Source organism: Zingiber officinale, chromosome 8B (genome assembly GCF_018446385.1).
Source record: "Zingiber officinale cultivar Zhangliang chromosome 8B, Zo_v1.1, whole genome shotgun sequence".
Taxonomy (NCBI): Eukaryota; Viridiplantae; Streptophyta; class Magnoliopsida; order Zingiberales; family Zingiberaceae; genus Zingiber; species Zingiber officinale.
The window spans coordinates 28,067,872-28,139,960 of NC_056001.1; the positions used below are offsets into that span (position 1 = coordinate 28,067,872).

The 72,089-nt window shown below is 39.4% G+C and overlaps 2 protein-coding genes across 2 annotated transcripts; both read right to left on the bottom strand.

The window, feature by feature from the left end:
* Window positions 1-30,789: 30,789 nt before the first annotated feature.
* On the bottom strand, window positions 30,790-35,783 carry LOC122015645 (oxysterol-binding protein-related protein 3A-like). The gene is made up of 10 exons (XM_042572643.1): window positions 35,489-35,783; window positions 34,591-34,684; window positions 33,886-34,002; window positions 33,012-33,084; window positions 32,814-32,932; window positions 32,561-32,682; window positions 32,248-32,424; window positions 31,791-31,935; window positions 31,312-31,490; window positions 30,790-31,221 (listed from the first exon to the last, which is right to left on the bottom strand). Exons 1-10 carry the CDS (start codon window positions 35,590-35,592, stop codon window positions 30,975-30,977), a joined length of 1,377 nt encoding a protein of 458 aa, XP_042428577.1. The 5' UTR covers window positions 35,593-35,783; the 3' UTR covers window positions 30,790-30,974.
* Window positions 35,784-67,044: 31,261 nt separating this feature from the next.
* On the bottom strand, window positions 67,045-68,911 carry LOC122015416 (uncharacterized protein C24B11.05-like). The gene is made up of 9 exons (XM_042572288.1): window positions 68,739-68,911; window positions 68,515-68,591; window positions 68,347-68,412; window positions 68,161-68,258; window positions 68,034-68,071; window positions 67,871-67,958; window positions 67,485-67,757; window positions 67,319-67,384; window positions 67,045-67,249 (listed from the first exon to the last, which is right to left on the bottom strand). Exons 2-9 carry the CDS (start codon window positions 68,573-68,575, stop codon window positions 67,079-67,081), a joined length of 861 nt encoding a protein of 286 aa, XP_042428222.1. The 5' UTR covers window positions 68,576-68,591; window positions 68,739-68,911; the 3' UTR covers window positions 67,045-67,078.
* Window positions 68,912-72,089: the final 3,178 nt, after the last annotated feature.

Sequence of the window (72,089 nt, forward strand, 5' to 3'; positions counted from 1 at the left end):
GGGCTCGGTGGCTCGTTCTCCGGACTAGGTAGGGTTTAGGGTGGGAGCTCTAAGCACGGATCGTCGCAGACCGATCCGGTGATCTATGGGTTTTCGATCGGTGCGGTGACCGATCGGTAACAACGATGGCTCACGTAAGCAATCGATCGGTCACCGGACCGATCGAGGGTCGAAGCGAAGAAGATCGAGAGAAGAAAGAGGAGGATGGACCGATCAGATGAAGTCTGATCGGTCCAGGCCGATCAGAGGCAGCCAACTCTGTGAGAGTTGGCTGATCGATCTGAGGACCGATCAGCCTAAGGCTGATCGGTCCCAAGACCGATCAGAACACTCTGGACCGATCAGGTTGGAGCTGATCGGTCGAGCCTGTGAGTGACAAGCGGCTAGATCTCGATCTTCATGTCTTCTTACGCCTTCAGGGTTTGCAGGTTCAGCTATATAAAGAGTCGAGCGACTCTACAGGACCTTCTTCTTGCTTCTGCAAGTTCTTCCTGGTTCCTTCTGCGAGCTTTGCTGAGCTCTTACTTCTTGAAGCTTCGCGTGAGCTTCGTGCTGGTTTCCCTGCTGCTGGCATCCGTGAAGCTGCTGCTTCATCAACGGACTCCAGACGAGAAGGCAAGCTTGTTTGTTTTACATTCATATTGTCTTGTGTTTCTTTGTATTTTGTGTACTTCTATCTTGCTATTGCAAGAGTTATTGTGGCGAGGTTTCTCCACCCATAAGGAGTTCATATTAGCCGGTTTTCCGGGGTCTCATCCACCGACAGATTGATAGGTTTCGTCCACCTTACGGACACGCTGAGGAGTAGGAGTATCATCTCCGAACCTCGTTACATCGCTGCGTCTAAGGTTTGATCTTCTCGTTCTCGTTTCTGTTGTTATTTTTCCGCTGCGCTAACTTGATTTGTAGAAAGAAACGCGAATTTGGGGTCGGCTATTCACACCCCCCTCTCTAGCCGCATCCGAAGGTCCTAACATATATAACTGCGTGGTTGTGTATGTTCTAGTCATGTGGGCTATTGATAGCCTGTGAGTAGCCTTGTAGCATTCGTCACTATGACAAGGGAGATATTGTTCATCTGTCGGGCAGGGACTCCTCTAGAGCATGACAAGCGTCTAAGTTGATTGAATGACAAACACACAACAACTACGAGAAACAATCGAAGCTATTCACTCCCCCTCCCCTCCCTCCGACTCGCATGGATCCTATTAATAATATCTAATGAATGTCAAAATAATATTGTTTGACAATAGATCCATCTTATGTTTTAAAGATAATTATTGATAATATCATCTTAAAAAGAGATCTATGTTGGATCGAGACGCGCTAGAGGGGGGGGGGGGTGAATAGCGCTCGTGGCTATTTGTTCGATTATCGGAATCGTAAAATGTTCGTAGAGTAATTAAAGCAGCGGAATAAAGGAAACAAACACAAGAACACAGTGGTTTACTTCGTTCGGAGCCTAGGTCGACTCCTACTCGAAGGCTCGCGATCCTTGATCGCTTTCCGTGGGCAACAACTATAATTTCGTATGAATATTACAGATTAATTACAAAATGCAACTGCAATTAAAATTATACCGACAACAGTAGTAGAAAAGAGATCTGAGCTTCGGGTCGTCGGAATGTTGCAACAGCACTTCGGAAGCAGCACTTGAGCAGAACACAGCAGAATGGAAGCTTGGAAGTTGTTGTTTTGAAGCTGCTGGTCGAGACCCCTTATAAAGGGGGTTCAAGGCGCCTTATACTATTCACCAAGGCGCCTTGAACGAGCCGAGTCACCCGCGTGGATCAGCACGGACCTGGTCGAACTCTATCTGGTTCAAGGCGCCTTCAGCCTTCCAGGCGCCTTCAACCTCCGTCAAGGCGCCTTGAACTCCATTCAAGGCGCCTCCATTCTTTGCCTTGCACCCGAGGCGCCTCAAGCTCCATGAGGCGCCTCGGACTGTTCATCCGAGTTGTAACTTGCTCCTTTGTTCTGCAAAATGTGTTAGTCCCAAACACATACCTGCAAAACAGCACAGAAACATAATGAATGAAGTATAGAAATATTTGACAGACTGTCCGAGTCTGACTTTAGGTTTCCTGAAACCCTAGGTCGACCAGACGCCTATTGTTCCCTCTACGGCGCGTCCTCACCTACTCCACTCGGGAAATTTACATTGCGATGCGATCCTCCGGATCGGTGGACTTTGCTCAACACTCGATGCTTCGGACTTTCTGCTGAACATCCGCTTCACCGGCCAGTTCAGACTTTCCCGGTTCGCGACACCAGGACTTTCCACCTAGGGTTACCACCCCTAGGACTTTTGCTGAAGCCATCGACCGCCAAGACTTTCCGCATAGGGTTACCACCCCTATGACCTAGGGTTACCACCCCTAGGGTTTTACCTTGCCTAACCGCAGTTAGGACTTTCCTGAAACACTCAGCAAAAGCTGTCAGATAACAAAGCACCTTAACTTTGAATCCTTTGCCATTATCAAAACTTAGGTTCGATCGTCGGATGCTTCCCGCACCAACAATCTCCCCCTTTTTGATTATGGCAACACGTAATTCAAAGTTAAGAAAAACAACATATGTAATAATTGCATAAGGTTAACCAAGCTTAAGTAAATAAACTTTAAATGCAATAACAGTTAAGCTGGAAACTTTGTACTTTGTAATATTAGACTCCCCCTTAATAAAAGCCCTCCTTTTATTAAATACTTGAATTTAACTTTAGTTTACCTACTTTCTGCTTTGAATTTTCCTTTAACTTTAATTTACCTACTCTCCCCCTTTGCCATATATCAAAAATAAACCAGTTTGAAAGTAGATTTTTATTTTTCTGAAGGAAAATTTTCAAAGAAAAAGATAAATTTTCTTCTTAGCAAAAACGACTTAGCTTTTTGAATTTTGGAATTTGCCAAATTTGAAAATACTTAGCTATTTATTCAGCTTCGAAATGATTTGTATTGAGAAAATATTTTGCCAAATAGCTAAGTTTAGAGTATAATCTAACTAAGTCTAGTTAAAATAGTCTTAAAATTAACTAAGTTTGAAAATATGAGTATTTGAATTTTCAATAAAAGGATTTGCTTTAGAAGTTATAAAATATGAGGTCACTTAAAAAATAACTTTAAAACGTTATAAAAAGATGACTAGATTTGAATACTCAATTACATGGACAAGTTTTTTTTGAAAAACTGTAATTAAGTTTTGAATACTCATTTTGAAGAAACTTTGATATTAAAGAAAAATATTTAGTTTTAGGACAGAGGGAGTAGCAGTAGTTTGTTTTCTAGTCCAAGCATGAGTCAAATTAAATTATTGAGTTTAATTTGATTAAGTATCAGAGCCTTAAAATAATCAGGTAAGGTAATTTGATTAGAACCTTAAAGTACAATTATGCTTAAAAAAAATTGAAACACACTTTTCCCAATTGTCTAACCTTTAGCTACTTGCTGATTGCCTAGAGGGCAGTAGCTTTCACATGGTTAGTCAAATTAAGTCTATTTGGTCCAGTTAGAGTTGGCTAGAGCTGGAAGACTTGACTTGATTATTATTTATGATGTGTTTAACGCCCAGACTCATATCGATGCACAAATATAAGTATTCCTGAGTCCAGGCTGTACCCTATGCATCTCACGCCATTTTAAGTTTGTCAAACACAAGCAAGGTATACCTAGGTGATTGTGAGATGCTCTGGCTTTAATCTAGGGGTACATGATATCTAGGAGAAAACCTAAGCTAAATCCAAATTAAAAAAATCTAACAAAATTGGAGTTTTGAAAACTGTTTTTCCTAGAATTTGAATGAGTGATAAGTAAACTTAGATTTTGTGAAACTGAATAAGCATGCAAATAAGTATATATTACTTTAAGGAAGTCTAAACAAGGGAGACAACAATCCACAGAAAAATGCATAACAGAGTCATATCAAATAGCAGGGTCATCTGCTCGAGGAGAAATAGCTGGAGGATCATGGGGCTGCTCCGGTGCTGGCTGACCTAGCCGTCGTATCTCGTCACGAAGGGACGTAAATCCGGCAGCCATCTCGGATCGAATAGATAGAACTATCCGTCGTGTCTGGATGGACTCGACCTCGAGTCGAGCAAGTCTGTCCTCGACGGAGAGTGAGGAAGAGGTCGAAGGTCCAGCTGAGGTGGATGGTCTGGCAGACGGGGAGGGATCTGCGAAAAGATCCTCAGCTAAGAAATCAGCCCACTCCTCTCCCTCGCCTGGTAAATCCTCGGCTGCTGGAGCGATAGGGGCAGCTGCCTGCCGTGGTCGGCCTATCCACGCTAGAACTCCATCAGCTGTGATATCGGCATTGGCTAGTCTACAACTACGGGATCCTAGCTCATCATATATAGTAAGAGGAATGACTGTTCCTCTGGTCACATCTATACCCTCTATGGTCGAAAAGAAGCGTGTCAGAATATGACAATAGGGCATGTGGACTATCTTGGAGGTGACTGTCCCAGATGCACAGATAATGTTCTGGAACATATGCAGGGCAATATCGATATCAAATCGATGACACAGGGCGTACAAGAAGAATGAGTGTGAAGGTCTCATCTTCGGGACATCCCGAGATGAGATCGGCAGAATGCATGCTGTCAGGACCCTATACATCACGTAGTCCTGAACCCGAAGAGTAACTGACCTGACCTCAGACAAGTCAGCAGGTCTCGCTTCCCCGAGGAAATACGTATAGATAGTATCTAACGTAATGTGGGAGTAAGGATCGCCAAATGGCAGATCCCTTTTTTTTTTTTTTTTTTTTTAATAAATTTTGAAGAGGTTTTAAAAATAATTTTAAAATTGAAAAAATTTTAAGGAATTTTGAAATTTAGTTTTAAAAATAATTTTGAAATTGAGTTGTAAAAATAATTTTGAAATTGAGTTTTAAAATAATTTTGAGTTTTAAAAATAATTTTGAAATTGAGTTTTAAAAATAATTTTGAAATAGAGTTTTAAAAATAATTTTGAAATAGAGTTTTAAAGATAATTTTGAAATTGAGTTTTAAAATAATTTTGAAATTGAGTTTTAAAATAATTTTGAAATTGAGTTTTAAAGATAATTTTGAAATTGAGTTTTAAAATAATTTTGAAATTGAGTTTTAAAATAATTTTGAAATTGAGTTTTAAAATAATTTTGAAATAGAGTTTTAAAAATAATTTTGAAATAGAGTTTTAAAGATAATTTAGTTTTAAAATAATTTTGAAATTGAGTTTTAAAATAATTTTGAAATAGAGTTTTAAAACAATTTTGAAATAGAGTTTTAAAAATAATTTTGAAATAGAGTTTTAAAAATAATTTTGAAATAGAGTTTTAAAGATAATTTTGAAATTGAGTTTTAAAAATAATTTTGAAATTGAGTTTTAAAAATAGTTTTGAAATTGAGTTTTAAAAATAATTTTAAAATTGAGTTTTAAAAATAATTTTGAAATTGAGTTTTATTACTTAGTTATCTCACCCGATCTAAATTTTCAATCAGGGAATCCTATGATTGATGTGAGATGATTTATTGTTGAATTCAGGAGTTTTGGTTTAACTTTGTGTTAGATTCAGATTTGGCTTTGGGTTCAACAAGTAAGCATTCTTTGGATAAACTTCTGGGCTATGGTGAGTCACAAGGAGCTCATTAAAGTAACCATGCCTTCGAGGTTTTCCAAATAGTCCTACCCATTGAACTTAATACCAATCCTTGGTCTAACTAGTCAGGATCCATTTAAGGGTAGCTTCGGTCAGTTCCACTTGGCCAAATGCACCAGGTCGAAGCCATATCTTCCTAGACATGCGATGCCCAAGCTTCCCTAACGTACTATCATCCAAAAACTTCACCAGTACTGTGGTTCAAGTTAACCTTAGTCCGTTTTAATCTAACCTTAATTACCCTGCCGGGTAATCTACTCTTGTTTTACCCATTTCGGGTAGATTAGGTTCAGTTACCCTGCCGGGTAGTTTAGTTGGGGGTGCCAGCGAGTCTGGATCCTCCATCTTTATTTTAATTTAATTTCGAATCTTGAATTTATAACTTAATTTTGAAGTTGATTTTAATTTTGAGTTTTGAATTTATAATTTAATTTTGAATTTTAATTTCGAATTTTGAATTTAACTTTAATTTCAATTTCGAATTTTGAATTTAACTTTAATTTTTAATTTCAATTTCGAATTTTGAATTTATAACTTAATTTTAAATTTTAAAGTTGATTTTAATTTTGAGTTTTGAATTTATAATTTAATTTTGAATTTCAATTTCGAATTTTGAATTTTAACTTTTTAGGATTGTTTTTCTTTTTGCTCCCCCTGGATCATGGCCTCGATATGGTCTATCGAGGTAGTATATTTGATCCTTCGGAACCCAGTATTGGCCAAGTCCAACTTGATTGACCAAGTTAGACTTGGAGACCCATGCTTGGACTGATTTAATACTTTGTTTGTTTATTAGTGATAAATAAGATCTATATTTACTTTTGTATCCCAACCCAGTTCTATTGTAGACGGCTCTTTGTGTCCCAAGAATCAAGTCCAAATTCTTGGAGCCCAAAGTAAACTGTTCTAAGGTATTTTCTAAATCTTTAACCTGATTTGTTAGACTTGAATTTTCTTCCTCAAGTTTTTGAACTTGAGTTGGAAATTCAGTCTGACTCTGGTCAGGTAAGGGTTTGGTGTTAGCCACTTCTTTAAGGACACTTACTTCCTTTAGAAGTGACTTAACTTTCAGGTTAGACTTAGCTAATTTGCGCAATAAATAGCTAACTAAAATGTTCAACCGGGAGATACTTACAGCGGGGTCTGGTCCTTCGGAAACGGATACGGATCCGTGGCTTTGCTCGGACTCTGCCTCAGACTCGCTCTCGCATCCGTATTCGACGACTTGGTCCCGGGCCATTAATGCGAGTAGACTCGTTTGTTCGAGCTCGTCGTCGTCCTCCGATGAAGATTCGTCCCATGTTGCCTTAAGGACCTTTTTCCTTCTTTGCTTTTTGACCTCCTTCAGGTTAGGGCAGTTGGATTTGATGTGCCCTCTTTGGTTACACCCGTAGCATGTAACTTCAAACTTCATCTTTGTATTTTGTGGGCCTTCCTTTGATTTTACTGCCTTCTTTAGATCCCTTTTGTCGAATCCTTTCGTCTTGTAGAGCTTCTTCACGAGGTTTACCAGCTCGGTTGTAATGTCACCTTCTTCATCGTCAGAGTCTGGTTCAGCTTCCGATGCTGGTTCGGTTCTCCGTCGTGGTCTCGGTTCCCGGGTTCGGCTTGTACCTGCAACCAACGCAATACCTTTCTCGGTTGGCTGTGCATTAGTCTGCTCATGAAGTTCAAATTCACTAAAAAGTTCATCTAGTTTTAAAGAAGATAAATCCTTGGAAACTTTGTAGGCATCTACCATTGATGCCCACAATGTATTCTTGGAAACGAGTTTAGCGCATACCTTATTACGTCCTTTTCTATCTTACGCCAATTCCATGAAGAGAGTTAAGGATGTCTTGTATTCTCGCGTGAAGAGAACTCGCCGTTTCGCCTTCCTGCATTTTAGATTATATAATTTATTAAGTAAAGATCTCTTTTACTTACCTTGGTGTCGTCGGTGCCTTCGTGGAGTTCGATTAGCTTTTCCCGAGCTCCTTTGCGGAGGAGAACAGGCCAACTCTGTTGAGTTCTTCCTTGGTAAGACCACCTTTGGAGGGTGCGGGTAGCTTTGGCGTCGGCTTCCACCTTTTTATTAGAGAAGCGTCCTTCCTCATGTGTAGTTTTCGTCTTCATCTGTGGCAATTTCAGTCCGTCTTTATGATCATCCACGTTTGATTGTATCTTTAGATACGTTTCCATTCTTCCTTCCAGTAGCCAAAATCCTCTCAGGAGAATAGCGGGGGGCGATCTTGAAACCCTCTTGTTGGGCCATTTATAATATGTAACAAAAGAAAACAAGAATATGTTCCAAGACTAAGTCTTGGATTAGTAATCTGGAATAAAGAATAATAAAAGCGAACTCGGTGGTGTTGCACCTACTTTGAGCACGATTCGAGAGAAACAAAAATTAGAATATAGCTATAAGGCTAAATTCTAATTCGACTCAGAAAAAAACTGCGAAAAATTTGTTTTGAAAGGTGGTTGCACCAATTCAAAACGACCCCGCTCTGATACCAATTGTTGGATCGAGACGTGCTAGAGGGGGGGTGAATAGCGCTCGTGGCTATTTGTTCGATTATCGGAATCGTAAAATGTTCGTAGAGTAATTAAAGCAGCGGAATAAAGGAAACAAACACAAGAACACAGTGGTTTACTTCGTTCGGAGCCTAGGTCGACTCCTACTCGAAGGCCCGCGATCCTTGATCGCTTTCCGTGGGCAACAACTATAATTTCGTATGAATATTATAGATTAATTACAAAATGCAACTGCAATTAAAATTATACCGACAACAGTAGTAGAAAAGAGATCTGAGCTTCGGGTCGTCGGAATGTTGCAACAGCACTTCGGAAGAAGCACTTGAGCAGAACACAGCAGAATGGAAGCTTGGAAGTTGTTTTTTGAAGCTGCTGGTCGAGACCCCTTATAAAGGGGGGTCCAAGGCGCCTTAACTGTTCACCAAGGCGCCTTAACTGTTCACCAAGGCGCCTTGAACGAGCCGAGTCACCCGCGTGGATCAGCACGGACCTGGTCGAACTCTATCTGGTTCAAGGCGCCTTCAACCTCCGGTCCAAGGCGCCTCCAGTCTGCTGCTCTAGCTCAGTCAACTGAACCCATAGGGCAGCTGACTTTCTTTCTGCAAAACTTGGTTGCACAAAATGTATACAAATATACCTGCAAAACAAAGTTAGCATAGAAACATAATGAATAAGATATTAGAAATATTTGATCTTGACTTAGAAATCTTTGTAGTTTCTCCAGTCAGATCATCGCCTATTTCTCTCTACTGGGACATTCCCTCACCTACTCCACTCAGGAGATTTACCTGTTGCCAGTACGATCCTCCAGATCGACTGGACTTTTGCTCAGCACTCGATGCTTCCAGACTTTCTGCTGAACATCCGTTTCACCGGCCAGTTCAGACTTTCACCTGGTTCGCGACACCAGGACTTTCCACCTAGGGTTACCACCCCCTATGACTTTTGTCTGAAGCCATCGACCTGCCAAGACTTTCCGCATAGGGTTACCACCCCCTATGACCTAGGGTTACCACCCCCTAGGGTTTTACCTTGCCTAACCGCAGTTAGGACTTTCCTGAAACACTCAGCAAAAGCTGTCAGATAACAAAGCACCTTAACTTTGAATCCTTTGCCATTATCAAAACTTAGGTTCGATCGTCGGATGCTTCCCGCACCAACAATCTAATCCTAAACTCGACCTAACTTACCTAAATGCAATGGTGGAGAAAATCTACCTGTTTAGGGCTAATTGTTCGATGATAATAATAGAACCCCTAAATTACATGTGTAATTTAATTTAGCAATATAGAACTGATCGGGTGAAAGCCACATATGTATATATATATATGTGGATCGAAGAGCTTATATATACGATTATGGTATACTGCGCGACGCTACAGTGTGCAACTGTGCACGTTGTTGGTGCAATATTCCCTAGGTCAAGGTTGACCTGGTTGACTAAGTTTGAGTCTTGATGTTTCGGTTTCGATGTTTAACAATACATGGAGATTGCAGGTGCAATTGTTCATTTGGGGAGATTGTTGGTACAATTCTCCTCTGGTCAAGGTTGACCAGTTAGATGTGAAGAAGAGTCAAGTAGATCAAGACTGACTAGATACTTGACTAGGAAGTTCTGGTGAGTGAAGCTAGACAGTTGAAAAAATTCTGGTGAGTGAAGCCAGGTGAAAGCCCTAGTGAGTGAAGCTAGGTGAAAGTCCTAGTGAGTGAAACCAGGTAGATAGGAAGTCCTAGTGTGTGAAGTTAGGCAGAGTGAAAGTCTTGATGAGTGAAGCCAGGCAGAGGAAAGTCCTGGTGAGTGAAGCTGGGCAGTGGAAAGATTTGGTGAGTAAAGCCAGGCACGAGGAAATCCAGATGTGTCAAGGGTGACCGGACATCTGGTGGAAAGAAGTCCAAGTGGATCATGGAGGACCGGACACTTGGTACGAGATGGTAAGTCCAAGTGGGTCAAGGTTGATCGGACACTTGGCACGAGGAGAAAAAGTCCAGATGGGTCAAAAGTTGATCGAACACTTAGCGGTCGTAAGTCTAATAGGGAGTTGGTATAAAACTAGGAAGTTCGGACGTAGTGAACTTCTGAAGGTCATAACTTTTGACTCGGATATCGGAATGAGGTGATCTTGAATGCGAAAAGAAGCTCATTTCAATCTCTACACAGTTTTTGGCTTTCCAATTGATTGCCCAATCGATTGGGGGGCGGTTCAATCGATTGGTTGACGTGATTTTGTGCAGAAAAGGTTTGGATCGATTGGGTAATCGATCAAAACTTCCTCAATCGATTGGTCAATCGATTGGGAGAGTTTCTGAGTGAATAGTGATCTTCTGAATCGATCAGTTGATCGATTGAAACCTCCAATCGATCGACTAATCGATTGGGAGGCTGGAAAATCACACGATAGCCCTGGAAATCACGCGAGACATGTTGAATCGATTCAAGCAAATTCCAAGAGCACAGAGGTACTCTGAATCGATCGATCGATCGATCCAAAGCCTCACCAATCGATTGAGAGCAATTCAATCGATTGGGATTCGACCGTTGGTGCAGGTTATAGCCGTTGGCGAGCGATTTTCTGCACACGACTTCCATTCTCTTCTACGCACGATCACAGCGAAGACCACAGTGATTTCTCCACTCTCACAGCTAGATCTTGAAGGCTCTTGGAGACAAGTGTAGGTACACTTCCAAGGTTCAAGAGGCAACAACAAGCAGCAAGTAAGCAAGAAGAAGAAGCTCTTTACTTGTATCTTTTGTATTTTCTTCTTGCGTGAGTTGTATTTATTGTGTGGGTTTGTACAAGGTTTCTCCGTCTTCGGTAGTTACCGTAAAGAAATGTTTTCATAGTGGAGAGTGCGCGTGTATGTGGATCCTTGGATTAATCACCTCTTCTTGAGGTGGATACCAAGTAAATCCTTGTGTTAGCGTTGTATTTTTGTTTCTTGTACATTCCGTTGCATATCATCATCAAGAAACAAGCTATGATGAGCACGACGAGCTATTCACCCCCCTCTAGTTACATTTCGAACCCAACAAGTAGTATCAGAGTGAGGTCGCTCTTCACCAGAATCATCGCCGGAAGGGGCAACAAGGCTAGAGGGTGAACAAGTTGGAGCAAAATTCATCAAGTCAAAGAATTCATCAAGAGCTCAACTTCAAGATGGACTCGGATTCGATACAAGAGTGCCTCCACCATTTACAATGACGAGCTTTGATTCTTGGAAATCAAGGATTGGAAATTTTCTTATGATGGAGATAGAGCAATGGTTTGCTCTAATGGAAGGTTTTAAAGCTCCAAAGAATTCAAAAGGCAAGATCCTCAAGAAGAGCAAATGGAGTCAAGAGCAAATCCAAAGGTGCGAGGCAAATGACAAGGTAACCAAATTATTGGTTAGTTTATTGCCTAGCACGATTCTATGCAAAATTGGAGAATTTGAAGATGCAAAAAAATTATGGAGCAAATTGGCAAAGATTCATGAAGTTTCCTCTACTGTACCAGATCAAGAAGAATCTAAAGAGGGTGATTCAGTGGATCAAGACCAAGAGGAAGAGGACTTGGAAGTTGAGAGATGCTCAATTTCCGAAGAAAAGGTTCAAGAAGCTTCGTCTTTAATAGAATGCAATGAAAAGGGCAAAGAGGGAGCATACTCTTTGTTCCATGTACAAGATAAAGATGAAGAAGTCTCCACCTCTAGGATTGAGGGGGAGCAACCCTTGTTGACATCGGATCAAGAAGAAGGAAAAACTTCTACATCCGAGTCAAGTGGAGAAGAAGATGATGCATCCTCTAAAAATCAAGAGATATTAAATGGAGGATCAAATGTCATCCCTACATGCGAAGGTAAAAATATTTTAATTAAAAATAAAAATCATATTATATGTTTTGAGTGTAGGGAACATGGGCATTACAAGAGTAAGTGCCCTAAGTTGGCCAAGAAGAAGGGTCAAGTGACACCCAAGGGTAAGGAGAAGCCTAAAGAGACCGCCCCCACAACAAAGAAGAGCAAGGAGCACATTGTGTGCTTCTCGTGTCATCAAAAGAGACATTATCGGAGTCAATATCCGAAGGGGAAGAAAGCGGTCAAAGCTAAAGGAGGAAGCACAAGTCAAGGGGGAGCTTCCAAGGTAAAACCGAATGTATCATTTATTGAGTCTACCCCTTTAAATAATAGTAAAAAGTATGCTAACTCTAATTTATTTCATTTTAATGCTATTTATCATAAAAATAGAAAACATGATAGCATTAAGGAAAAACATGTAGCTCTTCATGCTAAAACTACCACACCTAAGGTTAGGAAGGTAGATAAAAATTTAGGCAAGAACTCTAAGGATTTTAGTTATAAGCCTAAAAATAAAAATGCTCAAGGACACAATGAAAAACCAAAATCTAGGGATTTATGGAAAGAAAATCAAGTCTTGAGGTCAAGACTTGATAAAATGGAAAAGACCCTAAAAAGGATGGAAAATATCCTAAAAGGGTAAAATGAGCATAAACTAGGTCTAGGAAAACAACAAGGGTCATCCAATGGTCATAGGGGTTTGGGATACAAACCTAAAACCAAGAAGGATGTGTCTTCTTATCATAGGGTTCCATATAGCTATGGAATCAACCCTAGGTCTAGCGGTCAAGTCAAGGATACAAGGGAAGTTATTCCTAGGAGTATCTTTGCAACGAAAAAAGTGACTAAGACTTTTAAGAAGTCCAACAAAGTCACTAAGAAAGTCACAAGGGAAGCTATTGTTGGTGCAAGATGCACCAGAATCAAACATGAGTTTTGATGTTGTCAAAGGTTCAAGTTAAGTCTTGTTATGATCTAACAAGTTTACTGAGTGTGCAGGATGTTTACTCAACCGGGAAAGACCTAGTTGGAGGCTAGGCAGGAGAAATCTTAGCAGATTGTGGAACCCAGGTGAAAGTCCAAGTAGGTCGAGGGGAGACGAAGCTTGGCAGTGTGATCGAGAGGTCTGAAGGACCAAAGATCAAAAGAAAAGTCCTGGGGAGCCGATCAAGGCTGAGTGAGAAGTCCAAACTAGATCTGGAGGATCAAAGTTTGGCAGGTAGGTTGAGGTAAGAAAACTGGAGGAGCGACAGTGAGGTCGGGTTCCCGAAGGGAACAACCTTAGGTCGCTGATCCAACTGAAGAAACCGGGAAGGTTTCCAAGTTGAGATCAAGACAGTTCTATTGCTGTCTTTTATATTACTCATTATGCTGTCTTTTATTCATTATTATGTTGTGTGCTAACATCTGTGTTGCAGGAAGTTTTTGTTCTAACACTGTGTTGCAGGTCAGACTAGATCGGTCGACCAAACCAGCGGTTCAGTCGACCGAACATGAGCATAACAGAAAGCAAACAGTTCAGAACATATCAAAGTCAAAGTTCGATCAAAGCTTGATCGGTCGACCGAATAGTAAGATCGGTCGACCGAACTTGATGACTCAGCAAAGCCAGCTCGTCAGCACCGATCAGCAAGCAAAGGAAATAAGCTGATCGGTCGACCGATCCAATCAACATTAATCGCGCATTAATTTAAGATTCTGGCAGACTTCGACGAACAAGGTAAAAGCTTGTTCAGTCGACCGATAAAACGGTTCGGTCGACCGAACCATTGAAGGCCAGTTAATGCAGAATTTACGAGCCAGCGTCAGATTCCAGCTGTGGGTGATCGGAGCTGGTTCGGTCAACCGAACAGAGGGATCGGTCGACCGAACCTCAGTCCACCTATAAATTCAGACTCGAAGACAGAGACTTGTATATAACTTTCTGATCACAAGTTACTACTCTGCAAGCGACTCATCTTCAGTGCAAAGCTACGTCATTTGGAAGAACCGACCTACGCTACATCTTCGATTCATTTGTCGGTATACTTGTTTTTTGTTTTATACTTAATTGCTAATAAGATAGTAGGTTTGTTACTATCTTATTCTATTGTACTTGTACGATCTGCTTCTCTCCGAGGAGTTCAGAGAGAAGGATTTTAGTGCTTTGCCCATCGGTGCGGTCAAGGACCGCGGGCCTTCGAGTAGGAGTCGAGCTAGGCTCCGAACGAAGTAAAACATTTGTGTCTCTATTTACTTTCCGCTGTGCACGACTTTGATTTAAATACGAAAAGAATAGTTTTTAAAAAGAAGCGATATTCACCCCCCCCCCTCTATCACGCTACTCGATCCTATCAATTGGTATCAGAACCAGGTTAGCTCTGAAATTTCTTAACCGATTTTCTAAGCATCTTTAAAATCTTTTCTTTTCTTCAAATTTCTTTAATATTTTTCATTATCTCTATTTTTTCAAGCACTACTAATCCTAAGACAAAAGTCTTGGAAATATTTTTTTTAATCTGTGCTTTGCAAGGATGTTGAATTCATATCAAGAAGGCTATAGCACAGTCCGACCTCCACTATTCAAAGGAGAAAACTTTAGCTACTGGAAGAATAGGATGGAGTGTTTCCTGAAGTCTGACATCGAGCTCTGATTCACAATCTTGAAAGGTTACACTCTTCCAATGAAAGACGGAACAACTCTAGAACTGGAAGAATGGACTCCACAAATGGTGAAAAAAGCACAACTAAATTACAAGGCGATCAACACCATTCAGTGTGGACTCACAATGGAGGAATTGAACCGAGTTGGTCCCTACGACAACGCCAAAGACTTGTGGGACTCACTAATCAAATTACACGAAGGAACCGACGACTCAAAGGTAAACAAACGAGATCTTCTTTTAAATAATTTACTTAATATAAAAATGTTTCCTAGAGAGACGGCCTCGCAACTACACGCTCGACTGAAAGACATCCTCAACGGTCTTCACTTGATCGGACACGAACTTGAAAATCGCGACACGATAAGGTACGCTCTGAACGCCTTTCTGAGGAATGCTTTGTGGGCATCAATTGTAGATGCATACAAAGTTTCCAAAGATCTTTCAATTCTTAAGTTAGATGAATTGTTTTGCGAGTTGGAATTACACGAGCAATCTAACATGAGCCATGTCGAGAAAAGAGTTGCTTTGTATGCAGGTTCAAACAAAGAGACAAAATTAAAAACGAAGATCGAGTCTGAAAGCGAGTCAGACTCAGATTCAACAAACGAAGAAGAACTAGTCAACATGGTCCGAAGATTGTTGACTAAGAAAAAGTTCAGAAGAAATACCAAAAAGATCCCACCGAACCAGATCCAAAACAAATCAGAAATGATTTGTTATGGATGCAACAAAAAAGGGCATTTCAAAAACGAATGCCCAAATCGGAAAGAAGAACGACCCAAATTGACAAGGCGGAAGAAGGCACTTCAAGCGACTTGGGACGAAACCTCTTCCGATGAATCTGACACGGAACAAACGAAGCACTCGAGTCACCTTGCATTTATGGCAAGGAACGAAGATTCCAAGTCCGAGTCCGACGAAGAATACGAGTCCGGATCGACCTCGATTCTGAAAGAAGCCTCGGATCGAAAGATCCGAATATGGTAACAATTTATTCAAAGTCAAATTTACTTAAAGTAGTTAAATGTTTGTTTAAAAAATTAGCAAATTTGGAAAAACAAAATAACTTGTTACTTAAGGAAATAGACCACCTTAAGCAACAAGTTAGCTTGAGTGACTCGACTAACCAAGTTCAAGTCGGAACTTCGACTCAAGTTGAAAAACTTGAGGAAGAAAATTCTGATTTGAAAGGTCAAGTCGAGCGACTCAAGAAAACTTTTGAAAGGTTCGAAATGGGATCCAAGTGTCTAAATATGGTACTTGGATCGCAACGAGCCGTGTACAACAAATCGGGGCTTGGCTATAAACCGAACAAAACAAACAAATCATACATGTCTCTAATCAGTCAAAATGTTAGAAGTCAAGTCCAAGCATGAGTTCAAACAAAACACTTAATCAAATCAATCAAACCAAACCACTACTTGATCACTAAGAGTCAAATCAATTACTTAGATAGACTTATCTAAGCTATGACTCAGGGGGAGCAACTAGAAAAACAATCCAACCAACTTAATTAAACCAAACTCGTTACTTAGGATTAGGATTATTAGAACGATTAGATGAAAAAGGTTTACCAAACCCTATAACATAGCACCGGAATGGATTGGGATGATAGTACGTCAAGGAAACTCTGTCGAAGGCATGTCTAGGTTGAATATGGAATTCTACCTGGTGCACTAGACTTAGTGGATCTGACCGAAGCTACCCCAGTCAAACATGGGCTAGTTAGACCAAAATTTAGTATTAAGTTTTTTGGGCAGGAACAGTTTGGAAAGTCTTTAGCAAGTGGTTTAATGATATTCAAGTAGGCCATATGTCTCGCCACTGAACTGAAACTTATCCTTAGGACGCCTGCTTGGTTAACCCAAAGCTAACTTTGAATCTAACATGGGTTAAATAACCTCTTTCAATAAAATTAATTCTAATTTGAACTAAATTAATCTAATTCAAATCTAATTCAAACTAATTCAATTTAAAAATTAATTAAAATTATTTTAATTATTTTAAACTTAATTAAAATTATTTTAAATTATTTTACACTTAATTTAATTATTTTAAAACTTAATTAAAATTATTTTTTAATTAAATTATTTTAAACTTAATTAAAATTATTTTAAAAATTAATTAAAATTATTTTAAACTTAATTAAAATTATTTTAAACTTAATTAAAATTATTTTAAACTTAATTAAAATTATTTTAAAACTTAATTAAAATTATTTTAAAACTTAATTAAATTATTTTAAATTTAATTAAAATTATTTTAAAACTTAATTAAATTATTTTAAAACTTAATTAAAATTATTATTTTAAAACTTAATTAAAATTATTTTAAAACTTAATTAAGTTATTTTAAAATTTAATTAAAATTATTTTAAAACTTAATTAAATTATTTTAAAACTTAATTAAAATTATTATTTTAAAACTTAATTAAAATTATTTTAAAACTTAATTAAGTTATTTTAAAATTTAATTAAAATTATTTTAAAACTTAATTAAAATTATTTTAAACTTAATTATAATTATTTTAAAACTTAATTAAATTATTTTAAACTTAATTAAAATTATTTTAAAACTTAATTAAATTATTTTAAAACTTAATTAAATTATTTTAAACTTAATTAAAATTATTTTAAAACTTAATTAAAATTATTTTAAAACTTAATTAAATTATTTTAAACTTAATTAAAATTATTTTAAAACTTAATTAAAATTAGTTTTAAACTTAATTAAAATTATTTTTAAAACTTAATTAAAATTATTTTAAACTTAATTAAATTATTTTTAAACTTAATTAAAATTAGTTTTAAACTTAATTAAAATTATTTTAAAACTTAATTAAATTATTTTAAAACTTAATTAAAATTATTTTTAAACTTAATTATTTTAAAACTATTTTAAATTATTTTAAACTTAATTAAATTATTTTAAAACTTAATTAAATTATTTTAAACTTAATTAAAATTATTTTAAAACTTAATTAAAATTAGTTTTAAACTTAATTAAAATTATTTTTAAAACTTAATTAAAATTATTTTAAACTTAATTAAATTATTTTTAAACTTAATTAAAATTAGTTTTAAACTTAATTAAAATTATTTTAAAACTTAATTAAATTATTTTAAAACTTAATTAAAATTATTTTTAAACTTAATTATTTTAAAACTATTTTAAATTATTTTAAACTTAATTAAATTATTTTAAAACTTAATTAAATTATTTTAAACTTAATTAAATTATTTTAAAACTTATTTAAAATTATTTTTAAACTTAATTATTTTAAAACTTAATTAAATTATTTTAAAACTTAATTAAAATTATTTTAAAACTTAATTAAATTATTTTAAAACTTAATTAAAATTATTATTTTAAAACTTAATTATTTTAAAACTTAATTAAAATTATTTTAAACTTAATCATAATTATTTTAAACTTAATTAGAATTATTAAAATTATTTTAAACTTAATTAGAATTATTAAAATTATTTTGAATTTAATTAAATTTACTTTAAACTTAATTAAATTTATTATAAACTTAATTAAAAAATTATTATCCGTCGACCGAACAATTGGTTCGGTCGACCGAACCGAACTCTTTTTAATATATGCCACGTTTATTATGCCATATGACGACTGTTCAATTATTCGGTCGACCGGACCATTTTATCGGTCGACCGAAAACATAACTTCAACTACCCCTCACTCTCCTTGTATCCGTGCCAAAATTAAAGTTTCGGTCGACCGAACCGTTTTATCGGTCGACCGAACGTCTGCTCACCGGTCAAAAGGACGAGAGATTTAAGGGATCGGTCGACCGAACCCTTGATCGGTCGACCGAACCCTTGATCGGTCGACCGATCATCTTCTATATAAGCAGCCGCGAGCAACCCTCACAACTCATCCAAATCCATTCTTCTACTCTTCTATCTCCTATACTATTCGCCGATTCCAGCCTCTTCCCCTCCGAAAATGCCTCGGTAACTTTCTTTTATTCTATTCCTTTTAATATTTTTGCACAAGTTACTTATTGCATTTTATTTATTTATTTTTTTATAGTGAGAAAAGTAGAGCTATTGTACAAAGAGAGGCTAGCTCTCTTAATCCTAGCCTAGCCAAGATCCTAGGTTCTCTACCGAAGAATTGCGTCTATCTTTTCCTAATAAAAAATTTAAGGTTATCGGTACTCGTTGTTTGGATCTCCAATTCTATCAAACCTTTTGTCCTGAGGTCATAGAGATTAATCAACACTATCAACTTGATAGCATCATCTTTTGTAGACATGCATACAATCCTATTCTCTGTTCGGAATTTTACCACAACTTGTGCGAACTTGATCCCCATCATTTTAGGACTAGAGTTGCTACTCGAGACATGTTGTTTGATCTTGACATGTTTCTTCGATTTCTACGGATCCGACCATCAGTTCATCGTATCTTTTTTAGTAAGTCTCTTCCTGATCCACTACCTGCTCCTTTCTCTCATCTGACTCTAGATCTCATGTATGCTGACTTCTTTGAAGGACCCCGTCCTAAAAAGATGTCAACTGTACCCCTTAGTCCAAGAGACAATGCTTTTTATAAGATGATCGTGTCTTGCATTTATCCTTTATCATCTGGAGATCAGGGCGTTTTGCGACCAGTTCATCTTTTTCTGATGTACGCTCTTCGACATAGACTAGACTTTGACTTAGGTTACTGGGTATTCAGATCTATCATTTACTATTCAGGGTGCAACACTTCATTTAAGGTTCATATGATTCAGTGCCATGTTCTCACTGCTTATATTGCCAATCTCGAAGTAGGGGTTCATCGAGGCGAGTTGATTGAGTTGTCTGACTTTGATCTTGTCCGGGTTAGGCAATTATCTTTGGCTGGGATTAAGACGAGCGCTGACGGGCTTGTGTACAAACGAACTCATCCACACTATATCCCACCAGCTGCCGACGATCCTATTGATGAGGATGATCAGATTCCGGTTACTGCACCTCCTCCTGTGTTTATTGATCCTGGATTTGCCATGACACCCTTCTTCGATTTTCCTCAAAGCAGTTCATATGCTCCTCCTCCTCCTCCAACTAGTGACTTCTTTACCCGTCTGCGAGATGATATTTTCAGTCGCTTTGACTCATTGGAAACAAAAATGGATGATCAGTACAGCTCCCTTCAGGGACAAGTTGCTGATATTCGTCATGAGATGATAGAACGTACTGATGCATTACAGAAGGAGCAGCAGAGGATTTTTGATTATCTGAGAGATGATGAGGACGAGGATGAGTGATTTCAGGAGTTACTTTTTATGACTTATTGTATTTATTACTTAACTTGGGTTATGACTATGCTTAATCTACAGTGTTTTTCAGTCTTTAGTAGCCCTTGTTAAATTTTGTAGAATAGGTTCTTTGTTTTTGAAAATTACTATGTAGTTTATTTTTAAAAAAAAATTATTTTTGTAAAAATTCCCATTTCAAATTTTTGTTTCAAAAATACTTAGAAATTATTTTTCATTTTATGGAATAGCCTAGGTTTTACCGTAGAATTGCATGATTCTATAGTTCTAGGAGCCAACATCTCACAAGCACAGTAGGATCCCTTGTTTGATAACTTAGAATGGGTGAGATGCTTAGGTCCTAGCCCTAGATTTCAGATGCTTATGTCAGTGCATCGCTATAAATCTGGGCTCTAAATAACAAACATTGATCAATTTGGGTTAACTAGTAAGTAAAACCTTTCTAGTTATAAATGCTCAAATTGACCAACCTAAGTCAACTTGCTACTATCTTGTGATAGCTAGTCTTGGACAAAGGTTGGACATTTCATCATAAGGACTTTTTCCATTAGTTTACCATATCATGCTTGGACTTTTAGGATAAATATCAATTTTAGGGGGAGTTATCTTCAAAATAGTTTTATAAACTTTTTTATTGTTTCAAATTATTTTCTTTAAACACGTTTTCAAAATTTTTCACTTAGTCTATTTATTTTCAAAATTGTTTTCTCTAACATCTTTTTCAAAATTAAAAAAAAAACATTAATTTCAAGATTGATTTTCTTTCTTCTTTAACTCTCTTTTTAAATTATAAATCATTTTATCATTAAACTCTTTTTCAAATTTTGATCACTTAGTAAAATTATAGTTTTGAAACTTAGACAAATGTGATATCATTTCAAAACTTAGTATATTTTTGAACAATTAGTTTTCCTTTACTAAAAAGTTTTACTTCTCTTTACTTGTTTAATCTTTCCTCATTTTCAAAAATGTTAGACTTTCTTATGTTCTATGTTTAGTTTTTTGACTTCCCCTAATTTTGATGTGTGTCAAAGGGGGAGAGATAGTGAATTCAGGGGGAAATGATTATTTCAGGGGGAAAAATAAGAATTGAAATTGCTTGTTTATTTACTAGTTGCATATGTTTAACTTAACTTTGAACCTTGGTTGCCAAACATCAAAAAGGGGGAGATTGTTGGTGTAAGATGCACCAGAATCAAACATGAGTTTTGATGTTGTCAAAGGTTCAAGTTAAGTCTTGTTATGATCTAACAAGTTTACTGAGTGTGCAGAATGTTTACTCAACCGGGAAAGACCTAGTTGGAGGCTAGGCAGGAGAAATCTTAGCAGATTGTGGAACCCATGTGAAAGTCCAAGTAGGTCGAGGGGAGAGGAAGCTTGGCAGTGTGATCGAGAGGTCTGAAGGACCGAAGATCGTCGGAGGGCGGGAGCCGTCAGGGATGGAGAGGAAGTCGAAAGATGCGGAGGGCGTGGGAGGAGAGGAGCAAAGCGGAGGAGCGACAGTGAGGTCGGGTTCCCGGAGGGAACAACCTTAGGTCGCTGATCCAACTGAAGAAACCGGGAAGGTTTCCAAGTTGAGATCAAGACAGTTCTATTGTTGTCTTTTATATTACTCATTATGCTATCTTTTATTCATTATTATGCTGTGTGCTAACATCTGTGTTGCAGGAAGTTTTTGTTCTAACACTGTGTTGTAGGTCAGACTAGATCGATCGACCAAACCAGCGGTTCAGTCGACCGAACATGAGCATAACAGAAAGCAAACAGTTCAGAACAGATCAAAGTCAAAGTTCGATCAAAGCTTGATCGGTCGACCGAACTTGATGACTCAGCAAAGCCAGCTCGTCAGCACCGATCAGCAAGCAAAGGAAATAAGCTGATCGGTCGACCGAACCTGGGGATCGGTCGACCGATCCAATCAACTTTAATCGCGCATTAATTCAAGATTCTGGCAGATTTCGACGAACAAGGTAAAAGCTTGTTCGGTCGACCGATAAAAGGGTTCAGTCGACCGAACCATTGAAGGCCAGTTAATGCAGAATTTACGAGCTAGCGTCAGATTCCAGCTGTGGGTGATCGGAGCTGGTTCGGTCGACCGAACAGAGGGATCGGTCGACCGAACCTCAGTCCACCTATAAATTCAGACTCGAAGACAGAGACTTGTATATAACTTTCTGATCACAAGTTACTACTCTACAAGCGACTCATCTTCAGTGCAAAGCTACGTCATTTGGAAGAACCGACCTACGCTACATCTTCGATTCATTTGTCAGTATACTTGTTTTTTGTTTTATACTTAATTGCTAATAAGATAGTAGGTTTGTTACTATCTTATTCTATTGTACTTGTACGATCTGCTTCTCTCCGAGGAGTTCGGAGAGAAGGGTTTTAGTGCTTTGCCCATCGGTGCGGTCAAGAACCGCGGGCCTTCGAGTAGGAGTCGAGCTAGGCTCCGAGCGAAGTAAAACATTTGTGTCTCTATTTACTTTCCGTTGTGCACGACTTTGATTTAAATACGAAAAGAATAGTTTTTAAAAAGAAGCGATATTCACCCCCCCCCTCTATCGCGCTACTCGATCCTATCAGCTATCCCTAGAGTTGCCTAGAGGAAGGGACCAAGGCCTCTAAGAATCCTAACAAGGTCATTAAGAAGGTATCTAGAGAAGTTATCCCTAGTGAGTACCTAGAGCATCCAAGGAGCGCCAATAGGTTTTGGGTTTCTAGGAGCATTTTCTCTACCCTTTAGATGGGTTAGAGAGTGTCAACTCTAATTGGAAGGATAGTTAATCCAACCTTGATGAAATTGACACTCGAAGAGCATTTTCAAGGTTTTTATTAACCTTTGAAAATGAAATATATTACTTGTTTACTCTTTGGAAGAGTAAAATGTGCCAAGATTTGAGGGAATATGCTTAATTTTAATTGACACAATTAATCAAGTACGAAAGAAATGCCAAGTTGGGGTTTGACATCTTCTTAGGAAGTCATGGGAAATCTAGGATTTAAAATTTTAAGTTAACTAAGGTTTAAGGATACTTAGATAGGTAATTTAGGTATATTTTATTTATGCTAATTGTCATGTTTTGTTTGCCCATCACATGTCATGACATCATGTTTAGCATTCATGCTTATTATGAAAAATAAATAAAAATACCATGTCATGTCATACATACATCATATAGTTATAGCAAATTTTCTTTTGAAAATTATTCAATGCCATAAATCATCATGCATTAATTTAATTTTCTTGCAATTAAGGACAAATGACATTTACTAACAAGTAACATCCTAGGTGGATGTTTATAATTCTAAAATGCCTAGATAGATATGCATGATTCCTAGTTTAGGGCAAAAATATAAATTTTACATCTCACAAAGACTTATAAGATGACTTGTATGTGTTTTAGTGCATATTATATACAAGTGAGATGTTAGGAGGATGAACAAAACTCAATATATTGATTTAGTGCATCTAGTTGAGTTTGGTTTTTTCAAAACATATAATTATGTGTTTTCCAATCATTGAAAAAGCTAATGTACAAGTTATGCGCATTAAGTCCAAAGAACATGATTGGATATTGATTTTGAAAATGACTTTAAATATGTTGGGGTCGAAAAGTAGCTAGAGGGGGGGGATAGCTCTTCGCGATCTCGTGCTCGTAGTTGCTCGCTTCTTGTGAAGATATGCAGCGGAAAATACAAGAACCAATACAACAACGCTAACTCTAGGGATTTACTTGGTATCCACCTCAAGAAGAGGTGACTAGTCCAATGATCCACCCACTCACGCACCCTCCACTATGAAAACACTCCTTTACGGTAACTACCGTAGGCGGAAAAGCCTTACAAGCTCACAATACAACAATGAGAAAGAAAGAAACAAAATACAAGTAAATCTTACAAGATTACAATGAAACCCTAGCTTCTTCTTCTTCTTGTTGCAACTCGCCTCTTGACTTGGATGTACCTCCAAGAACCTTCAAGAACTGGCGGTGAGGAAGAAAGGATCGCTGTGGAGGTTTACTGTGATCGCCTGTGGATAAGAGAGGAAGTTGTGCGCAGAAAAATGCTCGCCAACGACTTTATCCACGCCAACGGTCGAATCCCAATCGAATGGATTGCTCCCAATCAATTGGGGAGGCTTTGGATCGATCGGTTGATCGATCCAGAGCGCCTTTGTGCTCTTGGAATCACCCTGAATTGATTACCCGATCGATTCAAGGCTTCTCAAGCGATTTCCAACGTTCCAATCGATCGGCCGATCGATTGGAGGTTTCAATCGATCAACAGATCGATTCAGAAGCTCACTTTTTGCTCAAAAACTCTCCCAATCGATTGACCAATCGATTGGAAAAGTTTCAATCGATTACCCAATTGATTCAGCCCATTTCTGCACAAAATCGCGTCGCCCAATCGATTGACCAATCGATTGGGAAGCAGAAATCTGTGTAGAGCTTGAAATTAGCTTCGTTTCACATCCGAGATCACCTCATTCCGATATCCGAGTCAAAAGTTATGACCTTCGGAAGTTTACTACGTCCGAACTTCCTAGTTCCATGCCAACTCCCTATTGGACTTACTGTTAGGACCTTCGGATGCGGCTAGAGAGGGGGGGTGTGAATAGCTGACCCCAAATTCACGTTTCTTCCTACAATTTTTGTTAGCGCAGCGGAAATAAAAGATAGAAACGAAACAGGAGAATATCAAACCTCAAACGCGACGATATAACGAGGTTCGGAGATGATACTCCTACTCCTCGGCGTGTCCGTAAGGTGGACGAATCCTATCAATCCGTCGGTGGATGAGACCCCGGAAAACCGGCTAATAAAAACTCCTTCTGGGTGGAGAAACCTCGCCACAATCTCTCTTGCAACAGCAAGATCAGCGTACAAGAAATACAGCAAGAAGTCAAGAACAATATGTATGTAAAACACTAGTTTGCTTGCCTTCTCGTCGACTGTTGATGAAGCAGCAACTTCACGGATGTCAACCACAGCAGCAACTGTTCAGTTGGAAACCCAGCCGAGGGAAGCTCACACCAAGCTTCAGCAGTGGAGAGCTCAACAAAGCTCAGATAGCAAAAAGGAAGAAGTAGTCTGCTTCTCTGTAGTGGCCCTCTTATATGAACCTGCGAAGAAGACAAAGAAGAAGCAGAAATCTAGCCGTTGTGACTCAACGGCTGAACTGATTGATCGGCTCATACGATCGGTCCAGTGGATCTGATCGGTCGGGACCGATCAGGCCCTCGCTGATCGGTCCCGGACCGATCCCAACTCTCAGAGAGTTGGTTGCGATCCCGATCGTCTGCGGACCGATCAACCTATAGGTGGATCGGTCCACGGACCGATCCGCCTATAGATCTGAATCATATCGCCTTCTTGCGATCGGTCACGGCCGATCGAGATAACTCTGAAAGTTTACGTGAGTTCGATCGGTCCACGACCGTCAGATAACAAGTATCCATGGATCGGTCGACGGGCCGATCGACGACAATATCCTTTGGATCGGTCAGCGGACCGATCCACGCCTGTTGGTTTTAGAACTTGACCCTAAACCCTAACGTCTTCACGGTAGAGAACGAGCTACGAGCCCTCTCGACCTAGTCAGGAGAACGAGCACCGAGCCCTCTCCGACCCATCGTCCGGGTCGGAGAGCGAGCTGGCCCTCTCGACCTGAGTCGGAGAGCAGTGCGAGCCCTCTCCGACTTCGTCCGGTCCAGAGAACGAGCTACCGAGCCCTCTCTGACCTAGTCCGGAGAACGAGCTGCCGAGCCCTCTCCGACTTCGTCCGGTCCAGAGAACGAGCTACCGAGCCCTCTCCGACCTCCTATGCCAAGCTTCCATACTTGGACTTTTCCCCCGTGCCAAGCTCCCTGCTTGGACTTTTCCCGTGCCAAGCTCCCTGCTTGGACTTTTCCGTGCCAAGTCTCCATACTTGGACTTTTCCCGTGCTAAGCTCCCTGCTTGGACTTTTCCGTGCCAAGTCTCCATACTTGGACTTTTCCTGAATCAGGTCAACTCAAGTCGGGTCAACCAGATCAACCTTGACCAAAGGTTGCACCCACAATCCCCCAAGTTCCTATTCTTGTCAAACATCAAAATACAACTTTTCTATTCTTGTCAAACATCAAAATATACCTCGAGTCAGGTCAACTCGAGTCGGGTCACCCAGGTCAACCTTGACCTAAGGTTGCACCAACACTTACGACTGCTAAGAATTCAGTCAACTTTTGACCCATCTGGACTTTCTCTTTGCGCCAAGTGTCCGGTCAACCTTGACCCACTTTGACTTACCATCTCATGCCAAGTGTCTGGTCCTCCATGACCCACTTGAACTTCCTTCCACCAGATGTCCGGTCATCCTTGACCTATCTGGATTTTCTCTTGCCAAGTATCCGGTCAATCTTTTGACCTACTTGGACTTCCAAACACCAGGTGTCCGGTCAACCTTGACTCACCTAGATTTCCACATGCCTGGCCTCACTCACCAGATCTTTCCATCTGCCTAGCTTCACTCACTAGGTCTTTCACCTGACTTCACTCACCAGGATTTTCCCACTGCCCGGCTTCACTCACCGGGACTTTCCATCTGCCTAGCTTCACTCACTAGGACTTTCACCTAGCTTCACTCACTAGGACTTCCCATCTGCCTGGCTTCACTTACCAGGACTTTCACCTAGCTTCACTCACTAGGATTTCCCAGTCAAGTATCCAGTCAACCTTGACCTACTTGGCTCTCCTTCACAATCTCCCCACATGAACAATTGCACCTGCAATCTCCATGTATTGTCAAACATCGAAACCCAACATCAAGACTCAAGCTTGACCCAATTCAAGCTCAGTCAACCAGGTCAACCTTGACCTAGGGAATATTGCACCAACAAAATATACTTTGGAAAACCTTGATGAAGACTATCTTTTGATAGTAATCATCATTGAAAAGTTAGACACAAACTAGAAGAAAATATTGAAGATTTTACAAGTTTTCAAGTTTGTGTCAATCTTTGAAAATAGAAAATTTTTTCATAGAAAACTATTTTTCTTTGATAATGTATACCCTAAGTAATGTCTACATTAATTTTTATAATTTTTAAAATTTTATAGAATATTTGGGGAGTTTCTGAAATTCACTGAAATGAAATTTCATAATTTCAGTGCTCCAATCGATCACCCAATCGATTGGAGTGCCTCAATCAATCGGGTGATCGATTGAGAAGGCTGGTATCGCAAGCAAAAGCTTGCTGGATCGATTCACCGATCGATCCACACCTATTGAATCGATCCATTAATCGATTGAAATGATGATTTTGGCTGGGAAGGCTTAGTTTCAGCATTTAAAATCAATTTTAGTCTAGATAACCATTCCTAACCCCTCAAAACGCATTTGCATACATTTAGGGAGAGTTTTCATTATGAAAACAGATTAGATTGGTTAAGGAAGACTAAGTAGAAGTTTAAGTTGAGGTTTGGTTTAATTATTGAATTTTTGAACCTCAAAACTTCTAAATTTGGGTTTCCTAAAGATTTAGGGATTCCAAGTCATTGTTGGTGCAATGACAGAGTTGTGGGCATGTCTTTAGGGGGAGTTACTCTTTAAGGATATGAAAATTTATTTTCCAAAACCATTGAAGGTGGTCAAACCTTCGTTTAGACAAACAATGCTCAAGGTTGAGCACTGAAATACAATGGAGAGTGGATATCTTCAGTGTGTCGTTGTGAGTGCTCTAGGATGAGCATCATAATGTGGAATAATGCTCCAGAGTGAGCATTTAATACAGTGAAGGATATGAGACTTTCATTGTTGGATTGGTTAATGCTCAAGGGTGAGCATTGGATACGATGAAGGGTATGAGACCTTCATTGTAGTGTTGTGTCCAATGAGTGAAGTTGTGACCAACAGTGAGTAACTCTTCAGGGGGAGAGTTCTTTTTGATGTGTGCCAATAGGGGAAAAAAATGTAGGGTTTAAGTTAGGTCTTCATTACCTAAAGAAGGAGTTTACCCTCTAGGAAAGGGGGAGAATGAAGGGAACCCTCATTCATACATTGGCATAAAGAAAGTTGAGACTATAGAATTAGCCTAACTTAAAGGTATTGTCAAAGATCAAAAAAGGGGAGATTGTTGGTGCAATATTCCCTAGGTCAAGGTTGACCTGGTTGCCAAAACTTGAGAAGGCTCAAGCTTGAGTCTTGATGTTTGAGTTTCGATGTTTGACAATACATGGAGATTGCAGGTGCAATCGTTCATTTGGGGGAGATTGTTGGTACAATTCTCCTTTGGTCAAGGTTGACCAGTTAGATGTGAAGAAGAGTCAAGTAGGTTAAGACTGACTGGATACTTGACTGTGCAGGTGCAATCGTTCATTTGGGGAGATTATTGGTACAATTCTCCTCTGGTTAAGGTTGACCAGTTAGATGTGAAGAAGAGTCAAGTAGGTCAACACTGACTGAATACTTGACTGGGAAGTCTTGGTGAGTGAAGATAGGCAGTTGGAAAAATCCTGGTGAGTGAAGCCAGGCAGATGAGAAGTCTTAGTGAGTGAATCTAGGCAAAGTGAAAGTCTTGGTGAGTGAAGCCAGGCAGGGGAAAGTCCTGGTGAGTGAAGTCGGACAGTGGAAAGACTTGGTGAGTAAAGTCAGGCACGAGGAAATCTAGATGGGTCAAGGGTGATCGGACATCTGGTGGAAAGAAGTCCAAGTGGATCATGGAGGACCGGACACTTGGCACGAGATGGTAAGTCCAAGTGGGTCAAGGTTGACCGGACACTTGACACAAGGAGAAAAAGTCCAGGTGGGTCAAAAGTTGATCGAACACTTAGCGGTCGTAAGTCCAATAAGGAGTTGACATGGAACTAGGAAGTTCGGACGTAGTGAACTTCCGAAGGTCATAACTTTTGACTCGGATATCGGAATGAGGTGATCTCGGATGCGAAACGAAGCTCATTTCAAGCTCTACACAATTTTCTGCTTGCCAATCGATTGGGGGGTTCAATCGATTGGCTGATGCGATTTTATGCAGAAAAGGTTTGGATCGATTGGGTAATCGATCAAAACTTCCCCAATCGATTGATCAATCGATTAGGAGAATTTCTGAGCGAACAGTGAGCTTCTGAATTGATCAGTTGATCGATTGAAACCTCCAATCGATCGACCAATCGATTGAGAGGCTGAAAAATCGCACAATGGCCCTGGAAATCGCACGAGACATGTTGAATCGATTCAAGCAATTTCCAAGAGCACAGAGGTACTCTGGATCGATCGACCGATCGATCCAAAGCCTCCCCAATCGATTGAGAGCAATTCAATCGATTGGGATCCGATCGTTGGCGCAGGTTATAGCCGTTGGCGAGTAATTTTCTGCACACGACTTCCATTCTCTTCTACGCACGATCACAGTGAAGACCACAATGATTTCTCCACTCTCACAGCCATATCTTGAAGGCTCTTGGAGACTTGTGTAGGTACACTTCCGAGTGTTTTCATAGTGGAGAGTGCGCGTATGTGTAGATTCTTGGATTAGTCACCTCTTATTGAAGTGGATACCAAGTAAATCCTTGTGTTAGCGTTGCATTTTTGTTTCTTGTACATTCTGCTGCATATCATCATCAAGAAGCAAGCTACGACAAGCTATTCACCCCCCAGCTACATTTCGAACCCAACACACGTCGTGCAGTATATCTGATTTCTTTATTTTTTTTATTTTTGAATTAAAAAATAATTAAAATATATTTTTTAAGATTTTATTTATAGGGTTCAGACTTCCCAATTGAGTTATAATTTTTCAATTAATTTTCTTTTTTAAGATTTTACTTCTAGGGTTCAAGCTTTTCAATTGGATTATAATATTTAGTTAAAAGAAAATTTTAAAATGAAATAAATTTAAGTATTTACGAAGTATTGTAATGAGTTAAGGGAATATCTCAACGTATTAGGGATTTATAAATATTGTTTTTTTTTAATTCAAAATTTCTTTATTTTTTCAAATTTTTTAAATTTTGAATTTAAAAAAATAATTAATTTTTTTAAAAAAAAATTATTTCTAAAATTCAGGTTTCTCAATTAGGTTATAATTTTTAAACTAATTTTTTTTTAAAGATTTTATCTAGATTAAGGCTTCCCAATTAGATTATAGTGTTTAGTTAAAGAAAAATTAAAAATAAAATAAATTTAAATATTTACGAAATATTGTAATATATTTAAGGAATACATTTATGTATTAATATTTTATATAAACAAATGTTAAATTTTTTAAATATAAAATTTTAAAAAATAATAATTAAAAAAAATGTTGATATGATAAGCGACACGCATTGCAATGGATCGAAGAGTATATATACAAATATATATAAATAAATATATATAAAAGAGGAAAGAGAGGGGTAGGGGGTGATCGAGGAGATGCATCTGGTCTGAATTTCATGAATCAAATAACTGTTCTTTAATTTCTATAACAACAATTAAAAAAAGTAAATTAGGATGGTGGGTGCAGGCGAATTTCTTATTCCATTATCTTCCTTTCCCTTTACACTGCCCTACCACAATTAAATGCCTTCCAATTATCAAAACTTGTCACCTTCCATTTTGCTATGTTGGAATTGTCTTACCTAACCAACCAACTCAGGCAACATTTTCGGTTCCACAAGATTGTCGGTATGGTATGATGATATAGGTCATGACTGGTAATTAGTCGGCGCACCCTTTTAGATCATAGTTAATCCACCTCTTTGGATTTATAGTCAATGTAAAACCATCTTAGCTAAACCAAGTCAACTTGAACAACTGAAACCGAGAAAACCACACCTGTAAGGCTACCTGATTCATTCCTCGATCAGGATACCGAAACCCTTCACTTTTTCGTCTACACCTTCAATACGACCAAAGGAAACTTAAGGGAACCCTATAAATTCCCTATAACATGAGAATGTTTGCTATCCATGATACAATTTTTAGTAGTACAATTACTCGACATACCACCGTGTGTCTTAGAAACTAAATAAGAGGCCAAATGCATCCTTCACAACCGACTAAAGCAGTTTAGAGTAAGGCAATACCTTCTTAGTGGGAGGCCGAATCACTATATTGCCACAGGTTGAACTCAATTGAGGTGTTATCGACCTCGTCGATTGAATCTGAGTTATCAATTCTAGCCCGATGTTCTGTGTATTTTCCGTTGTATTCGTATACCTCCAAGTCACCCCAAGGCGTAGGGGTAACTTCGCCGGTCATGTTGAACCATCTCGGAGTGAATTGCTCCCCTCGAGCCTCTCGAATTCTTTTCTCTGCTCTTTGCCGCTCCTCCAATCTGAATAAAATAAGATAAATTGAGAAAATAGAAGTCTCTAAATGAACCGAAGAAGACGGATTAAGTTAGATTCCTCTAGTGAGGGCTCACCTGGTCTTTTCAGCACCTGACTTGCCCAAATCACCTTTCTCGAGAGCATATCGATCAGGTCGCAACCGAGAATCTGAAGCCAGCAACTTTTTAGGCGCAGTCTCAAAGCTGTTTATCTTGTGTGCGAAATAGGTATATTGGAATTTATCCTTTTCTGGGGCAGCAGCAACTCTCCATACCTTAATCGAAGTAACCGGATCAGAAAATGAATGTTGAATGTCAATGAGAATTGAACATAGTGATGGAGATATATATGCAACTCTACATATATATATATGTATCGGGACAAATCGCAAAGAGTCTAAGAAACGAGTAAACATAATCAACACCAACGAATTACCAACAAGAAATAGGCAGTCAAACCGACCAAGAAGATGAAACTGATGGTGAAAATTCTTTTGACATGCTAACATACCACAGATCCATGTGAGCTTGCATCTAAATTAAATAGTAGAAGATCACAGAAGTTCATCATGTACCTCCTTTAGTTCGGTCCCTGGCAACGGTTCTCCTTCTTGATCACATGGCTGACAACTCATCGACTCATTCCATTTCCCTGTCATCAATATTTTTGGTTCTTCTTCTGCACTGTATACATAACCATCCACTTCATATCGCTCCGCCCTGTCAATATATTCAGAGAGATAAATTTAAAAATGGAACAGATATGATAACTTGCCTCCGTGTGCATACAAATTGAATTGGTTTTGAGTGTTGAATTGTAACAAATCAACGCATAATGTAGTAGAGATACGAATGCTAAGATGCATAGAGTAACTAAATAAAGAATAAACGTCTATATTACTTGGTAAGAATAATGGATCATTTTGCCTTCTACTAGTGCATAAAGTTTGCTATTGTTTAAAAATTTGAGATGGAGATACATTCTGCAGTGTGTGAGACAAAGAAACTGGATTTTGGGAAATGAATCGATACCCAAACCAACCACATGGTTGGAAGTATAGCACGACTTTGTCTCCAGTAGTCAAGTTTGTCATGATCATCTCCCCGGGTGAATCAACCCATGTGCGCCCAAAAATGAGGTTATTAACCTTGGTGGGAGGAGGCACTAAATCCAATACAACGCCAGCTTTCTTCAGCTTCACCCTTGTCCTGCATCAAAAGTAGATTATCTTCAGGTAACAGCTTGATAGAGAATCAATTTATCATCACTAAACTGTAAACTCTTGATGCTTCAAAAGAAGGGATATTTCAAGGGTGTGTCATCATTAGTTTCAATATAACGCACCTTCCAACTGGATAAACTTCCACTGAATTTCCTAGAAATTTTGTTTTCAATTTTGATGTGATATCATACGAAAAATGATCATTCTCAGCATGTCCAGCTCCCATTGGAGGATGATGGCTAACCTGGAAGTATGGCTAGTTGTGATTTAAGAATAAAGGCAAAAAAAAAAAATTGAATAGAAAGCATATGTCGCCTGCATTATCAACAGCTACACTGCCTTCCCCTCAAATTCTCCAGCATCAGAATGACTAACCTGCTCAGAAATGAATGTCAGACCGCCATGATTAACCATTTCATAGGTCTCACCGAGGATAGGATTGAAGGGTTTCCATGTTCTTTGATAGGCATAATAGACAGAGATTGCCCATGAAGCTGGAAAGCGTCAAAAAGATTTGCAACCCAATACACAAACAACACTATTAACGTAAAAAGGATACAGATATATACTTACAGGAATAAACTAGACGCATGTAGGGGTCCTCACATTCATCTGCCAGATCTAACAAGTGAGAGTACTCCATCAACTGAATCGATCATAGTGTTCATTAGAACCCATCATCCAATCATCAATATATCCAAGATGAATGTACAAAAGATTCAGGATACCGAAGCATATTCTGGAATGCTTAAAAGGCTATTACGGAAGGGAATTAGTTAAATTTAACCCACTGAATATTATGTAATGCATCTTCCTCAATGGCCTTGCAAAAACAGACTAAGAAATTTTTGGCCTGTTCATTGTGCTGGCTTTTAAATTTCAAGACATTTTCTGTTTTCCAAGAACTGTGTAGCACACATGAAACTATATATCTGACAAAGGACCATTATTTTGCTAAATTTGTATCGAGAGGATAGAATGTAACATGATAGCAATGTAGGAACACCAAAAACAATTTTTGCCTTAAATCAAATTCTTATTGTTCCCATGACTTTGGAATCAAATGACATTCATAGAACACATCTAGAAGCCCCTATCAACAAGATGCAAAACCACCATACTTGCTAAAGGAGAACTTTTTCAAAAATCTGGAGCCGATAAGTGGCAAGTATTATCATACACCATAATATTAATACTGTATTGGGAACTCCCATAGCCTTCATAACCGACCAAGTGGCAATGACATGCGAAGAGGAGAAAAATAAAGAGAGTAAACATATCATTCATAGGTACATCTTAGCATGTAAGACTTCTAAACAAAAGACTCAATATGATACATTAATGTAGAGATAGTTCTAGTTCTAGCAAGTAAGAAGGTTATAGAAATTATAATTGAGAATGGGAGAAGAAAACATCGTAAGCATGATGGCTGCAATAAGGTACCAACCTCGGCCATTTTCTGTATCATTGTCATTGGCTCAAAAATGATGACAGGCAATGTGACCATTGATGTTACATCTGATCCTATGTATTTCTGCATCATCCTCCAATAACTATCTCGTTCCTAATAAATAGTAAAATACATCATAATCAGGTAATGTTTAGCATATTTGTAATGACTCGAGGTAATGCATGTCAAAGAACTGAAAAATGCTATATTTTTTCTTATTAAGGAAGCATCAATATCAGATATGACAAATATACTTGTCTCTTCGAATAAATTCACAAATTAATCCAACAGTTGATCTTAGCCAAGAAGGTAAAAGATGCGCTTAGCCAAGTTCACAATATCACTTTCTCTTATCTCAACAAGGTAAATTTTATAAAAAGAGGCATTGTTGATTATCATTTATTTGCCAGTGACAGGTTAAGTCTGATTGCTTAAAGCAAATATGTAATAAATGCTTTAGCCACAGTGCAAAGAAAACAAGGAAATCCTAGTGGGGGTACCAATGGATTCAGAGTCTTCCAGTTAAGAACCTGAGAAAAACATCCAATTCCAGGGTTAATCCCAACTATCTGGCATTGGCCACGTAGATCTTATCCTACCATTGAACTCTAAGCATGAGTATATCATGAGTAACAACAATCCGTATCTCTTAAATCACTTTTAACTATGCTACTATGTGATTTTTAAGCAGTATTTAACTACCTCCTGCTTCCATCTTCCTCGGTGGGCTTCTTCCTCAGCATCATCAGTGCCTCCTTCAGGATTGATAACTTCAAGTCCTTCATAACCCAATAACCTAAGAAAACAGAATTTCCATAGGCAATTACAAATGAACACAAGAACTGTCCAAGTAGAGCAAATCACAAAATCATGTTGAAACAAAATTGCAAAGAATTTCACTACAGAATGTCATAATAAGCTTGGAAACTTATGAGAAACTAAAATTTTGAACAATAAAAGAATCACATAGCTTCATTTATTTGCTGAATAAGCTCTTGCTAACAAACGAAAAATTGAATGATCGAAAGGCAGACAACATCAAAATAAAATTCTGAATTCTACAACTATAATTAACACAACAGAAATTTATAAATTTATTAGATTACTCATGAAAATTGGTAATATGCTTAGCCATTATGGCGATGATATGGAAGTTGTATGAAGCATGTTTAGATCCTAAATAACAAATTGGTCAACATCAACTTCTTCAATTTTTTCAAACAAATCATTGCATCTTGGCATGCATATTTTGGGTTGAACAAGATCCTGTTGGATTTAAAAGAGAAAAATTAAAGAGGCCTGTTTCCATGAAGAACCTTACAAATTCCCTTTGACCATTGGGTTGCTTCTACAACCCCTGGTTTGACTTCATTTCAATTGCCGGCTTATTTACAACAAAGATATGTCCTTAAAATAAAAAATTATTAATTTAGCAAAATCTGCCCATCTCATATTTCCAGTATTGAATTTCCTCTAAAACCATATTTATCAGAACCAAACCACGCAACTAATCGTTTCTGCAAGAATCAAGCTTCAAGTAGCTTTCATTTCAATATGAATTAAGAATGAACGATCTTTAGGTAGAAATAGAAACTCGCACCCGTTTACAGACTTATGCACAGCACTGCCCCAATTCCGCACACTCGACGTGATCGCGGAGAAGAAACCACCACTGCTGGCGGGCTTCTCATCCTTGGAACCCATCTCGAGCGCCCTAATCCGAACTCAAAAGAGTACCGATCTCCTAACGGAGGCCAGAGAACGATCTGCCACGGAAAGGAGCACCGCCAAGGAGCAGATCTCGATTTGGGGATCGGATCGACGCGTTCGCGTCTCAAAGTTGGCCTTTTTCCGTTGCAAGCGTTCGAATCAAAAAGGAGTGGAATCAAAATATCAAATGCAACCATGTGAAACCCCTCGGCGATTAAGCAAAAGGAACCCTTCATTTTCGAATTTTAACAAATCGTGAATAATAATCGTTTTTTTACCTTTTTTTTCCTCTTTTTCTTATTGGACCAAGGCCCATTGTTGGTCCAATAATTACCCAACATCCTTATAGTAGCTGACTTGGGCTTGAGAGCCCACCTAACAAAACGAACGGAATCGAATTCGAATTCAAATAGTTAAAAAAATTGATATTCAAATTTAAATTTTAAAAATATATATAATATTTAAATTTGAATCAAGCTCGAAAATATAAATGATAATTGCTAAGCTTGATTCGAAATATAAAATTCGAGGTTGAGTTATTTGAACCTTCATTCGAATAGAATTGAACTCTAGCTCCAAATAGCTTAAATTCGAGTTTTATTTGATTTGATTTAGTTATTTAAACTTTATTTTAAGTATGTTTATACTAAAATATAAAATATAAATAAAGTTCGATTTGAGTTTAACTTGTAAGAGCAATTGAATAACATATTATGTCTTAAATTTGATTAAAAAAATTATCAAATGTATTTAAGTTGGGTTTGATAATTTTAAATATTAAATAAATATCTTTTGAGCTTATACCCCTATTTTTCAACCCTGGTTAATCACTTCATCTCGAGAGAAAAGAGGGTTGAGTGAAAAAACTAAGCAAGAAAATAAATTAATTTTTAAATTTTGTTTTTTTTATTAGTTGAGATGATGAATTAATTATATAATTTAAATGAATTTTTCTTTTTTTTAAAAAAATAATTTGAAATATAAGATATGTAAAACAATAAATTGTACTTCATCTCTTATTATATTATTATTTATATTTAAATAAATTTTATTTTATTATTAATTAGTGGTCTTTAATCTTTCGTTATTAATATATAATTTTACATTGTCTAAGAGATATTTATTAAACACTTAATTAAATATTTCTACCATCTTAAATTAACTAGATATCTAAAATTACTTTTATATATATATATATATATATACATCTTGTTCATTTATTAATACCGATCATATTTCAACGTCCTAATAAATTGTTTACTAATAAAATATGTCAAATTTCTAAAATAATTTTTTAAAATTTTTTTTACTAAATCAAACCAAATCGTCATACAATGAAATTCAATGAAGATAGGCTTTTCTTTTGTGACAAATAGTGATTCTCATTCAATTTTCATATCAATGTTCTTGTTCGAAAGTTAGAAAGAAGATTATGTAGTATCCTACAAAATTAAGAATATTAGTGTCAGATCAAAGAAGGGGTTCCCGATATTTACCCTCCAACATTCAAGTCAATTTTCGGTTCGAGAGGAAAGAACAGTAACAATGAACAATAACAAAGAGCGTGTAGAATAATAAAACATCACATATAGTCACCTATGAATGGAAATCTCCTTTTATAATATCACTGTAGTATCTATACACACATCTCAAAATATATGTACGTTTTCTAAAGCATCATAAGAAAAGACAAGTCAAAAAATATCATTGATATTTTTCCTTAAGTGGACACATAAATCTCTAATGTGACAGACTATAAACTTCTAAAGTATTATTTGCTTGTTGGACATTCTCTGTTATTGGCGACACAAACTTTCAAAAAAGTACGACAAGATATGTAGGTGGATCTCGCTATAGGTCGACTGGGTGCCGCTTGGCCAGGACATCACCAACTCGTCTATACTGAATGGAGCTATCAGCCTGTTCTTTACTCGACCTTATTGTTGTCAGAGATGCATATTTTGCCCGATCAGACCTAAGGTCCGATCACCCCGAGCGGTGGGTCGAGTAACTTATAAGTATTTAGTTCTAGACCTCGGCTGCAAGTTGCGGAGGGTGACTGCTCGGATGGTCCGATCGGCTTTTCAAGTCTACCTGCCCCTAAAGGCCCACTCGGTCACCTCGATCCGTGGTTTGTAGTCCACCCGATCTTGCAACTTTGACCATTTGACTTTGACTTCCATGTCAGCCGATCTTTACTACTTTAACTCACTTGTGGGGGTTCATCTTTATCACTATATCATAAATCTTCCCCTCAAGTCTAGTCAAGGAGGCTGTAAGTCTGACTGATTGAACAATTAGTGTAAAATACTGAAAAAAAATGGTGAATAATGATAAGGGAATTTTCCAGAATTTTTAGAAATTTTTCTGGAATTTTTCGGATATCCTATGGACGAGTTTATGGGGACAAAATTGGGGCACCGGGAAAGCTTGTTTGGGTTACCCCATTTAAATGAGGAAATGTTTGATTTTCCTTTTAAGTTTTCTTTCTTTTTCCTTATTTCTTCTCCATCGCCGTTTCTTCCCCAAACCCGCGCCTCCTCTCCCGATTTCCCTTTTCTCTGTGGAGTCGTGCCCCGCCGGATGCCGCCGAGCTCGTGCCCTAACCGCCACTAGACAGTTTCTTCCCCTCTTCTTACCGCCGGCCAAGTTTCTTCCTCTCCTTCCTTTCCTCTCGGCGCGATCACCTCTTCGGCTCCTCCACCACCGACGCCGCTCCTCCTCAGCCTAGCGTCGACAGCCGACTGCCTTTCCTGTGCCGACACTTCACCTCTTCCTGCGTCGCCATCTGATTGTTGTCGCCAGCCGACCGCCACGAGAGCACCGTTGTCTCCTCCTCTTGGCCCATCGCCGGTCGCTAGCGCTTGCCGCCTACTGACAGTGACGCCGCCGAGCACCCACATATGTTGGTCGTGCCCTAGGTGTCACCCTCTTCTGATCTCTGCGTGCCAACGCCAAAGCCGCCGCAACCCTCTTCTTCTTCCCTCTGCCCTAGCGGCAGCCCGCCGAACCCTAGATCGTTGCTGGCGCACCTGTGCCCTAGTTCGCTGGAAGCTGAGAGCCGAATAGGCGATAAAGAGCTGTGGAGATCTGGCGGTGTGACTGAGAGGTAAGGGATTGGATCTCGATTTTGTGCTCTGTTTTGTCCAATTCTGCCATGAGGATCACTGTGTTGAAGTGGAAGGTTATGCTAATTTGGGAATGGTGGTTCTGGTTTTTCGCAGCAGCAGTTCCGGTTTTGTTCTCAGCAATAACTTCATTGTAGCTCTGGCTGTGGAGCACCGACTGATCATCCAGATTGAGGTGAATTTTATTCAGTTTTTGGGTTGATGCAGATTGATGACATATCAGTGGTTAAATTGTTCTAATTTAATGAGGAGAAGGGGATGTGTAAAGAGGTAGCATCTGATTGATTTTGATAGAATGAAATCAGACCTTATTGTATTGTGTTGGTAGGTGATTCATGATGATTATATGATTTAATGATTGTTATTCGGATCATAGAAATGATTATCAAATGTGGGGGGTTTGATTGAGGAGTTAGATGATCCAATTAGGGTTTGTAATTGGATCTGGGTTTATGTTAGCTTCTCGAGGATTTGATTTATCAAATTTATTTATATGTAATTAGCTAAATCTGTATATCATGTATTACAGGACTCTGATTCGAGACAAGCACCTCGACGGTGGATTTGACTGGATTGGACCTGCTATTTGAGACGGGTACCTCTTGACTTATCTTTTATGATATTGTCAATTTGATATGCATAGTATTTTATAGCTACAAGCAATGATCATGTTTGCCTTTGGTATGTCACTGTTTGTTACCCGTAGCATGTTCTGTTGGGCGTTTGTTATATATCCATATTTAAGTTTCGTGATTATTGCCATGAGTACCTTGGTTCCTAGAGTAAGTGACATACCATACCTTACTGAGGTTAGGACTAGGTTCTGAATTTTTATTTTCTGGCATGTGTATCTAGATTATCTGATACCTATGTTTTTCCATCATATCTGATTTGTCTACCTAGACCTTTTGCTTTGATCCATGTATATTGTTGGTATATATTTTATAGAGGTGGATATGTTCAGGACCTAGGTTGTTATACCATAGAGGACCTGTATACCCTATATCTGTGGACTTGACTTATTTGTACTAGGGTACACATATTTATATGTATGTGGATTAGGTTCAGGATATTGTCATGCTTAGTTTCATGCACCATTCGAATGATTGCATGCTGCGTGATAGGCTGCTCCATTATTGTAGAGCATATCGCCAGATTCATCACTGTTCGGTGCTCCGTTGGTCCGCTCATGGGTAGCGTGACGCAGCGTGGTAGCACGTCAGTTTCAGGATATTGTTCAGGATATTGTCATGCTTAGTTTCATGCACCATTCGCATGATTGCATGTTGCGTGATAGGCTGCTCCATTATTGTAGAGCATATCGCCAGATTCATCACTGTTCGGTGCTCCGTTGGTCCGCTCATGGGTAGCGTGACGCAGCGTGGTAGCACGTCAGTTTTGCTCTGTTCGGTGCTCCGTTGGTCGGCTCATGGGTAGTGTGACGCAGCGTGGTAGCACGTCAGGGATCCCTCCCCGTCATGGTGTATCTGGTGATGAGAGCATTGCGCTCCCCCACTTATGATTTGGGGTAGGAGTATGTGTGTACTCCGATAGCATCCCGTCCACTCGGTCACTCATCAGGAGCAGTGGCGTCAGAGTGCACGGTTGTCACAGCCCTACCCACTCAGTCTCACCATTTGTGTGTGAGATGACTGATTGGCGTCAGGGGTGACCATGCCATTGGCACCATATGCATTTATTGCATTTATTTGCTGCACTTATATGCTGCATTTTGGTGGATGCGTTTGTTTGACATGCATACAGGAGGCATATTGTGTATCTGGTTTGATGACCCCTTTTATTCTGGATAGGAGTTCCTGGTGAGTACATCTTCCTCAGTTTGCCTTACAGTTTTGCATATTTTCCTATATATGATTAGGAAGTTGTATTCCATGTTTGTTGCTGTTAGATATATCTTACTAGTCATGTCTATTGGTATTCGCTGAGTTGTTGAACTCACCCCCGTGGACACTATCTTTTTCAGGTACCAGGTTATTTATGATGTCGCAAGGAGTATCCTGCCTGCTGGTCCCCATGTCACCTCAGAAGATCTGTCTTCGTTGCTGTTCATTTGTACTTTGGTATTGTGTATCTTGCTTGTGTTTCGATTTTGTTTCCGGAGTGGTGTTTTGTGGTGTGGTGTAAGCCTAGCCGGCTAGCATGTCATGTATTTTGATTTTCTATCGTTTTTCTGCTGTGTTTTGGATTTTTGTTCCAGCCGAGTGGGCTGAAGATATAAACTGCGTGAATGACTTTGTGTTATTCTTTTATTTCTGTTATTGTTCCGGTCCGGCCGTGTTGGCCGAGGTATATGTGGCCCTGAGGGCTTTGTATAAATGTTTCAGTTTGTCACCCGTACAGGGGATGTGCTGTCGAAATTTCTTCAGACAGGGACTCCCCCGAGGCTTGACAATTTAGTGGTATCAGAGCAGGTATACGATACTTGCTATGTGTTCTGGATTTTCGAGATTTATCTGATACCAATTTATTTGGTATCAGAGATCGGCTTACGAGTCTTATTTTCCCTGTGTTTCGGATTTCGTGTTTTGGTTTTCTCGATGTGACTTTTTAGGTTTTGGGACCTGGCAGCAGCAGGACATCTCCAAGCTATAGGAGGTATGATGGTATGCTATTATCCTACATTTTGGTTAGTATATGTATCGTTGACTATTACAGTTTATGACATGTAATAACACTTTGTATCTGGTATCTGTCTGATGTTGTAGCGATATTACATATGATGGGTTAGCCACTGATGATGATCGACCTTAATAGAGATTAAGGGTTACAGTTTCTGGTGATTTTTCATATCATCCACCAGTAGTTTTTAGTTTTGGTTAGCAGATTGAGGCACATACCAGCCTCTGCTATTATTAGCTGGGTAGTGGATAGTATCTATATCTTTATGTTGACCTAGCCAGTAGTGTATCATTTATTTTTAGTTAATTTCATCAGTAAATATTGATTTACTCTTGTTAGATCGGTCAGTAGAAGACTGATTTACGTTTGTCGACTTGGGTAGTCATAGATTGATATACCTTAGTTGCTTGTGACGGATTAGTGTATTCTTGATTAGTTAGTAGATGACCGATTTAGTTATGTTGGTCCGATCAGTAGGGGACTGTCATACTCTATTTTTAGAGGTTCGAATCTTTGGATTATTTGTGCTTAGTTAGGTATCTAGTGCACATTTGAGTATATGACTCGTACTGACGTGGAAAAGACTGAATTAGCCGTATACCATTGTCGGCTTGGTCAGTCTATAGAGGATCGATGTATCCTATTCCATTGGTACTTTAATTTTTGACTGTATGTACCTAGTTGGATTGTCTATGATTACGTTTTCCTGTATGATCTTTATGTTTGATTTTATTTAGTTATACCCCTAAACCATGAGAGTAGGTAGAATAAGGTTGGTGTGGTAGACTGGATTAAATATGCTGATTTTACATACATGTGTAGTTTATACACTTGATTATTATGTGATGTAGGAGTTCTATGATAGACGGTAAAATTGCATGTAGTGAGTGTATATTTGTCCAGATGATGATTATGGTGGGTTTCTAGTAGATTATACCCGAGTGGTTAGACGTATGTGTCTGATTGGTTTATTGGAGGTATTTTGTCGATTTAATCTGAGTTGTGATATGCGCAGATGTGTTCGGTGTAAGACTCGAGGTATCTTGTGGAATATATATGATTTATGGGTACACTTGTGTCTATTAGGCTTTATTGGAAGTATTTAGTGATAATACTCATTTGGTATGTGTTGTGAGTATTATTGGAGGTGTATTGTCGATTATACCTACATTGATTTTTGCACACGGGTTGGTATGCATTGTTGGAGGTATCACGATGATTTATACCTATGATGTGAGTATGTTTGTTGTGTACTAGTTGGAGGATTATGTCGATTATACATATGTTGTGTGTGCACGTGTGTCAGGTGTATGATTGGTAGCATCATGATGATTCTACCTATATTGAATGTAGAATGTGAGTGTCTACTTCATGTTATTGGTTGTATTACCCTGTCAATTAATTCTCCTATTAGTGGGTGGCCGACCCACTAGGATGATGATACAGTTGGCGATGGATTTGATTTGCTTATTAGGGTGTTATACCTTTGGCTGCCCACAGTGATATGTGGTTGAGTGATCTTGTGCAGCCTCTAGTTGGATAGTTAGGTGTCTTGGACACTTATGGATCGTTTGTGGTGGAGCGGAGCTCCCACATATTATTGTTGGTTTATGGTAGAGCGTTGCTTTTACATATTTTAGATTGTTGTGGTGGAGCGTTGCTCCCACATATTACGGATTGTTTGTGGTAGAGCGTTGCTCCCACATATGTGGTGTTTTCTGTGATGGAGCGTTGCTCTCACACTGGTGGATCTATTCTTTGGTGATTAGTATTGTTGGTGATTATATTTCAGATTTATTGTCAGGGATCTTATGGTTAGGAATGTCTGTGATACAGATATTATGTGTCTTGGTTTTTACCATTAGGGCTTGCGGTGCCCTAGATGTTATCATGGACTCGGTGATTTGGGTATCCCTAGGATGTTTGGATTGGGTTCCATTGTCTTATTGACGATGTTGTGATCTATTTCAGATTCGAGGTGATTCACGTACACCATCTTCGCATAGTTCTAGAGATGTTTTGACGGAAACGTCTATATGTGAAGATCAGTAGTGCGTATTTTGGTTGTCTTCTGTGAGGTGTTTGAGACGCACGGTCACCAGTAGGGGTATATCGTGGATCCACAGGAGATAGAGGTGGTTACCAGTGGGGAGTTGTCATAGCCTATTCATGAGACTCGCAACTCCCTTTGCCGAGCTAGTTATTACCGGAGGCTCGTTGGGGGTTTTTCCACGTGTTGCTATGCCACTTACACGCCTGACCAGGAAAGGCGTGAAGTTCACTTGGACTGAGGATTGCGAGACCAGCTTCCAGGAGCTGAAGAGGAGACTAGTGTACGCTCCGATTTTGGTTTTACCTTCTGAAGAGGACGGATTCGTGCTCTATACCGACGCATCTCTACAGGGTTTGGGCGCTGTTTTGATGCAGCACTATAGAGTAGTCTCCTATGCTTCTCGTCGGTTGAAGGAGCATGACAAGAACTACCCTGTACATGATCTGGAGTTAGCCGCCATCATCTTTGCTTTGAAGATTTGACGACATTATTTATATGACGTTACATTTGAGATTTTCACTGACCATAAGAGTCTCAAATATCTGTTTTACTTAGAAGGAACCTAATCTCCAACAGAGGAGATGGATGGAGTTCCTGAAGGATTTTTGATTGTACCATTAGCTATCACCCAGGGAGAGCTAATGTGGTTGCCGATGCACTTAGCAGGAAGTCCAGAGGGACTTTAGCTTGTCACCGAGTTATGGTCACAGACTTGATTCAAGGTTTCTCCGAGTTGGGCCTTGAGGGATAAGGACAGACAGAGCAGGGTACTCTGGTTACCATGGTTGCTCAGTCGTCAATCAGGACGAGGATCCGAGAGCCCTAGGCTGCGGATCAGTATTTGCACTTTATTTGCAATCAGATAGCTTCCGGGCAGCAGACCGAGTTCACACGAGACGAGGAGGGTGTTATACACTTCCGAGACAGATTATGCGTACTTCAGTCTCATCCGGTCTTATAGGAGTTACTTCTGGAGGCTCGTCGCTCATGATTTGCTGTCCACCCAGGCGGTACCCGTATGTACTGTGAGATCGTTAGATTCGATGGAGGGGGGGGTGAATATCGATTCGAAAATCTCGAGTTAAAACGCAGCGGAAAAAGTAAAGAAGTAAAGAGATGAACACTGTTGATTTTTACTTCGTTCGGAGCCTGTGACGACTCCTACTCGAAGGCCCGTACTCCTTGAGTACTTTCGTTGGGCAATTCACTAGCAATTCGGATAATTACAATTTACGTACAAATATTGCTAATGAAAAGAAAGAAATCAAAGCTAACCGACAAACAATGAATTAAAAAGGAGAGCCGGAGTGAGTCGTCGGAGCTTTGTCAACGTCGTTGGAGCGCAGAGCAGCAGAGTGATTGGACTCAGAGTTCTCAGAAGACTTGTATTTTGAAGCTCCTGCCTGGGGCTTCTTTTATATGCTGCTCCGGGCGCCTAGATCCCCTCCGGGCGCCTGGAATGTGACGTAGCACTCCCAACCAGCATGCTCCAAGTGTCAACGTCGTCCTGGGGATAAAATTTGCCTCCGGGCGCCCGGAGCCATTCCGGGCGCCCGGAGCCATTCCGGGCGCCCGGACCCCCACTGTTTCCTACCTGCAAAACAGTGTTAGTCCGAGGCAAATAAACCCTGCAGCACAGTTTGTTAGCACATTTTTACAGGTAAACTCAGTAATAAAAATTAGCATCCAGAGTATGACTTAGATTCCGTCTTTCCGAGACCGGAATCTAGTCACGATCTCGACTTAGATATCCGAAATGGATCTAAGCCGGATCGACGCCTAATGTTCCCTTCCCGGGAACGCGTCCTCGCAGCTATTCGGTCAACCCCCTCCAGTGACTTACCTCACTTACCTGCCAGACGTCCGGTCAGCCCGTCGACCCGTCTGGACTTCTTGCCAAGCGTCCGGTCAGCCCGTCGATCCGCTTGGACTTCTCGCCAGCTATCCGGTCAGCCCGTCGACCTAGCTGGACTTCTCGCCAAGCGTCCGGTCAGCCCGTCGACCCGCTTGGACTTCTCGCCAGCTATCCGGTTAGCCCGTCGACCTAGCTGGACTTTTCCTGCACACTTGATAAAAGTGTCAGACAACAACACAACTAACTTAACCCATTTGTCATTCATCAAAACATGGGTTAGACCGTTAGTGCTACCCGCACCAACAATCTCCCCCTTTTTGATGGAATGACAACCTGGTTAAGTTAGTGAAAGCATATGTACGAAACAACATGCATTTGTGTGGTTTTAAAGTTAGTTTGTGTTTTCAAATTGGTTTAGCTAACTTAACCACCTAACCCTCCTCCCCCTTTGGCATTCATCAAAAAAGAACAAGGGTAAATAAGCATAGTGTTTAAGTTACCTAATCATGAAAAATAACTGAGTTTGGTACAAAATTCAAGGATAAAAGTACAATCTTTAAATCCAAGAAAAATCAATTTGACTTTGGGGGAGTTTTAAAAAAAACTTGTTTAACGCATTTGTTCTTTAGCTTTTGAAAAATTGCTAAGTGTAGATTGTCTAATTTTCAATCATAAGTGTATAAGGTCTAATGTTTCAAACCAAATTTCCAAAGCAGGTTTGAGAAAATTTTTCAAAACTGATTTATTTTTCAACACTAAGTTTGTAAAAGATTCAATTTTCAAAATCAAAGAAAATGATTTTGAGAAGCTTAGTTTGTAAAATTTAGCTTTGAAATTAAATTGTCAAACTCAAGTTTTAAGGACTAGATTCAGTACCATTTTTCAAAGTAAAGTTAAACTAAATTTAAATCTTTACTTTCAGTTTTCAAAGGAGTTTGGTAAAAGTAAGATCATATTTTTAGAATGTGTTTGTAAAATTTGTTTTCTAAAATCAAATTTTCAAAGTGTAAAAGTGTTAGATTCAAAACCATGGTTTAAAATACTTGAAAAGGTCAGTTTTCAAAGACTAGGAAAAATGGATAAAAAGTTTGTGAGGTAAAAGAATTTCACAATTTTAAACTAGTTGTTTTTAAACTTTGATTTTCAAAATTAAGTTTAAAATTCAATTTGGAAAACTAAAGTAGTTTTATTTCTCCCCCTGAAATTGATACTTAACTCTAACCAGCTGTCTAACCAATTAGGTACTAACTAACTATCAGAAGATAGTAGCTTTCACTAGGTTAGTCAGATTAAGGAAATTATAATCAGTCAGTGTTTGACTTGACTGATGAACTTTAATCTGATTAATATCTGAATTGTATTTAACGTCCAAACTTATGTTGATGCACTGAAATAAGCATCTTAAGTCTAGAAAGTTGGCTTATGCATCTCACCCCTTTCTATGTTTGTCAAACACAAGCAAGGTAACCCTAGGGTGTTGGTGAGATGCTCAAAAACTAGTCCTATGGGTACATGCTTTCTAAGGATGTAAACCTAGTCTAAGGCCAAAACTGTTTTTGAAAATCTAAAAATGGAAAGTTTTGAAAACAAACAAGTTTAACCTATAATTTGATAAAATCTTTTTTGAAAGTATTTTTGAAATTTCCTAGTCTATTGAGCACATCCCTAGTTGTCGTCGTAAGTTGCTAAATTCACTTTCAGGGAGTGGTTTTGTAAAAATGTCAGCTAAATTTGATTTAGACTCAATGTACTTGAGTTCAATATCACCTTTAGTAACATGATCCCTGATAAAGTGGTGCCTAATTTCAATATGTTTGGTTCTTGAATGATGCACAGGATTCTTGGTTAAGTTAATTGAACTTATATTGTCAATTAATACTTTTACATTTGTGATATTTAAGTTGAAATCTTTTAGAGTATGCATCATCCATAATAATTGTGCAACACATTCGCCTATAGCTATGTATTCTGACTCAGTTGTAGATAGTGCAACACAGTGTTGCTTTCTACTAAACCAGCTGACAAGGGATGAACCAAGTAGTTGGCATCCACCACTTGTGCTTTTGCGGTCTAATTTGCATCCGGCATAATCTGAGTCAGAATATCCTATTAATTCAAAGTTGTTGGTCCTAGGATACCAAATTCCTACATTTGTGGTTCCCTTGAGGTATCTAAAGATTCTTTTGACTTGAGTCAAATGAGATTCTTTAGCACAGGTTTGGTATCGAGCACACATACTAACTGCAAATAAAATGTCAGGTCGGCTTGCAGTTAAGTAAAGTAGACTACCTATTGCACTTCGATAATGTTTTAGATCCATTGATTATCATCTAGGATTGTGTTTACGACCATAGGTGTTTTTATTTCTTTAGTATTTTCCATTCCAAATTTTCTAAGTAACTCCTTAGTATATTTTTGTTGATAGATATAATTTCCTTCATTTGTTTGTTTGACTTGTAATCCTAGAAAATAAGTTAATTTTCCTACCAGACTCATTTCGAATTCGTGTTCCATTAGGTTTGTAAATTCGTTTAAAAACTCTGAGTTTGTTGAACCAAAGATGATATCATCTACATAAATTTGAGCTATAAAAATATCTTCTTTTATTGATTTCACAAATAGTGTTGGGTCAACTTGACCTTGGTTGAACCCTTTAGAGATTAAGTAAGAGGTTAGTCTTTCATACCATGCCCTAGGTGCCTGTTTAAGTCCATATAATGTCTTTTTTAATTTGTAGACATAATCAGGGTGTTCTAGGCTTTCAAAACCAGGTGGCTGACCTACATAAACTTCTTCTTTTATTAATCCATTAAGAAAGGCAGACTTGACATCCATTTGGTATAGTTTGAATCCTTTATGGGCTGCATAGCTTAGTAACATTCTAATGGACTCTAGTCTAGCTACCGGGGCATAAGTTTCATCATAGTCAAGTCCTTCAACTTGACTGAACCTTTTGGCAACTAACCTGGCCTTGTTTCTAGTAATTTCTCCAGTTTCACTTAGCTTGTTTCTAAATACCCATTTGGTTTCTATTATTTTCTTATCGTTAGGTGGAGGTACTAGGTCCCAAACTTCATTGCGCTCAAATTGAGCTAATTCTTCTTGCATAGCTATGACCCAGTCTGGGTCAAGTAGGGATTCAGCTACAGTTTTGGGTTCAATATTTGAGATTAATGAGATTTGACTTAGGTTTCTGAAAGATGACCTGGTTTGGACCCTAAGGTCTGGGTCACCAATTATTTGATCAGTAGGATGGTTTGGGTTGACTCTTATGGTTCTAGAAGGTTGACTTTCTTGTAGTTGTTCTTCTTCTTCATAATTTTGGGTTTGGTTTGTTCCTTCAGAATTGATATGTTCGTGAACAGGGTCAACTGGTTGAGGTTGGGCTTGTTCTAGGTTTTGATTAGATTCTTTGAATTTTACATTGGTGGTTTCCTCAATTCTTAAGGTAACTTTATTATAAATTCTGTAGCCTCTGCTATTCAGAGAGTACCCTAGAAAAATTCCATTTTCTATTTTGGAAGTGAATTTGCCTAAGTGTTCTCTAGTATTTAGGATAAAGGCTGGGCAACCAAATACCTTAAAGTGTTTTACATTAGGTTGTTTGTTGTAAAATATTTCAAAAAATGTTTTATTGTGGTTTTTGTTTAGTGTTGTTCGGTTTTGTACATAGCAGGCTGTACTAACAGCTTCTGCCCAAAAATATTTAGGTAAGTTGTATTCATTTAGCATAGTTCTAGATGCTTCAAGTAAAGTTCTATTTTTCCTTTCTACAATTCCATTTTGTTGGGGAGTCTTAGGACAAGAAAATTCATGATGGTAGCCATTTTCAAGGCAAAATTTATCAAAATTATGATTTTTAAATTCTCCTCCATTATCACTTCTGATTCTTTTAATTTTTATGCCTTTTTCATTTTCAATTTGTTTGCAGAAATTTGAAAAAATTTCAAAGGTTTCATCTTTATTTTTTAAGAATTTGACCCAAGTGAACCTAGAATAGTCATTTATTATAACTAAACAGTATAGACTTCCATTTATTGATTTAACTCCATGGGAGTCAAATAGGTCTAAGTGCAAAAGTTCTAGGACTGAGTTGGTTTGGGATTCATTAATTGGTTTGTGGGTAGATTTTGTTTGTTTGCCTTGTTGACAAGCATTACATATTGTTAAATCTAAGTTAGGTAATTTTGGTAAGCCTCTAACTAGACCATTTAATTTACTTATGTTTCTGAAATGTGTGTGTGACATTCTTCTATGCCATAGCCAGGTTTCTTCTTTTTGTGTTAAATAACACTTGACTGAAGAAGTGGTTAAGTTAATGGCATAGATATTGTCTTTTCTAAAGCCTTTTAGGCTTATAGTTGGATTATCTAGATGTTTGATCAAACATTCTGTGGATAGAAATTTTACCTTATACCTAGTGTCACATAATTGACTTATGCTCAGAAGATTGTATTTAAAATTTTCAACAAGTAGAACATTTGTAATTATGAAATCTATTTTTAATTCAATATTACCTATACCAATTACCTTGAGTTTACCGTTGTTTCCAAAGGCAACTGTTCCTAGGCTTTTGTAGGTTAATTGAGTGAACTTGGTGTGATCTCCAGTCATATGTTTGGAGCAACCACTGTCCAAAATCCACTTGGTTTCCTACAACAAGTAGGATTTTTATGTTAGTCTTAGTTTATTAATTTTTAATCAAACATTAAGTAACTATCTTAATTTTGAAATTTTGAAATTAATTTAAGTTTAAGAATTTTGAAGTTAATTTTTGAATTTTGAAAATAACTTGAGTTTAAAACTTTTAAATTAATTTAAGTTTAAAATTAAATTTTGAAATTAATTTAAAGATTAAATTTTGAAATTAATTTAAGTTTAAAATTTAAAATTTTGAAATTAATTTAAAGATTTAAAATTAAATTTAAATAATTTTTAAGTCTTATTCATCTCACCCGATCTATATTATCAATCAGGGAAACCTATGGTTTTGTGAGATGAAATTGGTTTGATTATAGAGTTTTGGTTTAACTAGTGTTAGATTCAGACTTAGCTTTGGTTTCCACAAATAGGCATTCTTCGGATAAACTTCTAAGCTTGGTGAGTCTCATGGACATCATTAGAAGTAACCAACCTTTCGAAGTTTTCCGAATAGTCCTATCCACGGAACTTAGTATTAAATCTTGGTCTAACTGGTTAGGATTCGTTTAAGGGTAGCTTCGGTCAGTTCCACTTGGCCAAATGCACCAGATCGAAGCCATATCTTTCTAGACATGCGATGCCCAAGCTTCCCTAACGTACTATCATCCAAAAACTTCACCAGTACCATGAGTCAAGTTAAACTTGGTCTCTTTTTACTAATCCTAATTACCCTGTCGGGTTAGTTTGTTTTGGGTTACCCTGTCGGGTATGTTAGTTTTGGAGGTGTCAGCTATTCTGGAGCCTCCCCCTGAATTATTGGCCATTAATTTGGATTTTGGGTTTGTGTCGATTCTTTTTATAGTTATAATCAACTTGGTGATAATCTAAATTTTGTTGAGTTTTGAATTTTGATTTTAAGTTAAATTTATATTTTAGTTTTTGATCTGATTTATTCAAGTTTATATAATGTATTTTATCTTTAGGTATATAGAATTGATTAAGTCCTACTTGCGTGGTTAAGCACGCTTTCGGGACCCAAGCTTGTTTAGTTGCTTTGTGTTGGGTTAATAATGATTTAAAGGTTTTGTTTGAGTTTGACTTATATCCAAGTCCGGTTTTATTATAGCATGCCTTTTGGTTATTTAGAATTAAATCTAAATTTTTAGATCTTGTTGTGAATTTTTCCAACAATTCTTTTAACTTATTAATTTCATTTTTTAATGATAAATTCTCCTCCTCAAGTGTTCGATCTTGAGTTGGATTCGAATTTTTTAATTGTTCCTTGAGGTTTTGATTTTCCTCAAGAAGCTATTTATTTTCATTTTCCAACTTAACTACTTTTTTATTTAAACACGAGATAATTCTAAAGAATTTACGATTTAAGTTTAGGTATACCTCTTCGGAACCTTCGGAAACGAGTGCGGACTCGTGGCTTGATTCGGGTTCGGACCCGTCTTCCGATTCCTCCGATTCGTCTTCCGTTTCAGCTTCGCGAGCCATCAGCGCGAGGTGACTTTGGTGCTTTTGCCTTTCTCCTTCCGATTCGTCTGAGGAGGAATCGTCCCATGTTGCTTTGAGGGCTTTCTTCTTTGTTGACTTTGGTTTGTCAAGTTTCAATCTTGGGCATTCATTCTTGTAGTGCCCCTTTTTGTTACATCCGAAACATGTGACATTTCTTGAGTCGGCTGGCGAACTGATTTTGCTGAAGCTTCTCTTTTTCCTGGTGAACATTTTCCTTACCAGGTTCACCAGGTGTTCTTCGTCTTCAGAGTCTTGATCGGAATCTTCTTCAGATTCGGGTTTGTTCTTCTTTTCATTAGAGGAACCTGCAAATAAAGCTACACCTTTCTCGACCCCGGCGTTAGTTTGCTCATGAAGTTCTCATTCACAGAAGAGTTCATCCAATTTTAATTTAGATAAATTTTTGAAATTTTGTAGGCATCTCGATTGATGCCCACAAATTGTTTCACGGAAAAGCATTTAACGCGTACCTGATTAAGTCTTGGTTCTCCATTTGGTGGCCTATCGCGTGGAGACCGTTGAGGATATCTTTGACCCTCGCGTGGGTGACTTGCGTTTCTCCTTCCTGCATTTTATATTAAAATTTTATTTAACAGAAATCTCTTTTTGTTACCTTTGCGTCCTTGTTCCTGTAGCTCGATCAGTTTATCCCAAAGCTCCTTAGCGTTTTCATGTGGTCCGACCCGGTTCAGTTCTTCTCGTGTTAGTCCGCAGTGTAGAGTATTGATGGCTTTGTTTTCAATTGATGCTTTTTTCTTTATATCATTTGTCCATTCTTCAGGGTCTACTATTTTCCCAGAGTTGTCTACTGGAATTTTGTAAGCCTTTGTGACGCTCATCCATTGGTCGTAGTCTGTCTTCATGTAGACCTCCATTCTCCTCTTCCAGTACGAAAAGTCATCCCCGTTGAATAGGGGAGGACGTACTGTGCTGAAGCCTTCTTGTTGAGACATCTTATCCTGCACACACTAAATTAACTGGAAAAAAAATCCCAAGACTTCGTCTTGGATTAGCAGTGCGGGAGAAATAGAAACTCTAAGTTGGTGTTGTACCAATTTTGATTTTAAATGCAACGAAAAAAACTTCCAAAAAGATAATAATATCAGTTTGGAATTGTTAAAAAAAATGATTTAACCCCCTGTCTGATTGGTGGTTGCACCAAATCAGAGCGGTACCTGCTCTGATACCACTTGTGAGATCGTTAGATTCGATAGAGGGGGGGTGAATATCGATTCGAAAATCTCGAGTTAAAACGCAGCGGAAAAAGTAAAGAAGTAAAGAGATGAACACTGTTGATTTTTACTTCGTTCGGAGCCTGTGACGACTCCTACTCGAAGGCCCGTACTCCTTGAGTACTTTCGTTGGGCAATTCACTAGCAATTCGGATAATTACAATTTACGTACAAATATTGCTAATGAAAAGAAAGAAATCAAAGCTAACCGACAAACAATGAATTAAAAAGGAGAGTCGGAGTGAGTCGTCGGAGCTTTGTCAACGTCGTTGGAGCGCAGAGCAGCAGAGTGATTGGACTCAGAGTTCTCAGAAGACTTGTATTTTGAAGCTCCTGCCTGGGGCTTCTTTTATATGCTGCTCCGGGCGCCTGGATCCCCTCCGGGCGCCTGGAATGTGACGTAGCACTCCCAACCAACATGCTCCAAGTGTCAACGTCGTCCTGGGGATAAAATTTGCCTCCGGGCGCCCGGACCCCCACTGTTTCCTACCTGCAAAACAGTGTTAGTCCGAGGCAAATAAACCCTGCAGCACAGTTTGTTAGCACATTTTTACAGGTACGCTCAGTAATAAAAATTAGCATCCAGAGTATGACTTAGATTCCGTCTTTCCGATCTCGACTTAGATATCCGAAATGGATCTAAGCCGGATCGACGCCTAATGTTCCCTTCCCGGGAACGCGTCCTCGCAGTCACTCCCCTCCAGTGACTTACCTCACTTACCTGCCAGACGTCCGGTCAGCCCGTCGACCCGTCTGGACTTCTTGCCAAGCGTCCGGTCAGCCCGTCGACCCGCTTGGACTTCTCGCCAGCTATCCGGTCAGCCCGTCGACCTAGCTGGACTTCTCGCCAAGCGTCCGGTCAGCCCGTCGACCCGCTTGGACTTCTCGCCAGCTATCCGGTCAGCCCGTCGACCTAGCTGGACTTTTCCTGCACACTTGATAAAAGTGTCAGACAACAACACAACTAACTTAACCCATTTGTCATTCATCAAAACATGGGTTAGACCGTTAGTGCTACCCGCACCAACATGTACCAAGATTTGAGGTGTTTCTATTGGTGGAACGACATGAAGGAAGACATCGCGAATTTTGTAGCTAGATGCCTTGTTTGTCAGCAGGCGAAGGCTGAGCACCAGATACCTGCCGGCTTACTTCAGCAAGTTCCTATTCCTGAGTGGAAATGAGAACACATTATTATGGACTTTGTGGTGGGTCTGCCGAGGACACGAAGAGGTCATGATGCGATTTGGGTAATCGTTGATCGATTAACCAAATTCGCGCACTCGTTAACGATCCGGAAGACTGATTTTCTGGATCGATTGACAGATTTGTATTGCCGGGAGATCATCAGATTTCATGGTGTCCCTTGACTATTATTTCGAATAAAGACCCCGGTTCACGTCTCGATTCTGGCAGAGTCTGCAGCAGGCCTTGGGCACTCAGCTCCAGTTTTCCATCCGCAGACAGATGGACCAGTCAGAGCGGACCATTCAGACTCTAGAGGATTTGCTGAGATCGCGTGTGTATTGGATTTCAGAGGCAGTTGGGAGGACCATCTGCCATTGGTAGAGTTCGCCTACAACAACAGCTTTCTTTCAGCTATCTGGATGGCATCGTTTGAAACATTGTATGGTAGGTCTTGTCGAATACCCACCCTCTGGGGTGAGGTTGGGGAGGCCCAGTTGTTGGGACCTCATAGAGCTCAGCATGAGGCAGAGTTGGTCCGTACTATCAGACGTAGGATGTCAGAGGCGTAGGACCACTAGAAGGGTTATGCAGACCGGAGTCGGAGACTCTTAGAGTTCTCTACAGGCGACCATGTATTTCTGCGATTTTCACCCACGAAAGGGGTGAAGAGATTTGGCTTCAGAGGTAAGCTAGCTCCGCGGTACATTGACCCTTTCCAGATCCTGGAGAGGATAGGACCAGTAGCATATCGGCTGGCACTACCACCGTCCCTGGTAGGCGTCCCTGACGTATTCCATGTATCTATGCTGAGAAGATATGTACCCGACCCAATACATGTGCTGATAGATATCCCAGTTCCCCTTCAGCCTGATGCTATTTACGAGGGGGTTCCGGTACGGATTCTAGACCGGAAAGAGCGTCAGTTGCGGAACAAGACAATCTGGCTGGTTAAAGTCGGATGACAGCATCATTCGGACGAGGAGGCTACTTGAGAGCTCGAGGATACGATCCGAGCTCGATATCCCCATCTTTTCACTTGAGGTATGTGATTTAATTTACCGTTCAGCATTTGTACTCTTTATCTGTTGTTAGTATTTGCTGATGGTAGATAATGAAATTTGGGGACCAAATTTTTATTAATGGGGGAGAATGTAAAATACTGAAAAAAAATGATGAATAATGATAAGGGAATTTTCTGGAATTTTTAGAAATTTTTCTAGAATTTTTCAGATATCCTATGGACGAGTTTATAGGGACAAAATTGGGCACCAGGAAAGATTGTTTGGGTTACCCCTTTTAAATGAGGAAATGTTTGATTTTCCTTTTAAATTTTCTTTCTTTTTCCTTATTTCTTCTCCATCGCCGTTTCTTCCCCAAACCCGCGCCTCCTCTCCCGATTTCCCTTTTCTCTGTGGAGTCGTGCCCCGCCGGATGCCGCCGAGCTCGTGCCCCGCCGGATGCCGCCGAGCTCGTGCCCTAACCGCCACTAGACAGTTTCTTCCCCTCTTCTTACCGCCGGCCAAGTTTCTTCCTCTCCTTCCTTTCCTCTCGGCGCGATCACCTCTTCGGCTCCTCCACCGCCAACGCCGCTCCTCCTCAGCCTAGCGCAGACAGCCGGCTGCCTTTCCTGTGCCGACACTTCACCTCTTCCTGCGTCGCCATCTGATTGTTGTCTCCAGCCGATCGCCACGAGAGCACCGTTGGCTCCTCCTCTTGGCCCATCGCCGGTCGCTAGCGCTTGCCGCCTACTGACAGTGACACCGCCGAGCACCCACATATGTTGGTCGTGCCCTAGGTGTCACCCTCTTCTGATCTCTGCGTGCCAACGCCAAAGCCACCGCAACCCTCTTCTTCTTCCCTTTGCCCTAGCGGCAGCCAGCCGAACCCTAGATCGTTGCTGGCGCACCTGTGCCCTAGTTCGCTGGAAGCTGAGAGCCGAATAGGCGACAAAGAGCTGTGGGATCTGGCGGTGTGACTGAGAGGTAAGGGATTGGATCTCAATTTTGTGCTCTGTTTTGTCCAATTCTGCCATGAGGATCACTGTGTTGAAGTGGAAGGTTATGCTAATTTGGGAATGGTGGTTCTGGTTTTTCGCAGCAGCAGTTCCGGTTTTGTTCTCAGCAATAACTTCATTGTAGCTCCGGCTGTGGAGCACCGGCTGATCATCCGGATTGAGGTGAATTTTATTCAGTTTTTGGGTTGATGCAGATTGATGACATATCAGTGGTTAAATTGTTCTAATTTAATGAGGAGAAGGGGATGTGTAAAGAGGTAGCATCTGATTGATTTTGATAGAATGAAATCAGACCTTATTGTATTGTGTTGGTAGGTGATTCATGATGATTATATGATTTAATGATTGTTATTCGGATCATAGAAATGATTATCAAATGTGGGGGGTTTGATTGAGGAGTTAGATGATCCAATTAGGGTTTTTAATTGGATCTAGGTTTATGTTAGCTTCTCGAGGATTTGATTTATCAAATTTATTTATATGTAATTAGCTAAATCTGTATATCATGTATTACAGGACTCTGATTCGAGACAAGCACCTCGACGGTGGATTTGACTGGATTGGACCTGCTATTTGAGGCGGGTACCTCTTAACTTATCTTTTATGATATTGTCAATTTGATATGCATAGTATTTTATAGCTACAAGCAATGATCATGTTTGCCTTTGGTATGTCACTGTTTGTTACCCGTAGCATGTTCTGTTGGGCGTTTGCTATATATCTATATTTAAGTTTCGTGATTATTGCCATGAGTACCTTGGTTCCTAGAGTAAGTGACATACCATACCTTACTGAGGTTAGGACTAGGTTCTGAATTTTTATTTTCTAGCATGTGTATCTAGATTATCTGATACCTATGTTTTTCTATCATATCTGATCTGTGTACCTAGACCTTTTGATTTGGTCCATGTATGTTGTTGGTATATATTTTATGGAGGTGGATATGCTCAGGACCTAGGTTGTTATACCATAGAGGACCTGTATACCCTAGATCTGTGGACTTGACTTATTTGTACTAGGGTACACATATTTATATGTATGTGGATTAGGTTCAGGATATTGTCATGCTTAGTTTCATGCACCATTCGAATGATTGCATGCTGCGTGATAGGCTGCTCCATTATTGTAGAGCATATCGCCAGATTCATCACTGTTCGGTGCTCCGTTGGTCCGCTCATGGGTAGCGTGACGCAGCGTGGTAGCACGTCAGTTTCAGGATATTGTTCAGGATATTGTCATGCTTAGTTTCATGCACCATTCGCATGATTGCATGCTGCGTGATAGGCTGCTCCATTATTGTAGAGCATATCGCCAGATTCATCACTGTTCGGTGCTCCGTTGGTCCGCTCATGGGTAGCGTGACGCAGCGTGGTAGCACGTCTGTTTTGCTCTGTTCGGTGCTCCGTTGGTCCACTCATGGGTAGTGTGACGCAGCGTGGTAGCACGTCAAAGATCCCTCCCCGTCATGGTGTATCGGGTGCTGAGAGCATTGCGCTCCCCCACTTATGATTTGGGGTAGGAGTATGTGTGTACTCCGACAGCATCCCGTCCACTCAGTCACTCATCAGGAGCAGTGACGTCAGAGTGCACGGTTGTCACTGCCCTACCCACTCAGTCTCACCATTTGTGTGTGAGATGACTGACTGGCGTCAGGGGTGACCATGTCATTGGCACCATATGCATTTATTGCATTTATTTGCTTGTGTTTGCTGCACTTATATGCTGCATTTTGGTGGATGAATTTGTTTGACATGCATACAGGAGGCATATTGTGTATCTGGTTTGATGACCCCTTTTGTTCTGGATAGGAGTCCTGGTGAGTACATCTTCCTCAGTTTGCCTTACAGTTTTGCATATTTTCCTATATATGATTAGGAAGTTGTATTCCATGTTTGTTACTGTTAGATATATCTTACTAGTCATGTCTATTGGTATTCGCTGAGTTGTTGAACTCACCCCCGTGGACACTATCTTTTTCAGGTACCAGGTTATTTATGATGTTGCTTGGAGTATCCTGCCTGCTGGTCCCCATGTCACCTCAGAAGATCTGTCTTCGTTGCTGTTCATTTGTACTTTGGTATTGTGTATCTAGCTTGTGTTTCGGTTTTGTTTCCGGAGTGGTGTTTTGTGGTGTGGTGTAAGCCTAGCCGGCTAGCATGTCATGTATTTTGGTTTTCTATCATTTTTCTGCTGTGTTTTGGATTTTTGTTCCAACCGAGTGGAAGATATAAACTGCGTGAATGACTTTGTGTTATTCTTTTATTTCTGTTATTGTTCCGGCCGTGTTGGCCGAGGTATATGTGGCCCTGAGGGGTTTGTATAAATGTTTCAGTTTGTCACCCGTACAGGGGAGGTGCTGTCGAAATTTCTTCGGACAGGGACTCCCCCGGGGCTTGACAATTAGTATTTTTCACAGTTCTCTTTCCTAATTGGGCATTCTAGGTTTTAGGGTTGCCACTCGGCTTTCGCAATCACTGCTCTTGCGGCTCTTCAAGAAGTTGGCTCCCGGTCGAGAGACCCCGAGCTTGATGCCGATCAGACTCGATGTGGATGACACTTAGCCAATTATTGGCTCTTTTCTGATTTCCTTCCCAAGCAGGAGATCCTGAGATTGATGCCGCTCGGACCCGACGTGGATGACACTTAGTCATTTATTGGCTCTTTTCTGATTTCCTTCCCGAGCGGGAGACCCCGAGATTGTTGCCGCTCGGACCCGACGTGGATGACACTTAGTCGTTTATTAGCTCTTTTCTGATTTCCTTCCCGTGCGGCCACTCATACTCAATGCCTTTTAATTGATACTGGCATCACCATGATTTATTTGAAATTGCTATGATCCTTTGTCATTAATGCAAAGAACGCCGAGTATGTTTTTTAATCATACATCTACTGATTATTTTCATTCCTTATTAATGTCACCTATGGTCAAATGCCACGTGTCATGATCCTTTTCCGCCAACTATTCGATATGACAGACGACTATTGGGATTCAATGTGACAATCACCTTTTTGAATTTTGACGGTCCTGATCAAATCTCGTTTTCCCAAGCCCTTGATCGGACGACTGGGGATAATAGTTGACGAGGTTTTTAAACCCTTCCTTTCTCCTTTCTCCTTTCACTGTATCACCTTCATCTTCTCTTCATTCGCTTCCTTGCTCTCAGCTTTTTGTTTTCACTGGTGATTTTCTTTCAGTAAGTCCTCTCCCTTTTATCCTTTCGATCTTCAATTTTCATCTCCTTTCATATGACGTGTTCTCCTTCTCCAACCCCGATTGTTCCTGAGTTATGGTATACCTCCACCGAGTCAAACTTTAACGACGACGAGGTGGACCAAATGAAAATGACTTACCACATGAACGACAATCACCAAATAGCAATCCCTTCTGCCTACGATCGTGCCCATATACCTCCTGATGGTTTCCTATCTTTCTTTAAGGACCAACTATATGTCGGTCTGCACTTTCCTATCTATCCTTTCGTCTCTAAAGTATATAGGTATTTTCACATCCCGTTATCACAATTGGTACCTAATTCTTTTAGGTTGCTATGCGAGATTGTGGTACTATTCCATGTGTACGAGAATCGTCTTCTACCTCATATTTTCTAATATTTCTATTATCTCAAATTATCCGAACAGGGCATCTTCCTCTTTCAAGCCCGAGTGGGTGTCGTTTATTTTGAGAAGATGTCCACGTCCAAGCAATCCCACTACTTCTATGTCTACATTTCTGATCGACCCGCTTTTTTAACTAGCTGGCAGATAGATCTACCAAACTCCCCCGGGTTGGGCAGATACCGATGGAAGCTAACTTACCTCCAAGCAATCGTGCAGTTGCCCGGTCTAAAATGTCATATGCACAAGTTTTTGCTGGAGGGCGTCCTGTATATGTTTGGCCTGAGTTTCATCCGAGCTCGTGTAATATATGGTGCCCAAATAATAATTAAATAATAAGATTATTTGAGAAATAATCTTATTAGAATTTTTAGAAATTTATAGTAATTTTCATGAAATTAATTGGAGCTCGTATGATGTAGGTTAAGGGGATCAATTATTCCGCTACGAAAAAGTCTGGTTGGAATACCCGGAAGTGGGAGTTAATAAATTTCATTAAACCCAAAACCTAGGTTTCTGGCCGAACCTTATTTTCCCATTCACCCTCCGATCTCCTCGTCCCCGAGCCCTCACGCGATCTCTCCCCTCGTGATTTTTCTCCCCAAACCCACCGCCGACTCCTTCTTCCCTCTCCCTCTCGCGAGTTCCCTCACCCTCGCTGGCCTCTTTTCCTCACGCGAGCATCACAGCCGCCGACCTCTCCTCACGAGAGCACCAGAGACGAACGCCACCGCACCCAATCGTACAACGTTGCTCAGGCCGCCGCTCGCCGGAGCCTTCTAATCCCTCAACCTCTCATCTACAGCTCCGCCAGGTACACCTCTTCTCAGATCTCTCTTCCGCATAGCTTGATCTTCAGCGAAAGGGGTGGGAAATTCGAACCCTAGCTTCCCTGGACTTGGAGCTTGCTGGAATCAGGGGTGGTCGACATTCTAGACGATGACTTCTTGCTCCAGTGCCCTAAAATCAAGCGACCACCGTCGATCCCTTCTCTGCCGACCCCAATAGCTACTTGCGGTCGTCTTGGTTGGGAAAGAAGTTGCCGACACATTGGGGTAAGGCATTTACAGCTTTGGATGTTAGATATTTAGATTGGGGTGTTGATTTACGTTGGATTACATGTTGTTTGAGGTGATTGATCCTGGATGTAGCTTTACAGTAGCTTCGGCTATAGAGTTTTGGCAGCAGACATCATTAGCGAGCGTTTTCCGATGGTAGCGTTTCCTGGCCGTGAATCAACAGGGAAGGTATTGTGAGTTGTAGGGAATTCGATTCTTATTGTAGCTTAATATGTATCTGTTTATAAATAATTAGAGTTTCTAAAGTTAGATAAGAATTCAAGTTTATTATTTAGTACATGGGATATAGCTTGATTATATGTGTGGTTATAGGACTTTGATTTACGACAAGTCACTTGACGGGTAGATAATTTTGGACGCTCGACCTATATTAGATGCGGGTATTTATTACTTTGACTCTCTTTAGTTCTTTGGAACTTGGTGCATGAGCTATTATTTTTGGATAAGGACTGCTTTACCTTGACTCCACTCGCATTATTCTTGTGCTTGATACTTCCATTCAAACCTTTGAGTTATTCGTTTCTATATCCATACAGTCTCTTGTTGTCATCTATGATATTTAGCAGATATTAGATATCAACCTTGTATGCCTTGATTATTGTTTATTTATGTACCGTATTGAGCATGCTGGTTTCATGTAGCATACATGATTCTTGTTTACATGTATATGATGACTGGTGTATGTTGCGCATCATATCATTGCATACATGTTAACGGCAAATTCTCCCTTGCGGTCAAGAGAGTCGTTAACCAGGGCCGCGCGCTCGGCCATTCGAGAGAGTGGTAGCTAGAGCAGATGCCGCTTGTCCTGTCGTACCGCACTCGACCACTCATGAGTAGTGATAGCTGGAGTTGCGAGCATCAGAGACCCCCTTCGCTTTGTAGCTAGTTAACTACTCAACACCTGTCAATTCGGTCACTTGAGAGTAGTGGCGGCCTTTGAGTGGTACAGTTATCATCGATCCGACCTCTCGACCATATAGGGGTCGTGGTACAGAGAGGTAGGCGGGGTGACCATCCGTGCATACGTTGTTATTATTATACTGACTGAGGTTGTTGCTTACTTATGCTGTTGTTGCTAGCTTATGCTGTTGTTGCTTACTTATGCTGATATGTTGAGATATATATCTGTTGTGTGTGTTTAGACTGACTTACATATTGGTAATATGTATATACCTCATATGTTATCCTTGTAGTTATGAGTAGCTCTGTAGCAAAGTTGTTCTACTCCTGATTTTACTAGCCTAGGATATGGTTACAGGTACGAACATTTATTGTGATTTTATTTTAAGTATCTGTTATTTCTCTTATGAGACTGTATACTGTTGGCACTCTCTATTTGGATATTATGTTCATGCACTATATTTCCTTTATCCGTTGAGTCTCAGTACTCACCACCCCACAAAATGATTTTTCTTTCGAAAGTCCCAACACTCTCTATTTGGATATTATGTTCATGCACTAACAAAATGCTAAAGAAAAGATGCTCGAAAGTCCTTGAAACTGCAAATGGAGCTGATTGGCAAGCTCTTGAACCACCTCTGTGTTAGGGTCGATTTGTAGCTAGAGGGGGGGGGGGGGGGGAAATAGCTCGTCGCGCTTCATGGCCTTACTTCGGTATTGTTGATATGTAGCGGAAAGAACTCGAAACAAGACTCACAACGCTAACACGTAGATTTATTTGGTATCCACCTCAAGAAGAGGTGACTAATCCAAGGATCCACACATGACACGTTCTCCACTATGAAAAACATTCCTTCTCGGTAACTACCGGAGGTGGAGAAATCTCGTATAACACTCACACAAACAAGATACAACACACACAAGAAGAAAAATACAAGAATACAAAAGAAAAACCTCTTCTTGCTTGATCTCTTGTTGATGAAGACACCTTTGGACCCTTTGGAAAGTGCAACAACACTTCTCTTCCAAGCTCTCAGTCAGTCGGTGAGTAGTAGTGAAGAATCGTGTAAGCGCTGTGTCGAGAGGGCTACGAAGAAGAAAGCTTGCCACGACTTTATACTATGCACTTCTAGGGCTCCCAATCGATTGGGCTTACTCCTAATCGATTGCCACGTCATATCCACGCAATCACAACCGTCCATCATTTGCTTCTTGCACAACGATAATATCCCAATTGATTGACCAATATATTGGGAAAGCTTGAATCGATCGGCTCATCGATTCAGAGCGCTTCTGTGCTCTGTTGGAAACGGCTCGAATCGATCGACCGATCGATTCAAGCTTTCTCACGTCTACGCGAGCAAATCAGCCCCTAATTGATCCACCAATCGATTGGAGGTGCCCAATCGATCGGCTAATTGATTGGGGACCGTTCTGTGCTCGCGATAACACTTCCCAATCGATTAGCTGATCGATTGGGCCAGTCTTCACTCGCAGCACACCTTTAATTGGTCGGCTAATCGATTGCTCCACGGTTCAATCGATCGGTTGATCGATTGACCTCCCTTTGACTTACTTAACTCAAGTCCAAGGTTCCCAAACTCAACATCCGGTCAACCGTGACCTGTTGGGACTTCTCATGCCAAGCATCCGGTCAATCTTGACCTGCTGGGACTTCTCATGCCAAGCATCCGGTCAATCTTGACATGCTGGGACTTCTCATGCCAAGCATCCGGTCAATCTTGACCTGCTGGGACTTCTTCATCAAGTGTCTAGTCAATCCTTTGACCCACTTGGACTTTTCTCCTCATGCCAAGTGACCGGTCAACCTTGACCCACTTAGACTTATCGTCTCGTGCCAAGTGTCCGATCCTCTATGACCCACTTGAACTTCCTTCTACCAGATGTCCGATCATCTTGGACCCATCTGGATTTCCTTGTCACAAGTATCCAGTCACTCCTTTACTTACTTGGACTTCCCAACACCAGATGTTTGGTCAACCTTGACCCACCTAGATTTCCACATGTCTGGCTTCACTAACCAAGTCTTTCCATCTGCCTAGCTCCACTCACTAGGACTTTTCATCTGCTTGGCTTCACTCACCAAGACTTTCACCTAGTTTCACTTACTAGGATTTTCAACTGCTTTGCTTCACTCACCAGGATTTTTCGAACTGCCTAACCTCTAATTAGGACTTTCCCAGTCAAGTAGCCGGCCAGCCTTGACCTACTTGACTTTTCTTCACATTTAACTGGTCAAACCTTGACCAGAGGGGAACTGCACTAACAATCTCCCCAATAGAACAATTGCACATGCAATCCCCACATATTGTCAAACATTGAAACTCAAACATCAAGACTCAAGCTTGAGCCAACTCAAGCTTAGTCAACCTAACCGAGGGGATATTGCACCAACACTCTGCCCCGATCTGGAGAACGTGGTGAGGAACACTCTGCACTTGATTTCGTCGGTGTATTGGTGGAGCGTGGCTATATTGTCAAATTTAAGCAGATGATCCTTGGGATCAATCAACCCTGTGTACTCTTCAATTGTCAGAGGTTTGAAGTGAGGTGACAACTGATCATCGATGATCTTTTGGGAAAACTGCCTGTTGATCCACTCAGGAGAGTCATCGAGTTGGAGTGCTTTACCTTTTCACATATCCAGGATGGGTGCATCCTCGAAAGATGACCCTTGCGTCCTCTTGGCTCGACCATGTTCTTCCGAGGGCGTGCGGAATAACGCCCTGTGATATGGGATCGACACATTCGGTGCTTCCCAGAAGGTGCCCGTGGCCGGTGGTTCGGCTTGCGACCAACAAGGTCTTTCGCTCGGGTTCTGTGGTCAGCTTGCTGACTTGTTGCTGATATAGCTGGGTCATTCGACGCTCGATAATCGACTGCTATCTCCTATTGCCATTGCATTATCTTGGTGGCTTAGACATTTATTAGCATCTCTAACTCTTCTTGGGTTAACGTTACTGTAGTAAGTTGTCCAACATCTTCCATCTTCACGTTTCGGATCCAGGTGCAGATTCCAATAGACGACGTCAAATATGATTCTGTCCGAAAGCTGAGAAGACGGTTAGCTAGGACTGTGGCTATGTGGTTGACTAGAAGAAGACTTCGCGCTGCCCTTTAAAACCAAGAGCGTTAGCGCCAGGTCAGGGAAGGGGCCCTCGACGTTGGCCCCTCCGACGCTCAAGTCAGTCTTCGGTTTGAGAGGAAAGAACAGAAGTAGTGAACAGTATCAAAGAGCGTGTAGAATGATGAAGCATTGCATACCTCCGCTTATGGATGAAGACCTCTTTTCTAGTGTCACTATAGCATCTGTGCATGCATCTCAAAGCATATGCACGTTTTTCAAAGCATCCTAAGAAAGGATAAGTTAAAAAGTATCCTTGGCACCTTTCCTTAAGCGCGCATGCAAATTCTGATGTGATAGGCTAGAATCTTTTAAAGTACTATTTGTTTGCTGGAGATTCTCTGTTGTCGACGGCGCAAACTTGCCAAAGAGTACGACAAGATATGTAGCTATAGGCCGACCGGGTGTCGCTTGGCCAGGACATCACCATCTCGTCCATATTGAATGGAGCTATCGGCCTGTTCTTCACTCGGCCTTACTATTGTCAAAGAGACACATTTTGCCCGATCGGACCTTGGGTCCGATCAAGGTCCGATCGACCTGCGCGGTAGGTCGGGTAACTTAGTATTTAGATCTGGACCTCGACTGCAAGTTGAGGAGGGCGACTGTTCGGATGGTCCGGTCGGCCTTTCATATCTGATTGGCTCTAGAGGCCCGCTCAGCCACCCCCGGTCTATGATTTTGTAGTCCATCCAACCTTGAGATTTTGATCATTTGACTTTGATCTCTACGTCAACTGGTCTTTATTTACTTTGACCCACTTTTAGGGGTCTTCTTTATCACCATATCAATCAATACTTGTCTATACAAACTATACCGCTATATTGAGCATGACCTAAATCGAACCAAATGGAATCATAATATGGAATTCATGAACAAACTTTATCACTCGATTCCCATTCAATTCACATGGTCAATATTTTATTATGCACAATAACAACAAACTTTCACCATCATTTCCACTTCCTGATTAAAAAAAAGGATAATATCATCTTTAGTCAACCATCCACTAAATCACAAATTATATATATATATACACATATATATATAAGAAATAAAACGATAGGGACAAGCACTGATTTCACGTTGTTTGTGTGTTGTATTTTGATTGTTTCGTAGTCATATTAATAAAATCACTCGATTCAAGTCTATATTTAGAACTTAATGAGATCGCGACTTAAAGTGAATTGTATCAATATTGAATTGCGTATCTTCGTTTGGTTTTGGCTTGGAGTGTAATTGATGGGGTTCCACTAACGAACTGTTCATATAGAAGGACATAAAGCGTGATGATATCTCATATCGTCGGTATCTGATTTGCTCCAGGTCAGTAGGACATGTCTACATGACCCCATCCTGAGCTAGTTTATTCATCTTGTTGAGTCGTCATTTGTCTGGGTCATACTTGGGCGAGCTACCGTTGGTTCGACCTCCCAATCTGCCAGTCTTTATTCAGGTACTCGAATGTCAAGCACCCAAGCACTCCAAGTCCGAGTGAATTATGCTCCCGAGCCCCGATCTGGCGAGTCTTTGTCTTAAAGCAATTCGACGCAACAGTGAAATATGTCTCTTTGACTTCTCTCCATGAGGTACGTCCCTTATGCTTCTCTTTGCGAAATGCGTCCCTTGGCTTTTCTCCGTCAGAAGTGTCTCAGGCTTCCCTCAGTATATGAGGGAGGTGATGTTATTCCTAGAGAATTCTCTATATTACTATACTTTTTTTATCCATCTTCTTTTCATATATTCTAGTCATCCTAATGACTTAGGTATCGTAGGAACCTAAGTAACTCCCGGTGAATCCTTTACAGTCTATTTGGGAGAAGACGGTGGAAGGATAAATAAAAGAAAGTTAACTTTTAACCTTGCTTGAAAAGAGGTGAGGGGAATGAAGGAGAATTTTAATTTTATCCTCCCTTACGGATGTATTTCATTTTGAAGGGTAAGAAAGTTATTTTCCTTCTTTCGCAACACCTCATGCGCTAGTCACTACATCCATCCGAGAGGACCTTTCATTTCCATTAACGAACCTCTCTAAGATGCTACTTTGTACTTCAATGATTCGAAGATATTTTATGGGTGATTTTTATTTAACACTAAAATTGAACATATACTTCGAACCCACCTTTTGATGCTTCATTTTGAAAGAGTAGTTTCCAAAGTATCGAATGTCTTGAAATGATGTTTGAGTAAAGGAATAAAATGATAAGATTTTTAGTACTTCCTATGTTATAATTTTAAAATAAAAGTTTTTTTTTTAAAAAAAAAACAGAAGTAAAATGACAAGAGTTTTGATAATGTAATGAGTGTTTTGGAAAACTTAGAATTTTTGAGGTGCTTTTACTCCCTTTGCAATAATAAATTTCCAATTCCATATATATTTTTTTCAGAGTAGGAAATGGAATATATTTATTTCTGGGGATGGGATCGCAAGATGGAGAAATTCCCAGCAATTTGTTTGTTAATTGATCAAGCAGTCACAGGCGTCTCCATGGCCACGTTGCCGGCGGAGTAGCGGATGTTTCCGGCGGCGGCGGAGGCGACCTCCGCCTCCTCCCACAGCTCTGGCAGCGCCTCCTTCATTTTGTGGATGCTCTCCAGCGCATAGTCCGCCCCTTTAACTCGATGACGAGTCCCAACCTGAATCAATCGCGATCGAATAAATCCAAAAAAAAATCATCGAAATTATGCTTCAAATTTGATCTTCACCAGCACGGTGTGCAGCCCGGCGCGCTTCCCGGCCTGGATGTTCCTCGCGCTGTCGTCGAAGAACACCTGCAAAATAATAATAATAATAATAATTAAATTTTATTCTCAGAAAAGCATTAAATCTGCGTTTGCGATCGCGGAAAAGCAATCAAAATTTGATCTTTACGGTTCTGTGCGGATCGATGTTCGCGATCCTCAGCGCCTGCTCCATGGCTTCCGGCGACGGCTTGCAGAGCACCGGCGTCTTCGGCAGCTCGACTCCGTCGACGCTCGGCCCCCGCGCGAAGTGCCCGACGATGTCGAACACTCCCGCCGCCGCCGGTGTCGAAGACGAAGGCGGATTCACCGTCTCGAAGCATATGATCCCCTCGAAGCAATCTTCCAGCCCCAACCTCTTCAGCACTTCGAGCGCATGAACTTTATCAGCGTTCGTAAACACCTTTTTTTTTTAAAAAAAATAATAATAATAATTAAAATCATCACAATAAAAACCATAATTAGCAGTAAAATCTTGTAGAAATTACACATTTAAAAAGGGGGAAAAAAACTTACAAGTTTGCGAATTGAGAGGCCCTGCAAGAGTTGCCTTAGAACAGGATCAGGCTTTAGATTCTCATAAGGTAATCTTCCATGAACAAATCTGAATTAAACAGTGAAATTAAGACATAATTTTCTTCTTTTTCTTTAATTTTTCACAAAGCTTTAGATTTAATACCTGTGATAATCATCATAATCAAAGCTGTAGCCGATGGCCTGAAGGATTAACAAGAAGAAAACTCTGTTTAATTGCTCAAGAACAGTAACTGAAACAAAAACCTTAATGAACAGGAAATCTGAAGTACCCTTAAACCGGCCATTGTTGTGCCGTAGTTCTTGTAAAGAAGGTTGCCCAACTCCGGCACTATGCTCTCTTCAATCCCTAATTCCTCAACCAAATAATCTGAAAGATCGAAACCAAAATAGATCAAAAAAAAAAAAAAAAAAACTGAAAAAAGGGGGAAAAAGACAGTTTCAGAATCGAACAATACCTGCAATGTTCTTGCAGCATGAAGCTGCCATACCGGAACTCAGTGGATACAGGGTGTCGTCGAGATCTGTGAACAAGAAGAAGAAAAAAAGGCAAATAAAGCTAGAAATCAGTGAAAAGGAAGTGGGCGAAATAAAGTCAAAGCTGATAAAGGCAGAAAGATTCTTACCAAAGAGAAGGCAATCATATTTAGGCCTCTGCGCTTGCCTGTAGCGAGCCTCGTAGTCCATGTCGATAGAGCAGGAGCTTCGAAACCATGAAAAGAGTGTTATAATTGCACAAAAATGAGATTTTTACTATAAAAAAGTCAAATTTTTGGGGGTTCCGAATTAGGGTTCATCAAGTCCTCTATATATCTTCTCCCCTTCTGAAACAGTTCCATCTGAAGCTTACCGGAAGAAGAAGAAGAGCAATGCAGCAGAGATCGACGTGCGATTCGATCAAGAACAAGGAGTAAGAGAACTCCTCAAGATTTTTTATAAAATTTTCGATTAATTTTCTCTCGTTGTTTGTGATGAACCAGAGGAATGAAGCAATAGGCGAAGCGAAGAGGGGAGGAAGAAGGCTTCGAGGCGAGGGCTTAAATAAGCGACGCCCCCGTCGCTAAGCCGCAATTAGCAACTTGATCACCACGCTAATGCTTAATCAATCATTAACTAATCAACTTGCTAATCCATTTTTTTACTAATTAATCATAGTTTTTTTTTTCAAAGCAAACAAATAAATAAAAATTAATTTCTGGAGTTCATGCCTTCTTTCCTTTCAAACACTTGGCCATTTTAAATTCATAAACAATCTTTTTTCCTTTTTCTATCGCGGTCGAAGACAAAGTGTTCTAAAGTGTTATTTCACTATCATCGAATGTTTGCACTCGAAATTTCTCCTCGCAAAGAATCTATTGGGAGCCCAATGGTACTATATGAAAATGTCGCTTATTCTCAATATGATAAAACTTTAGCTCGATTTGATTCTCAACCCCCCCAATAACCCTAGCCCTAAGCACCACCTACCCCACAACGTATCCCTCAATAATAGATACCATTGCAAGCAAGCTGGACTCCATCATCACGAAGCAACATGATTAAAGAGTCAAATAAGTAGTTCGAAGAGGCATCGTGGATTATTTTAAAGTGGACAAAATAAATACAATAATTGACAAAAAGGCCTACTTAGGGTTTTGGAATTTTTAAAAACCACATCTGAATTTTAAACTTTTTTAAAATACTTATTTCTCATTTTACCCTCCCGACCAACTATTATTGAACAATAACATTGTGGCATTGAATTTTAAAAAACAATAACACTTTAGTGTGGTATAAATCTTAAGTATTGATTTTTAAAAATCAATATCATAATAGTATTGTTCTTTGAAATTTAGTACTCTAATAGTATTATTCTTTTAATACAATACCGTAATGATTGATGAGAAAGATAAAAATGAGAAATAACTCATCCATAAGAAATTTGAAAGTTTAGGTGCATCTTTTAAAAATTTACAATTTTAAATGTTCCTTTAGTCAACTGCCAAAATAAGTACATGCTTTCATGCATGAATGAAGAACTCAGAGTTTGTATCTTCTATCGTGTGTTGCCCTTTTATCTGTTATTCGAAAACTTAATGTAAGTATAAACATATTTATAAACTTTAATTTTGGTTTAGAAAACTTGTAAAATTGAATTATTGATTTATATATATATATATATATATATATATATATATATATATATATAATTTTGGGAGTAAAATTGGATATTTGCTTAAAATCTTGGGCATTGCGTTTTGGACCAACCAAGAAGATTCATATTGAATATGAGTTGTTGGTCCAAAAGGCTTGTCCTTGTACATTGTGGCCTCCAGATGGAGTGCACTGGCAATTATTGCCATTGTTTCTATCTAAATAAATATTTTAGACATCTATTATTTCAATCATTACTATCAATTTTTTATGATGAAATATATTATATATTTTATACATTTTAATAAATTTATCATTTTTAAAAAAATTGATTAATTGTTTTCTCCTTGTAATCAAACATTTGATTAGGGTTGCAGTGAATCAAGAGGAATCCAAGTATTTTATTGTTCAAGATAAGTTAAATGAGTCGAGTAAGCCAAGTATAAAATTAATCAAGTTACTAGAAATTATTATTCAAGTTTCAAAATTTTTTAAAAAATTTTCGTTTGAGTTTGGAGAAGTTGGGAGAAGAAAATCAAGCAAGATTTAGGGTTTAAAGTAGCAAAAAGATTGTTGTTGTTTGCTCTCCATTACTGAAATTGAAGATATGAGGTTAGATTTATAGACTCAAAATCTAGCTACTCAACCTCTTCTATTAAAACATTTAATATTATGATTAAGAATGAGTATTCGGTTAAGAATCGAACCGATCCATTGAATAAATTTAAATCGATTTTTTTTAATAAATAGAGTTTATTGAACTTTGCTACTAGAATTAAATAAATTGAATTGACAAAAACAATTAGTTCAATCGATTACTAAATTCATCGAACTTTCTATAACAATTGACTAAACATTGTTGGCCTATTGAGGTTCAATCAAAGTCCCACATTAAAAGAATTTAGAAAAGATTATGGAGGTAAAAAGGATGTAGGATAGCTTCATTGGCATGAGACCTTTTGAGGAGAGCCCAAGAGCAAAGTCATGAGGGTCTAAGTCTAAAGTGGACAATATCATGTCATTATGGATATATGTGGACATCTTTTGGGCATAACAATTGGTAGTTATAAGTTTTGACGGATTTCTTCAACATATCGGGGACAACTTCTGTGAAGTTTAATATGAGTCAAGAACTTGTTGGTGCAACAAAGCATGGTGAAATCGCTAAGAGACGAAAGCAATAGCAATAATCAGGTTGTCTTATGATATACCATGTCATGGACGACGAGTCACCGAAACTGGTACATGTCAATTATTCGGGCTGAAGATGACAGAAAGAACTGATATGAGCCAGCACATCAACGTATTCAACCAGATTGTAAGTGATCTAAAGCAGGTTGATGTGAAGATCGAAGACGAGGACAAGATGCTGATGCCTGTCCTCAGGTCACCAACTTCCTTAACCTTCTGACACTGGGTAGGCGTCAGCCCCCATACATGGTCTTATGACTTTGCCGAGACCTGCATTTTTAGTAAACAGTCGCCTGGGCCTGGTCACTGTGACCCCCTTTGTGAGGAGGCTCCCTTTCTCCCGAAGTTACGGGGCTATTTTGCGGTTTCGGGTACAGGTACCCTTTTGTTGAAGGTCGTTGCTAGGTTTTCACCAAAGGAAGAAAACAAGTGATAAAATTTCTCAAGAAGAAGGACTTATGGTAAATAATAACCAAGAGCGTGGTAAGAGTAAATCTCGACATGGATTGGGTAACAACAACAAGACTTATTCTAAGTCGAGAAGGAAGAAGGTGATCACGTGCTACAAGTATGGAGGTAAAGATCATATCAAGAGAGAATGTCCAGAGATAAAGAAATATATTGTAGAGAAAAAAGGTAGTTCGGCAAAGTTTGCAGACATAGTTGAAGAAGAAAATTCAGAGAGCAGTGATGGAGATATGCTATTAGTTATGTCAAGTTTGGAGCAGCTGACGGATGCATAGATTTTAGACTCTGCATGTTCATATCACATGACTCCAAACAAGGATTAGTTTGACACATATAGGGTAATGGATTCTGATTCAGTGTTGATGAGAAACGATGCATCATGCAAAGTTATTGACATAGAAAACGTCAA

Coding starts and splice junctions, on each gene's coding strand:
- LOC122015645 (XM_042572643.1), bottom strand. CDS start 35,592: ATGGGTTCCAAGGATGAGAAGCCCGCCAGCAGTGGTGGTTTCTTCTCC. Junction 33,085..33,885: donor TGATACAGAAAATGGCCGAG/GTTGGTACCTTA, acceptor TGATCGATTCAG/TTGATGGAGTACTCTCACTT. Junction 31,936..32,247: donor CAACCATGTGGTTGGTTTGG/GTATCGATTCAT, acceptor ATATATTGACAG/GGCGGAGCGATATGAAGTGG.
- LOC122015416 (XM_042572288.1), bottom strand. CDS start 68,575: ATGGACTACGAGGCTCGCTACAGGCAAGCGCAGAGGCCTAAATATGAT. Junction 68,259..68,346: donor ATGCTGCAAGAACATTGCAG/GTATTGTTCGAT, acceptor TCGATCTTTCAG/ATTATTTGGTTGAGGAATTA. Junction 67,959..68,033: donor GATTATGATGATTATCACAG/GTATTAAATCTA, acceptor TGTTTAATTCAG/ATTTGTTCATGGAAGATTAC.